The 72089-nt window shown below is 34.3% G+C and overlaps 4 protein-coding genes and 1 long non-coding RNA gene across 5 annotated transcripts; 3 read left to right on the top strand and 2 right to left on the bottom strand.

The window, feature by feature from the left end:
• The first annotated feature begins 6553 nt into the window (after positions 1-6553).
• On the top strand, positions 6554-9332 carry LOC131175528 (uncharacterized). Its single transcript, XR_009145715.1, has 2 exons — positions 6554-6866; positions 8329-9332. It is a non-coding gene; the product is annotated as an uncharacterized LOC131175528 (long non-coding RNA).
• Positions 9333-29522: 20190 nt separating this feature from the next.
• LOC110639551 (GDP-fucose transporter 1) lies at positions 29523-33905 on the top strand. Its single transcript, XM_058138963.1, is given in 5 exon segments — positions 29523-29670; positions 32339-32471; positions 32651-33002; positions 33004-33379; positions 33382-33905. Coding segments are annotated over 5 exon segments (1302 nt in total). The 3' UTR covers positions 33675-33905.
• Positions 33906-34659: 754 nt separating this feature from the next.
• Positions 34660-36938, bottom strand: LOC110639548 (pentatricopeptide repeat-containing protein At1g08070, chloroplastic). The gene has a single exon (XM_021790551.2). It carries the CDS (start codon positions 36872-36874, stop codon positions 34730-34732), a length of 2145 nt encoding a protein of 714 aa, XP_021646243.2. The 5' UTR covers positions 36875-36938; the 3' UTR covers positions 34660-34729.
• Positions 36939-40348: 3410 nt separating this feature from the next.
• Positions 40349-41562, top strand: LOC110639559 (uncharacterized). The gene has a single exon (XM_021790561.2). It carries the CDS (start codon positions 40368-40370, stop codon positions 41553-41555), a length of 1188 nt encoding a protein of 395 aa, XP_021646253.2. The 5' UTR covers positions 40349-40367; the 3' UTR covers positions 41556-41562.
• A 16879-nt stretch (positions 41563-58441) lies between these two features.
• Positions 58442-68200, bottom strand: LOC110639540 (protein argonaute PNH1). Its single transcript, XM_021790540.2, has 24 exons — positions 67824-68200; positions 66590-66686; positions 63748-64079; positions 63446-63654; positions 63201-63347; positions 62973-63106; positions 62737-62846; positions 62448-62554; positions 62188-62326; positions 61977-62093; positions 61551-61658; positions 61399-61470; positions 61171-61293; positions 60875-61034; positions 60578-60699; positions 60337-60474; positions 60120-60262; positions 59982-60044; positions 59790-59853; positions 59580-59715; positions 59232-59305; positions 59017-59111; positions 58889-58920; positions 58442-58787 (listed from the first exon to the last, which is right to left on the bottom strand). Exons 3-24 carry the CDS (start codon positions 64075-64077, stop codon positions 58618-58620), a joined length of 2793 nt encoding a protein of 930 aa, XP_021646232.2. The 5' UTR covers positions 64078-64079; positions 66590-66686; positions 67824-68200; the 3' UTR covers positions 58442-58617.
• Positions 68201-72089: the final 3889 nt, after the last annotated feature.

Raw genomic sequence — 72089 nt, 5'->3', positions numbered from 1 at the left:
TCCACCCTTGCCTGTTTGCAGGAGTCCAAAAACTGATAAGCATCATCAGTTACATCATAGATACCAGGCACCAACTTCTTAAAATTTATTATTTGTTTGTAAGGTTCCCTTCTTGGTGAGATGGGCTACTGCTGTTGTGGAGGGTGGACCATATATTGTGTCCTCATATCAATGGTTCCCTGCAATCTGGCTAGGGTAGCTGCCATTGGGTCCATAGGACCCTGGGCCACAAAAGATTGTTCCTGTACTGGTGGCGGCTGCTCTTCTACTTGAGCAGCTCTAGGTCTCCTGCCTCGCCTCCTTAGGGTAGGCGCCTCATCCTATGCCAACACCTCGTCTGGCACATCTCGCTCTGGTGCAGTGGCAACTCTTCTGCTTCCACGCATTTTCCTGAAATTCAGCAGCATTAGCCCACAAATTCAAAACAGCATGTTACACAAGTTTATAGACTCATATTTACACACAATTATATGAAGCAGAAACTAGAAGCAAAGATGACAATGCAAGGACGAATATGGACCATATTCTCTGCATGTGACTCCTATTAGACTCTTCCCAAAACTTTAGACATATATTCCCTATGAATCTGGAGCCTAAGCTCTGATATCACATTTGTTAAGACCCAACCTATGGGCCAGACTGACACTAGGACCTGGGCCAGCCTAAAGCCCCTAAGGCCCGTAGTAAGCCTAACTATTCCTTAAACCAATCCTAAGGCCCATTTTAAGCCCAATTTCAAGAATTCAACCGAATAGAGTCCAGCCATAATATGGACCATACAATGAGGAGTTTTTGACTCGCCTGACCTGTAAACACAATATGTAACAATTTGGGGAGTTCAACTCACCCTCCACATACTCATCATGTCATAAATCAAATGGGAGCTCAGCTCCCTCATCCAATCCAATCACACTCACACATACATGCATTTGTTGTTCTTATAAACTTAACATAATATTATATTATAGTCCCAAATTGATTAAAACACTGCTAACACATGTGGAGTCTAAAATTATGGCTAAATTATACAAAATATATTAGATATTACTAATTGACCTATGAAGAAGAGGAGCAGGTTAGTCACAATAAGTAATCCTCCTGTAGCCTGGAAAAATAAGGTGAACAGGAGTGAGAGTTCAACTCAAAGAGTAAAATACCAATTTTAACTATAATTTCTATAGCTACCTAGAGCTAATGCATCCTAAGGAGTGGAATGTAACACCATTAAAATTTTCATACACATCACATCATAATAGCAAAAAGGCAATTTGAAGCATTCACACACCCAATAATGTTCAAACAGTACATATATGGGAGCTGATCCCCTATACAGCTCTCTTAATTCAACCTCTGCCAGTGAGTGTTTCTCAAGCCAGACTTTCGTTGGATAAACCAAATGCGAGGGCTAGCGAGATCATCTTGAGCCATGCCTACCCCGACTTATCCATAAAGGATCGATTCCCAACGAGTGTCTCTCAAGCCGCGTCTACCTGTCCTATCCATATCCAATACCAAACACCACACGCACGCAAATGCACGCACATTGCTCCAAATTACTATAAACAACATCCATGGCTCTTCATCAATTAAGAATGTAATATAAAATATGCCTAGTATTTAACTACATAGAAACATATTCATAAGTGATGCATGAGCATGCCTGAACATATAATAATATTGAAATTATAATTAAAATTAATATTTTACTCACAGACTTGAACCAATGTCACTACGGTGGCTGGGCAGAGGAGGAAGGCTATCCCGGCTCAACTGACAATTTCATTGCAATTGTTTAATATATTTGACTCAATACAAGTTTAGAAAGGACCAAAGACGCCCTAAGTCGTGCCGAAAATCCGGTAGAGTCTCCCCTATACCTAAGACCTACCCAATCTGTAAAAGGGTTCAAAATACACTTCTATATCCACAAGTCACACATTCACAACTCAATCACATCACATGGCCCCTCTTGGGCACATCAAACAGTCAACAGCCACAATTTAAAAAATTACAATTTAGTCCCTACAATTACCCCTTTTTCAAAAACTACTCAAATGAGCTCTAAAAATTCTAAAATTTTGTCTCACGGTTCTTAGCAATATTATTAAGCTAATACAAAAGGAATTATAATTTTTTAACCTATAACGAATATTTATAGATTTTTAATCGTAATCAAGCACCAGATAATTAAGAAAAAGTAAGGTTTGGGTTTACCTATGCCAATTCTGATCTTGGGGACGCGTCCGGAACGTCTGAAAATGGTGGGATAGCCTATAATTTTGACCTAATTATGAAACTTTTTTTGTAGTCTGCCTGTCCAGCTCGAAATTACAGACCCGGGTAACTGTTGAATTTCCATGAATTGAAGATACCTACGCGAAGCCCACAACACGGGAGTTAGTTTATAATTTTTACGAAATTTATTAAGCTCATTTAGTGCTCAGAAAAGCACTGCGAAGTTCCATGGGACTCGCCGAAAAACGGTGTTGAAAAAATTCGAAATGGATATTGCTCGAAGCTCTCGCTGAGGGGAGTACTCCGATACTCTTGGATTTTTCATGGGGTTCATGGTTTATGAGAAATCTAGCCTAAAAGTCGAAATAGGCTAAAATTTTTCGGACAAAAATTGAACAAGTCGCTCAATGGATTTTAGTGTTCTTGGTTTCTATGGAAAGCTCTCGAGGTGTAGATGGGTTTTGAAACAAGATTTGATCCAATCGGTGGTCAGATTGGCCGAAATCAGCCCGGGAAGCTAAAGCAGCAAACGCGTGCAGGGGGCACTTTCGCACGGTTTTCCAATGGCCTGGAGGCCAACCGACGGCGGGGAAGGGGTGGAGAAGGTCGGCAGCGACACAGGGAGGGATGGGGAGGCGGTGGCCGGCGCAGAGAGAGAGGGAGGAGAGAGAAACGGGTGAGGAAAGAGGGAGCGTCGGGGAGAGAGAAGGGAGAAGAAAAAAAAGAAGGAAGGGACCGGTTCGATTCGATCGATCCGATTCAATTTGGCTCGATTCGGTTGATTCGATTCAGAATATCCGAAATTGAATTTTTACTCTGCCCTGGGACAAAAAACGAGGCCCAAAATTTTCGAATAAATTCCAAAAAACTGAAAAAAATTCGTAGAGTCTAAATATATTTTTAGTTTTGCCACGTAGTCTTTAAATTAATTTTTTAAAATCATCAAAGTTTCACATTTTCGAAAAATCGAACCCGATTTCTAAAATCTAAAAAATTTCAAAAAAATTTTCAAAATTTAAATAAAATAAAATATTAATATTTACCTATAAAATAATTAATTTAAAAATTAGAGGTGTTACGGAAAAGGGAAGGGAAAAGAGATTTTGTGAGGAGAATTTTGCATAGTAAAGTTAATTTATAACTTTTTATTTGAAATAAAATTATTTTATTAAAAAAAAAAACTTAACAAAACATATCAAAACTAATTCAGATCTAATTCATATCGATAGATAACTTCATATACCCAACCTACCACCCCTTATTTTAATTTATAACAATTATTAGATTGTTTATGTAACAATTTGACTTGTAAAAGCTTCATCCTTTTCGTTGAATTTATTTAATGTTTACTGTTCCGCTAATTTTTGTCTGGCCTAAAGTCATGCCTCTCTTGTAGGAATAATGTATTCATTTTCTTATAATTATGAACAATTTAGAGTGTAGTCTAGTTTGATCCAATTGTTAAAAGTACATAATTTACTCAGCAGATTGAGGTTTAAATTCTCACTCGTCCAATCCCTTACAAAAAAACAGTTGGAAATTAAAGTTTAATATTATTAGCTAGGTAAAAGGCTCGTGCATTTTACTGGGGAGACCTATTTGGAGACTTTATTGTTAATGTTTTTAATATATATATATATATATATATATATACACACACACAGTAACAATATAAACAACGCCAGCTATAAATCATGAAGAAGTTAGGGAAAAGCTCATAAAGAGGTTCCTCTAACAATAAAAAAAAAAAAAAAACAAATCCGTTTATCAATAGATTTTTGCAACAACTCTAATCAATTAGCAATTAATTTTGTAATTGATTTGTGATTTTAATTTTTTTTAATAAAATAGTTCATTTTTTAAATTTTAACAATTCATTAAAGAATCAATTACTAAATCGGTTACTATTAGCAACCAATTTACAATTAATTGCTAAATTGTTTACTAATTGATATTAAAAAAATATTAAATATATGATTAGTAATCGATTTTAAAATTGATTACTATTAGTAATCGAATAAAAAATTAATTGCTAAAATCATTGCTAAAATTATTGCGAATTACAATCAATTTAGGAATCAGTTGTTAAATTAAAAAGTTATTTTAATTGAAACTAAAATTTATTAACAGATTTGCAATCGATTGCAAAAATTAGTTGTTATTAATAACTGATTTGCAATTAGTTGTTAAAATTGATTGTTAAATAATAACCTATTTCTGAATTAGTTGTTAAATTTAGAGCCTTTTTTTTAATTGATTCTTTATCGGTTGTTAGTAACAATCGATTTTTACAACTAATTTAAATTAATTGCTAATGGCAATTGAGTTTTGCAACCAATTATAAATCGATTGCTAAATTTTTTCTCTAAAAATTTTCATCAAATTTTTTTTTATTTATAACTTATTTGTGAATCAGTTACTAATAATAATCAATTTTTACAACTAAATACATTGATTGCTATTAGCAATCGATTTTGCAACTGATTAAAATCAAAATTTCCCTAAAAAATCTCCTCAATTTTTAGTATTTTTTTTATTTACAATTGATTTACGAATTACTTGCTATTAGCAACAACTGATTTTTGCAAATAGTTGAAATCGATTGCTATTAACAATCGATTGCAAAAATTTTTACCTATTTTTTTTATTTTATTTTTCAATTTGAAACTGATTTTATAATTGCTTAGCAATTAGTTGCAAAATGTTTCCATAAAAAAATTATTGTCCAATTTTTAAAAGAAATTTACAACGACAATCAATTATTAAAATTGATTACTAATTTGCTTATATAAATCACTATTTATTTTCTTTCTTATTACTCTTTTTTTTCTCTATTTTTTTTTCTTTTCTCTCATTTTTCTTCATCTTCTTTTTCATTCTCATCTATTTTATTCATCATCTTTTCTTTTCTAATCTATTTTCTTCTTTATTTTTTTTCATCTATTTTCTTCTTCATCATATTTTTCTCTCTCATATATTTTTCTGATTCATCATCTTTTCTTTTTCATCTATTTTTTTCATCTTTTTTTTTTCTTTCTCATCCTTTTTTCTTCTTCATCTTCTTTTTCTTTCTTATTTTTTTAGTTAATTTGTTTTTTCTTTGGCATAGAATAAAAATTTTTATACAAATATATTTTTGCTAATAAATTATTTGTAGTAACTTTTTGTGTATATATATATATATATATATATATATATGGTAATTTTTTTAGTAATTTGTCTTATAAATATCTTTTTATATATAATTTTTTGTTAATATTTTTGTTAATAGTTATTATTAGTAATTTTTTTAATATTTTTATATTAATTTTTTAGTACTAATTTTTCATTAATAATTTATTATTTTAGTAATTTTTTTATAAATTTATTTATTTGAATTTTTTATTTATTATTTGAAAATTATTTTTTTTTAATTTTTTAAATTTAGCAATCAAATTTTCGGTTGCTAAATCAGTTGTAAATAGCAATTAATTTATAAAGTGGTTGTAAAATTATAAAATTAAATGCACCAAATTTTTTGTAACTGATTATGTTTCAATTGTTATAAACAACTAGTTTCGGTTACTAAATTAGTTGCTAGTAGCAATCAATAGTTTTTTACTAAAAGTTTTATTTTTTAAAATTTAATTTATTTAACAACCAATTCGATTGTGAGTTGTTATTTACAACCAATTTCATTATAACCGACTAAATCTGTTACTAAATGGATTAGCAAACGATTTTAATGAATTAAAAATTAATTCAACGGGTTGCTAATAATTTTTTTTTTTATGTAAATATTTTATAAAAGTTATATAACTTGATGATGCCAATTAGTGGGTAACATAATTAATTTTCTTTATATTATATATTTGAATCTTTCTAATCACTAATTGTGATAGTATTCTTAATTATTTTATATTTATTTGATAATATTTATCTCCATATATCACTTAAAGGTACATATTAAATTAAATTGAGTCAAAATTAATTCTTCAAAAAGCTATAGTACGACTTCCAAAGTCCATAGCCTATAATGCTTTTCCCCTTTTTTCTTCACCTGCCAGTCGAGAATTGATTAAAGATCATAGGTAGCTTTCCATCAGCAAATCAGGAAATATACACCAATATTACACACACACCTATATATATATATATATATATATATCTTAATTTGTCTGCATTAATTCATGTTCTTGATTTACACACGTAGAGATGCCATGTAGGCATCAAGTGGCGTTCTGCTTCACGTGCCCTAAACAATCCTTGGGCGTCCAGCCACACCTCCCCACGGGCATTCCTTCAGGCCTACCTCATTCTACACCTTTTATTTCTCTTTATGTAACTAGTCTCCTCATTTGATCTCTCAAGGATCATTCTCTGACATAAAGTTGAGTTTCCACTTAGTTTAAGAGAGATAGAGAGCATGATTCACATAGTTTAAGAGAGATAGAGAGCATGATTCACACTTGAGTGGTGATTCTAACTTCACACATCAACCATGTTGATCAGAATGTGGATGAAGATATTGTTCTTTTGGCCACAGACGATGATGATTATGGCTATGACTATGCCCCAGCCAAATCACTGGAAGGTGGAGGGGATGACGATGATGATGGAGATTACGACTATGCTCACTATAACAAATAGAGGTTTCAACAATATCTTTTTAACATCATTTTAGGCATAATGTTAAAGTAATAAATAACATCAAGATAATGTATTTAGACATTAAGATAGCATATAACGTAATAAATAATATATATAATATTATACATAATAGTGTTGTAAATTAGTATGAAAGTATAGTTAAAAATTTTAGATTAGTAAGTTTATCACTATATGTTTGTTGATGATAGTATATTTTAAATTTTTAACAAAATATAAGGCATACTGTTAAAGTCTAAATATGATGTAGTGACTCTACTGCTTAAGGGTTATACATATAATCTAGCTACTAGCTTCTTGCTAAAACTCTAGTTATTGAAAACCCTAAAGTGGATTTTAAATTAAGAGTCTTGGTAGTCATCTTAGTAACAGCGCGTTAACCTAGTTAGATGTGTTACCAGCTTGATTTATAGCTAATCCCCTTTCATAAACCTTGTATATTTTGAATTTATTGCGGAGATCATAAGTCTTTACCATTCGGCTATCCCTAAATATGCTTTTTAATTATGATAGCTAATATCCTTTTAATTAAGTAGTATTTTTTTTTTTCATTTATAAATAGATCAAGAAAAATTTAGCATGCGCTCATCAAAAACTAATCCCGACCAGCAGGCCATCCAGTGCACCCAAAACTAAGACAACGCATACTATAAGTGAAAAAACTTGGAAAAGAGTTGCATCAAAGATACGAGGAATATGGTAAGGATAACAAAACAAAAGGATAGCAAGACAGAATACACAAGCAACAAAATAACAAACCAGCTAGACAACTAGAAAAAGACACGAAGACAACTCATCCATAAGCAACAAGAAATTAAGCCGGCAATTAAACCCGAGAAGTCTTCTAGTAAGAAACAACAGTTAAAATAAAACCTATAAAATCAGAGCTGAGGTTCAGGCCTTGCTTAGCAAATGAGTTTTAATTAAGTAGTTTTATAATTATCTATTTTGAATATTATATATAATTGCTTTGATCTAACGATTATGAATATAGGACTCATATAGTGAAAAAATTATGAAAAGACCAAAATAAAATCCAATCCTACTCAATAATACCTTTGGTGCTCTAGAGTGAATTAATCTGTTGCTATTAATTAGCTAAAGCAGCTCACTTACTTTTAATCCCATGATTGAGTAGGGAGTCTAGCTTCTTGATATATTCAACAATTCGAAGCATATATGCCACTGTCGGAAAAGATATTAAGAACTAATGCTTCTTGTCAACTAATTTGTAAGTTAGTGAACTGATAATATATATTTTACAAGTGATGGTCAGTTATGAATTCCTTGAATATTATTATGTTAATTAATTAATTAATTAGATTGAATGTATTAAAATTGTTTCTATGAGTAATTCATTAACTTCTTTAAACAAAAAATTCTCATGTTTTGTTGAATCAAGCTCTCTCTATATGTGATCAATTTGCTATTATCTACTTTCTACAGGATTGGCATAGTTCCTTGCGAGCTAGTTGTGTAGTGTAATGAAGACTTTTGCCTCCGAATAAAAAATAGAAAAGCAATCATGGCCAAACTCTGAACTATGACGTGTACGTTGAATGCTGAAGTGTCATTTGAAACCCTAGGAAGTTGGACCACTCTATAGAGCACCACATCCCACAGGCATCAGGTCATGCACACACCTGAAGCCCTAACCCACACTCCCCAACGTGCTTGACTTGTGTCCAAATGAGTTCGACGCCTTCCCTTCCCTCTATATATATGCACCACATCTCTTAATTAACCCTACCCCAAATTCACAGATTTTTTTTTTAATTTCCTTCCCCTGTTTCTATAATATAATTAAAATGTCTCCCATGTTCAAAATCATTGCCTCTTGGTGCCATTACCGTTTTGATGATGAGGGAGAAATTGGTGATGATAAATATTATCATGCACCAACTCCATATATTACTGAAGGCGATGGCGATGATGACGATGGAGATTATGACTATGCTCCTGCAGCATCTTTAAATGGTGATGACGACGACGACGACGACGATAGTGATTGTGCTCCGGCTGCATGATGATAATAAGCCTTTTTTTTTTTTTAAGCAGAGAAATTTATTAGAAAGTAAATAAAGATATGGAAGGAGAAGAAGAGCTCCAGCTACACCCATGCCAGCAGGCACAACCCAATAGCTATATATGTGCTTGATGGTAGCACATGAAGACCAGTATTTTTTTATTTTTTTTTTTTTTTTAAGTTCTTCATCCCTTTAATAATTTTAATTTTTTTTAAGGAGGGGATGGGATACCATATAACAAGCCAAACTCTATCCATGGATTAATTGATGATGAGATGGTTGCTCTAAAAGGTTCTCTGGAAGATGTATCTGTATGGAATGCGATCGATGAGATGCATTTTATATCAAACTTTGATCATCTTGCCAGTTACTTAATATAATGTAAGTTAATAACTTTTTCAATGAGAACCATATATATACATATATGCTTGAGTAAAGTGGAAAGTAATTATTGATATTATTAAAATTTTATGTTTGCTAGAATGCGAACATTGCATCTCTGAAGCATATCAATGCGATATTGAGTAAGTTTTGTTGTTTTTTACGATTGTTTTATATTTGATAGACCGAAAATTAAATTAAATTGGAAGTGTCAAAGTAGGCATCTGATAATGAGACTTCGAAGATCTAGTAGTTAATAGTTTGAGCTTAATTAAGCTCATATGCTGGTGCTACTTGTTGGTTGGCGGAGGTTAGGTTTGGGTCTGCTGTTGTCTTATCTCAAGTAGGGGCGTTTCCCTTTGGGTTTTTGGCTTAAAACTTGGGTGCGCTGAAGTGTTAGATCGTGTTTTGTTCGCTGAGGATCTGCTGCAATTTCATATGTTGCCTGTTCTTGGAATTCCCTGTCTCTTATATTTTGTTCTGCATTCCCTGAACCCTCAGTTCTTGATCCCTTGTGTTTGAGTCCTTTTTGCTTTTCATGGTTAGTCTTGGATGCTCCGCGCCTTGTTTCTCCAAGTTTTTTAATTTAGTCTGTTTTATACTAGATCGGGTATACTAGGAAAGTGTGATGACCGAAAATTAGGGAAAAAAAAAAAAAAAAAGAACAACAACAAGAAGAAGGTCATTTGCTCTAATATATGACCCAATGCTTTTCTCTATCCCTCCTTCCTATCGCACCAACATCTTAGCCATTCATATACCACACCGCTTCAACTTCACCACGTATCAAATCTCAACCAAAACACAGAATTTGACATTTGTCCCTTTCGCAAATTCCCCCATAGAAACCCAAAAAATTGCGTTGGAGAGGTTTTAAGGTTGATCCACCACACCATGGTGGTAAGAGTTAACGGAATAAGGTGGGGCAATTCAAGAATTTTCTAATTGGTGAATGAGAAATTCAAGTTTAGTTGGTGATTTTTTGATACATACATTTAATTTGATTGATAGTCCAACTTACTCATCGTATGGCAAGATCGCTTGAAGATTCACATTTAATGGCAAGGTTTCAACATGGCCCAAGCTCTGAAATTTTCTCACTTAACCTTGGTCAAGATGTTGGAATTAAATGAATCTTCCAAAATCTTGGCAAAAATATGATATATCTTTCATTCTGAAATTTATCAAAGTCATTCTCCTAGTCACTTGAACGGGTGAGAGTAGAGAAGAAAAGAGAGAGCAAAGCCGTGAGTGGTGGAAGAAATTTACAAGTGAGTAGTTGAAATACTTGAGCTTGTAAGGTTAGTGTGAGTGAGATTTGGGTGTAGAGAGTCAATTGGGTTTAGAGTAAATTGATTGTCTTTTTACATCTCTTAATTTCTTAGTGAAAAATTTTCAATTGTCTTCATCCATGAATGTAGGGTTTTATAGTCAAAGTACATTCAATTCATGTATACTGTTTTATTTTTTATACATTTACTATCTTTTTATGTTTGTCGAAGAGGACTGTGATACAAAGCAAATACAGCGGGATAAGTAATGTAAAAAAAGTTGAGGGGGCATGAGCAACTAGTGCAGAATTAACTAATTTGAGGGCTTGAGAAGAGATTTTAAGTTTTTCAAAAGAGCCAAGAGCACAATGGGGAAAATAGATTTTAGTAGCCAATGTCAAAGAATAAGTGGTTCCTCAATTGACTGGTGTTTTAGGAGAAATTAATTGTTTTTTTTTTTTTTTAATTTGGTCTTTTTAATATATGTTCGACGATTAAGTTTGATACATGGAGTTTATGAACTTCAGAGCTCAAGGATTTTTCCTAACGCTATTTTGTCATTTTATATATTTTAAAAAATATCATGTTTTATAATTACTTATTTCTTTCTTTTTTAATCTTAATCCTATATGATTCCATATCTTTATCTTCTAGGAAAATGATAATATTTTATGTATCACGTTTGATGATTGACTTTATGACTTTGGAGCTCTTGGATTTTTCTATTGTGTTATAATTACGTGGGATTAAATAATTAATAAGTATGTACCTCAACACTAAATATATACCAAATTAAAATGAATTTTGCAAGCTTGTAAAAAAAAAATCAATTATCATTCGGGATAATATTCATGTTCAATATATAATTAATTAATATTAAATTGAAAAATAACTAAATTTAGTCGTCTTCTATAATCTAAAAAATGGAGATGATGGTAATACCTCTAAGAAGGGAACAACAATGAGTTTTAATAATATGGAGATGACACTCGTCCCTGTAAATTAAGAACAATAATTGTCCCTCACATATGGTGCGACAATTGTTGTACCTCATGCTGTGAAGACAACTATCATCCTTTTAAAGCAAGGGATGATAATCATGCCTTATATAATGGGATGCCTTATGTAATGGGGATGATTATTATCCCTTACCTAATGAGAATAGTTATTGTCTCTTTAGTATGCATATGCCCCATGTTAAAATGAGGACGACTCTCATCTTCAAAGATGGAAATAATATTTCTAAAAGTTGTTCCCTAAAAAATTAGGATAGGATCGTTAAGGAGACAAAAATTGAGAAGGGCTTTTATTATTGTATGAAAAGAATTTAATTGAATCCTCATATAACTAGAATTCTATTTGTTTTAAAATGATTATTTTAAAATTAAAAAAAAGTAATTTTTTTTTTTATTTCAAACATGAAAATTAATAAAAGAAAAAAAGAAATTAATTGAATTAAATTGTTATAAAATTTTAGTTTCCAAAACAGAGATAGTAAGTGTGAATGAATTTAAAGAGATAAATTGAATATGTAGTAAGATTTTTTTTTTTTAACCATTTATGCTGAGTCCGTTTGCATTTTAGTATTATTCTGTTACCATTATTTCTTTTGAAATGACATAATTTTTCGATACTTATCTTATATTATTATCTTCACAAAAATAATAATAATAATTGAATTTAAAATCAAATGATATGGCAAAAAATTATAATAAATTTTTATTTTATACCAACATATATACATAAAACTATCCTTTGAAAAATCTATATTGTTAGAATAAAGAATACAAGTAATGAAAAAAATGATTGTGTATTTGTCTGTGTCTTTGTCTATTACATATTTACAGAGATATTGCATTTATTTATACATGAGAATATGAGCTAATTTAGACAAGAATAATAATTGCTATAATTATGCTATAAATCTCCTATAATCATATTAATTACTGTAATTATGCTAATTGCTATAATTATGTTAAATGCTATAATTATGCATTTATTTATACATGTGCCAACTTGAGTTTGCTTAAGAGATCCTGAAAGCTAGTGGGATGATGCGTTTTGGTGAATATATCAGCGGTTTGGCTGATAGAGGAGACAGGAATCAAACTGAACGGGTAGAACGACGAAGAGTAGTGCTAGGAGCAGATGCAAAGCGCAGTAATCGATCAATAAATCGTGCAGATTCAACAGAGACAGTAAATCCGGATGGGTAGAACTACGAAGAGTAGTGCTAGGAGCAGATGCAGCGCAGTATCGATCAACAATCGTGCGATTCAACAGAGACAGTAAACCGGACGGGTAGAACGACGAAGAGTAGTGCTAGGAGCGGATGCAGCGCAGTAATGGATCAACAATCGTGCGATTCAACAGAGCGATTAAACCGACGGTAGAACGACGAAGAGTAGTGCTAGGAGCGTATGCAGCACAAATCGATCAACACCTAGTGCGATTCAACAGAGGCATGTGTAGTTTGACTAATATTTATCAGATCACAATCACCTGGATCAGGATTTGGAAACGGCTCTTTGGTATAATAACAGAAATAAAAGAATGAACCAGAACATGTTGTAGAGAGAGAAGAGAGACCCCAGAAACTATAAATAAAAGCTTTACGGCTCTGATACCATGTTAGAATAAAGAATACAAGTAATGAAGAAAAGGATTGTGTATTTGTCTGTGTCTTTGTCTATTACATATTTACAGAGATATTGCATTTATTTATACATGAGAATATGAGCTAATTTAGACAAGAATAATAATTGCTATAATTATGCTATAAATCTCCTATAATCATATTAATTACTGTAATTATGCTAATTGTTATAATTATGTTAATTGCTATAATTATGCTAACATATATATATGTGTGCACGCATGTGTTTTGTTAAATGTCATAGTTCATAAGAATTAATTATAAAATTAGACCATTAGTACGTATCAAATTAAGCTAAAATTAAACAAGGTTCTTTGAGATTAAGCTAAATTAAGACACTATGGTGTCAGATTGACTGGCTTGATCGAGTCAGATTAAGCATAATGGTAGTTATAATTAATAAAGAAAATGACAGATAAAGATAATGCTATCAGGATTCCACTTTATGATACTTTGATTAATGCTTGCAGAATGATTGGAAATGTTGAGATGGGTAAGCGATTTTAGTTTCCATATATACACTTCCTGCTAATATCTATTCCTCTTCAGACAGATGGGAAGATGTCACAATAAGTGAGAAGAAAAATGAAAGATTCAATAACAAAATAAATAAACGCTTGTAAAAATTATAATAATTTTAACACTGTTTTTATTTTTATATAAGCTACACACGCACACTGTCTACAATCGATGTGGGATCCTGAAAGATCAACCTCTGGACATGCCCATTCTAGCTAGGTCATGAAGATATATGTTTGCCTAAACTTTGAAAAGAAGCCACTAAAATTGTTTTTTGCTTGCACAGTCCTCTTGTGTATGTGTGGCTATCAGGCTTCGCTTATATCTGTCGCTTGTTGCTTGTATATTTTTACATTTGTGGTTCAACTTAGTGAGATCATCAAAGTGGAGGGTTTCTCTTTTCTCTTATTACCAAATTAATTAACCTCCTTTTTTTGGCTTTGAATGTTGATTATTTTTCCCCCAAAGCTTTGAATGTGGAATTGAAAGACCCCAGATTATACCATTAGATATTATTATATTTGATTTTCTGTGACCATTGACTGTGAATAGTTTAATTGATAATCTTCCAAAGCAAAATAAAATAAAATTGAATCAGATTTCTTGGGTCCCATCAGATGGCTGCTTTTGACAGAATTTTGGGCCTTTCCTCTCTATCAACTAAACTATCAAGCATATAAAATACAAGCACAAGGCAACAAAAACCATTCTCTTTAGTGCTGCATTATCATGCTTCAGCAACAACTTGCATGGTTAATTACATTCTAATTATAGAGATAAAACTCCAATTAACATTATATATTATTTATTTCCTCCACTAAACTTCTTAAGTCTAAAGCTCTAATCAAGAAACTAATTAATTAATATATATTAATATTACACTAAAAAAAAAATAGACCTCATATCATAATTAATCATAAGAAACAAGACAAACATTTTGTCTCTGAATAAATCTAGGATTATCAAAATGACGACACCGAGCATTCAAGTACATCTTATCTCATCTCATCATCTTCCAGAGATGCAAAACCTTAAGAGTTTGACTAAGAGTTAACCTGACATCTAGCTAAGACTCCAGATTGAAAGAGATAATTAATAATAATTGATCAGCTAATTATTATAATTATGCTGCTGGGGCACAGTCATTATCGTCATCGTCGTCATCACCATCACCCTCCATGGATGCAGCAGGTGCATAGTCATAATCCCCATCGTCATCGTCACCATCACCTTCAACGCATGGTGTTAGCTCATAATAATTACCAAATTCAGCCTCATCATCAACGTGGAAATTGCACAATATGGAAATGGCTTTGGAGATTAGAGACATTGTAAAAAGTATTTAATTTGGTTCAAAGGGAAAGGAAAAAAGAGCAAGAAAATGGGATATTATAATAGAAGGAAAGGAATGGAATTAATCTATGGCTATCTATGGCTATGGTGGTGTGTGAAAGGGAAAGAGATGTGGTGGTTATATAGTGATAGACAGGGAGGAGAAGGTGGTGAACTCGCTTTGACACAAGCCAGGCACGTGGGGAGTTGTGGACTAAGGCTTCTAGGCTGTGCCTCACCTCATGCCTTGTTAGAAGTAGTGCTCTATGGTGGTCCAGTCTGCTAGGGTTCCAAATGACACTTCAGCAGACACGTCAGCGCAGCCATTTGTGATCTGCAATAACCAATAAAATGTCCAACAAGGCGTGAGACTTGGGCAGGATGGTCACTGGTCGGCTGGTGGCAATATTAGTGGAAAATTGAGTGGACTGGATATGCTTTTGATGGTTAATTTGGAAGTGGGGTTAACTTAATTAGTATGCTTACAATTAATACAAACCAAATTGGCATTGCTATCAAACATAATATATAATCCTTTCTGCTATAAATCTATAGATTATCTCTTCATCTGATGAATGTGATAGTATCATATTATATCGAATTCTGAAACGTGTTTAAATAAAAATAATATTAGGATGGATGACTTCTTAAGAGGTCTTGCAATGGAATTAATTAATTATTGTTCATATAATGTGATGGTTTTTAGGGTCAATTGCGAATTAATAGATAAACACAATTCTGTTTTGGTTTGATTTAATTAGTGTTATCTGGCTAGTCTTTTATAAAAGTATATGGGGTGTGTTTTTCATTTTACTCAACCATAAATTTATTCTCAATTAACGTGAAATGAATTAACTTAATAATAATAACAACAATAATAATATTATTATTTCAAAAAAAAAACAACAATAATAATAATAAAATTAAAATTATTTCAGAATTTACCTATAATATATCTATCTATAACATATATAATACAATATTAAGAAAAATACTTCAGAAGATAAAGATCCTCTCATCACATTAAATGAAAATCAATTTTTCCACATATTATGCTAAGATTGCTCCACAAATTATGCTAAGATTTCTCCACAAAATTTTCAATCAATTATTCCTGAAAATTTTCCACAAAATCCTCAATTATTCTTGTAATAGTTTGTTATAAGTTGACCTTCTTGCATGTATATACACTAGCTTCACTCCTCTTTTGCAAATTTTTACATGAAAGTAAGAAGGAAAAGAGAAATAATGGGATTGATAAAAAATATACATATATAATTAAATTTGATAATAATAAATTACGTTCTATATAAATATTATAAATATTAGTATGACTAAAATACATATATAATAATTTGAAGGTTTGCTAATTAAAATAATTTTATGGTTTTGACATGACAATTTAAGCTATCCCATGTTGATAGTGATGCCAAAAATTATTGAAAATTTATTTCACTAATTTGGTATGCGGTGATGGGTTACTCAGAGACACCTTTTGACAATTTTGTTGCTAACTGAAGTACGGGTGTAGTGTCAGCGGTTGAGTTGCGGGCTATTTACGAAGGTTTGATTTTTTTTTTTTTTTTCGGCTTAGACTATGAGTCTATCTCGCACGTTAATAATCAAACACATGATCCAAGGTCTCGTTATTACGTGTGAAAATTGAGGAATTATTAAGTGCACCCGGCGCACATACACCTTCTCTCATAGATCCACTTCCTATATAATAGGGAAGGACCCACTTTCTGTGAGAGAGGAAAAACTATTTTTTAATACACCGGATGCACCTAATAATTAGCCGTGAAAATTTGGCTCCCACACCGTATTTCTGCACTCCCACCAATCAGGATCTGCGGTCTGCCGTCTGCCTTCCCTCCCCTCCTGGTTTGTGTTGGAGCTTCCTATGCCTCTGCATTCTTGATTTCTTTTCCCTGTTCTAATCGTCACTAATCTTCTAACTTTAATAAGCCTTTTCAATCATTGATTTTTTTTTCTTCCATCGAATTTTCTGCTTTTATTATCGTGAATCAACCCGTATCTTGAAATCTGGAAATGAAGTCATTTTCTAGTGTGTATTCTTTAGTAATTGCTGCAAATACCACTGTTAGTGCTACGACTCTTTATTTGGGCCTCTAGACTAAATTCTTTCTCAGAATATCCACGATATGCACAAAAGAGTCGCAAATGTCATCTGTTCTAGTCGATTCCACAAAGCAATTAACCACTAGTAGTCTGTCTTGTATAATTAAGGAAAGCAGAAGAGAAAAATATCATTTCACTGAAAAAAATCCTCTGCACAGAAGTTTATAGTCTCACTAATACATGAACTACTAAGCCCAACATCAATGTTACAGCCCATTAACAATACATCAGCAACTATACTCTACAATACTCTACATCCCCCCTCAAGTGGGATCAGGTAAGGAAACTAGATTCAACTTGGATATAAATTGCTGATGAAGATCAATGGACAATGGCTTAATAAAAATGTCTGCCAGCTGCAATTGAGAAGAAACATGAGAAGGAGATATGAAGCCTTTTGTAGCTGATCCCTTACAATATGGCAATCAATATCAATATGTTCTTTCATGGAAAACAGGATTAGCATCATTGCGTAAAGCTGCCTTGTTATCACACTTAAGACTTCTTGGCAAATGAACAGGAACTTGCAAATCTTTCAAGATACAAGTCACCCAAAGCAACTCACAAACTGTAGAGGCCATAGCCCTATATTCTGCTTCAGCAGAAGATTTAGAAATTGTAGATTGCTTCTTAGTCTTCCAAGAAACCAAAGAATAACCCAAGAAAATACAAAAACCTGTTAAAGATTTTCTAGAAAAAGAGCAAGAAGCACAATCTGCATCACAGTATGCAGTGAGCTTGAAATCATTCTCTATTAGAAATTATAGCCCTTTGTGAAGGAGAAGACCACAAATATCTACGAACATGCATGGCTCCTTCCCAATGAGGCTTACGGGAACAGTAATGAATTGACTAAGGTGTTGGACAGCATGACTGATGTCTGGTCTAGTGATATTAACATATAATAGTCTCCCAATCAATCTCTTGTAAATATCACCATTTGGAAGAGGTTCACCAATATCAGGAGAAAGATGAAGACCCTTTGGTAAAGGGGAAAATGCAGGTTTATAATGAGACATTTGTAACACCTCTAATTTTTAAATTTATTATTTTATGGGTAAATATTAATATTTTATTTTATTTAAATTTTAGAAAATTATTTGACATTTATCAGATTTTAGAAATGGGGTTTGATTTTCCGAAAATATAAAATTTTGATGATTTTTAAAAATTAATTTAAAGACCACGTGGCAAAACTAAAAATATATTTGGACTCTACGAATTTTTTTGAGTTTCTTAAAATTTTTTCAAAATTTTTGGGCCTTGTTTTTAGTTCCAAGGCAGAGTAAAAATTCAAAATTTTGTATCCTGAATCGGACCGATCGAATCGAACCGAACTGAGTTGGACCGATCGAATCGGATTGGCCCTCTTTCCCTTCTCTTTTTCTTCCCCGTGCGCCTCGACACCCCCACTTCTCTTTCCTTTTTCTCTCTCCTCCCTCCACCCCTCGCCAGCCAGCCACCGCCCCAGCCTCCCCCACACACTGGCGCACCTCCAGGCCACTTCCCCTCTGCTGGCCGACGCTCTAGGCGGCCGGAAAAGTCGCGAGAAATCCCCCCTGCGCGCGCACGTCGTTTCGCCTTCCCGGCCAAAATTCGACCTATCCGACCACCGATCCGACTGGGTCTTGTGTCAAAACCCATCTACACCTTTCCATAGACACCAAAAACACCAAAATCCATCGAGCGGTTTGCCCAATTTTTGTCTGAAAAGTTTTAGCCTATTTTGAATTTTAGGCTAAATTTCTCGCAAACTGTGAACCTCACGAGAAAACTGAGAATACCGGAGTGCTCCACTCGTCGAGAGCTTCGCAAGAATACCAATTTTAAAATTTTTCGACACCGTTTTTAGATGGGTCCTGCAAAACTTCGTAGTATTTTTTCGAGCACTAAATGAGCTTAGAAAATTTCGTAAAAATCATGTACTAACCCCCGTGTTGTGGGCTTCTTGTAGGTACCTTCAATTCGCGGAAATTAAACAGTTACCCGGGTCTATAAATTTCAGGCCCAGCAGACAGGCTACCAAAAAAGTTTTGAAATTAGGTCGAGATTTTGGCTATCCCACCATTGTTAGACATCCCGAGAGCATTCCCGGGGTCGGAATCAGCATAGGTAAACCCGAACCTTACTTTTTCTTAATTATCTAGCGCTTGAATTTGATTAAAAATCTATAAAATATTCGTGGTAGCTTAGAAAATTATAATTCCTTTTGCATTAGCTTATTAATAATGCTAAGAACCACGGGGCAAAGTTTTAGAATTTTTAGAGTTCATTTGGGTAGTTTTTGCAAAAAGGCTTAATTATAAGGACTAAACTGTAATTTTTTACATTGTGATTGTTGACTGTTTGGATGGGCCCAGGAGGGGCTATGTGATGTGATTGAGTTGTGAATGTGTGATTTGTGAATATAGAAGTATATTTTGAGCCCTTTTGTAGGTTGGGTAGGTCCTAGGTATAGGGAAGACTCTGCCGGATTTTCGGCACGACTTAGGACATCTTTGGTCCTTTCTTAGTTTGTATTGAGTCAAATGTATTAAATAATTGTAATAAAATTATCAGGTGAGCCAAGACAGCCTTACTCCTCCGCCCAGCCACCACAGTGACCTCAATTTAAGTCTGAGTAAAATATTAATTGTAATTGTAATTTCGATATTATTATATGTTTAAGCATCCCTATGCATCACTTATAAATATATATCTATATAGTTAAATATTAGGCATAATTTATGTTGCATTTTAAATTGATGAAGTGTTATGGATGTTGTTTGTGGTAATTTACAGCAGTGTGTGTGTATTGGCATGCGTGTGGTATGGTATTGGATATGGACAGGATGGGTAGACACGGCTTGAGAGACACTTGCTCGGACCCAGTCCTTTATGGATAAGTCGGGGTAGACACGGCTTGAGAGACACTCGCTGAGACCCCGCACTTGGTTTATTAATTGAAAGTCCGGCTTGAGAGACACTCGCTGGCAGAGGTTGGATTAAGAGGGCTGTATAGGGTATCAGCTCCCATATATGTATTGCTTGACAGTGTTGGGTGTGTGAGTGCTCCAAATTGCCTTTTTATTGTTATGATATGAATTGTATGAAAATTATGACGATATTGCATTTCACTCCATAGGGTGCATTAGCCTTAGATAGTTATAGAGATTATGATTAAAATTGGTATTTTACTCTCTGAGTCGAACACTCACTCCTGTTCATCTATTTTTCTAGGCTACAGGAGGATTATTTGTTGTGGCTAACATGCTCTTCTTCTTCGTAGGTCCATTAATAGTATTTAATGTATTTTGTACAATTGAGTTAAATTTTAGACTCCGCATGTGTTAGAAGCACTTATTTTTATTTTGGGCCTGTATTATAAAAGTTATGTTGGACCTGTAAAATTATTAACTGTATGCATGATGAGATTGGATGAGGGAGCTGAGCTCCTATTTGAGTTATAACATTTCGATTATGTGGAGGGTGAGCTGAACCCCCCAATTTATTATATATTGTGTTTACAGGTCGGGCAAGTCAAAAACTCTCCGTTAAATGGTCCATTTTATGGCCGGACTCTGTCTAGTTGAATTCTTGAAATTGGGCCCAAATGGGCCTTAGAGTTGAGTTGAGGAATAGTTAGGCTTACTTTGGGCCTCGAGGGCTTTAGGCTGGCCCAGGTCCTAGTGCTGGTTCGGCCCATAGGTTGGGTTGTGACAAATGTGGTATCAGAGCTTAGGCTCCAGATTCATTGGGAATATATGCCTAAAGTATTGGGAAGAGTCTAACAGGAGTCACATGCGGAGAATAGGGTCCATATTCGTCCTTGTATTGTCATCTTTGCTTTTAGTTTCTGCTTTGTATAATTGTGTGTAAATATGAGTCTATAGAGCTGTGTAATATGCCGTTTTGAATTTTTGTGAGCTAATACTGTTGAATTTCAAGAAAATGTGTAGAAGTAGAAGAGCTGCCACTGCACCAGAACCGGATGTGCCTGACGAGGTGTCGGTACAGGATGAGGCACCTGCCCCGAGAAGGCGGGGTAGGAGGCCTAGAGCTGCTCAAGTAGAAGAGCAGCCGTCACCAGTTCAGGAACAATCTTTTATGGCCCAGGGTCCCATGGACCTAATGGCAGCTACTTTAGCCGGGTTGCAGAGAACCATCGATATGATGGCACAGTATATGGTCTGCCCTCCCCAACAGCAACAGTCCACCGCACCAAGAGGGGAACCTTACAAATAAATAATTAATTTCAAGAAGTTGGTGCCTAGTACTTATGATGTGTCAGATGATACCTATCAGTTTTTGAATTCCTGAAAACAGGGAGGGATGGAGTTGCAGTTGACTGATAGGAGGCTTATAGAGTGTGTGCAGCATGTCATGGGGCCTGTGCCTAGGCAATGGATGAATGACTACACATTACCTCGAATTGAATGTTTGTCTTGGACTCAGTTTGTGGAACTGTTTATCAACAGGTTTGTGCCAGAAAGCTTCAGAGATCAAAAGCAGTGGACCTTTGAGGCCTTAAGGCAGAATGGCAGATCCATAGATAAATATGCTACATAATTTCTGGAACTGAGCAGGTATGCCCCTACAGCAGTGGCTACAAAAAGTATGAAGGTAAAGAGGTTCCTAAAGGGGCTGGACAGGAGGTATGCAAACCTGGCCATGATATCTGATCAGTCTTTTGATATGGTAATTGATCGAGCCCGTCAGATTGAGATTAGCTATACAGGAGATGACAGTGGAAGAGCAAAGAAGAATAAAGTAGAGGGTTCTTCAGGTGTTCCTTACATGGGTACCACAGATAGTGGCGGCCAAAGTCATTACAGAGGAAGAGGTAGAAGCAACAAGAAGGGTGGTTTTAAACACAAATCTCGAGGATTCAGACCAAGGTATGGATCCAGCAGTGGTCACAGTTCGGATTATAGCAGTTATGGGTATGGTTTAGGATCCTCCTTGGCACCTTGCACGCAGTGTGGAAGAGGACATTCAGGACCTTGCATGATGGGTTTAGGAGTATGTTTCCGGTGTGGCCAGCTAGGTCACTTTGCTAGAGAATGTCTAGTGTTTAGCGAGCCACAAATGGGGTCACAGGTTTCTATTGCAAATGTTCCTTGTCAGTTGTATCCTGGTGCTTCGGCATAGCGAGCCGATCGATTCGATGTACAGTGAGGACAAGGAGGACGTTGATTTGGAGGCAGGTTAGCAGGTAGAAGTCAATTTCAGGGTTCTGCAATGCAGGGTAGGGGTCAAGCTTGGGTTTTCACCTTGACCCACTAGGATGCTCAGGCTTCTAATGCAGTTGTGGCAGGTATTCTTCTAGTCTATTCCTATGAAGCTTGTGTTTTGATAGATCCAGGTGCTACACACTCATTTGTCTCCCCAATTTTTGCCATAAGACTGGGTAGGAACCCTACAACTTTAGAATGCCCTTTGTCTATAGCTACCCCGCTTAGTGATAACATAGATATGGATATGATTTTTCCGAGTAGCCCAGTAGTAGTGGATGGAAGGATCCTCCAAGCAGACTCGGTTCCTCTACCAGTAATGGATTTCGATGTAATTTTGGGAATGGATTGATTGGCAACTCATTATGCCACTTTAGACAACAGGAATAAAAAGGTGTATTTTCACACACCTGGTGTGGAAGAGTTTAGCTTTGATGGTGACAGAAGCGTGGCTCCATATAATTTGGTGTCAGCAATTAGTGCTAGAAAAATGTTAAGGCGTGGATGTCAAGGGTATTTGGCATTAGTGAGAGATACATCTGTAGAAGGTGTTAACATGAAAAATGTTCCTGTTGTCAGAGAATTCATGGATGTCTTCCCTGACGAACTTCCAGGGTTTCCACTACGAAGGGAAATAGAATTCTGCATTGATGTTATGCCAGGTACAAACCCCCTATCAATGCCACCTTACAAGATGACACTAGCAGAATTGAAAGAGCTAAAGGAGCAATTATAAGAGCTTTTGGACAAGGGTTTCATACGTTCGAGCACTTCACCCTAGGGCACTCTTGTTCTATTTGTGAGAAAGAAAGATGGGCCCTTGAGGTTGTGTGTTGATTATAGACAGCTGAACAAGGTGACTGTGAAGAACAAGTATGCACTTCCTCGGATCGATGATCTGTTTGATCAGCTCCAAAGGGCTAGATTCTTTTCCAAAATAGACCTACGATCAGGCTACCATCAGTTGAGAATTGGGAATGAGGATGTGTCCATGATAGCATTCAGGACAAGATATGGTCATTATGAGTTCTTGATAATGTCTTTTGGACTCACTAATGCACCAGCGGCCTTCATGGACTTGATGAACAGGGTGTTCAGGCCATTCCTGGATCGTTTTGTCATTGTATTCATAAATGATATTTTGGTATACTCTCAGACCGAGGAAGAACACGTGTGACATTTGAAGATAGTGTTGCAGACTTTGAGGGAGCACCAGCAATATGCCAAATTTTCAAACTGTGAATTTTGGCTAGAAAGCATCTCATTCTTGGGACACGTGGTTTCTAGTGAAGGTATTCAAGTGGATCCTAAGAAAATTGAAGCTGTAACTAATTGGCTTAGGCCTACAATAATCACTGAGGTGTGAAGTTTTCTAGGCCTAGCTGGCTACTATAGGCATTTTGTGCAGGATTTTTCCAGGATAGCAGCTCCCCTAACTAAGTTAACTCGAAAGAATGTTCCATTCATTTGGACAGATGATTGTGAGGAGAGTTTCTAGAAGCTTAAGGAGTGTCTAACCACCACCCCTATGATGACATTACCGATGAGTGGTGAAGGATATACCGTGTACTATGATGTCTCCAGAGTTGGCTTAGGGTGTGTTTTAATGCAGAATGGAAAAGTAGTGGCTTATGCTTCAAGGCAACTAAAGAGGCATGAGCAGAACTACCCCATGCATGATTTGGAAATGGCGGCTGTAGTCTTTGCACTAAAGATCTGGATACACTACCTGTATGGTAAAGTGTGCAAGATATACACTGACCATAAGAGTTTGAAGTACATCTTTCAACAGAGGGATTTAAATTTAAGACAGAGGAGATGGATGGACCTTCTGAAGGACTATGATTGTACCATCTAGTACCACCCTGGGAAGGCCAATGTAGTAGTAGATGCTTTAAGCAAAAATTCTTCTGACAGCTTGGCACACATATTAGCGGAGGAGAGATCGTTGATTCAGCAAGTACATGAGCTGATGGATCAAGGTCTGATCTTAGATCTTTCAAATGAGGGGATATTATTAGCCCATTTTTCAGTAAGACCATACCTGCGAGATAGAGTCAGAGTTTCCCAGTACAGAGACCAGCAATTGATGAAGATCATAGAAAGAGTACAGCAGGGTGAAGGTGGTGAGTTTGGATTTGCCAATGATAGCGCCCTAATGCAAGGTTCCAGGATATGTGTGCCCGACGTGGATAATCTCAGAAATGAAATCATGTGAGAGGCACATTATACATTGTATAATGTCCACCCAGGCTCTACCAAGATGTACCATGATGTAAAAGATAGCTATTGGTGGAATGGCATGAAGAGGGATATAGCAGACTTTGTGTCCAAGTACTTGACTTGTCAGAAGGTGAAGTTTGAACACCAGAGGCTATCAGAGAAGCTGCTAGAGCTCCCTATCCCAGAATGGAAGTGGGAAATGATCACTATGGATTTTGTAACTGGGTTGCCTCGTACCACGTGGGGATATGATTTGATATGGGTAATTGTAGATCGTCTCACCAAATCAGCTTATTTCTTACCTGTGAAAACTACATATTTTGTTGCACAGTATGCCTGGCTCTATGTTCGAGAAATAGTCAGGTTGCATAGAATTTCTGCTTCCACAATATCTAACAAAGGGCCCCAGTTCACTTCTAGATTTTGGAGGAAATTCCAGGAGGAACTTGGCACACAGTTGAACTTTAGTACTGCCTTCCAACCTCAGACAGATGGGCAATCCAAAAGGACAATCCAAATACTGGAAGACATGCTTCGAATGTGTGTTTTGGATTTTGGAGGTCAATGAGAAGACCAGCTACCCTTGATGGAGTTTGCCTACAACAACAGTTATTATTCCAGTATAGGGATGGCACCCTATGAGGCGCTATATGGCAGAAAGTGTAGGTCTCCTCTGTGTTGGACAGAAATGGGAGAAGCAAAGGTGCATAATGTAGACCTAGTGCAGTACACTTAAGATATAGTTCCTTTAATCAGGGAATGATTGAAAACAACTTTCAGTAGGCAGAAGAGTTATGCAGATCCCAGACGGAGGGATATAGAGTTTGCAGTAGGCAATTACGTATTCCTGAAGGTTTCTCCGATGAAGGGGGTCATGAGATTTGGAAAGAAGGGCAAGTTGACACCTCGATATATTGGACCTTTTGAGGTAACTGATAGAGTTGGAGCAGTTACCTATCTGTTGGAGTTACCACCCAACCTTTCTCATGTTCATCCTATATTTCACATCTCCATGCTCAGGAAATACATACTTGATCCTTCTCATGTGTTGCAGCCGGATGTAGTAGAGCTGAAAGAAGACTTAACGTTTGAGAAGCAACCTGTAGCCATAGTGGACTACCAAGTGAGGTAGCTAAGATCAAAACAGATCCCTATGGTTAAGGTTTTATGGAGGAGCCAGTCATTGGAAGATTGCACCTAGGAGTCAGAGCAGAACATGCGTAGCAAGTACCCTTATCTATTTAATGAGTAATTCTGTACTTTATTCTGCCTTATGTAAAATTCGATGACAAATTTTCTGTAAGGAGAAAAAATGTAACACCCCTAATATTTAAATTTATTAATTTATTGGTAAATATTAATATTTTATTTTATTTAAATTTTAGAAAATTATTTAAAATTTTTCAGATTTTAGAAATCGGGTTCGATTTTCTGAAAATATAAAATTTTGATGATTTTTAAAAATTAATTTAAAGACCATGTGGTAAACCTAAAAATATATTTGGACTCTATGAATTTTTCTGAGTTTTTTAGAATTTTTTCAGAATTTTTGGGCCTCATTTTCGGTCCCAAGACAGAGTAAAAATTCAAAATTTTATATCCTGAATTAGACCGACAGAATCGAACCGGATCGAGTCAAACTGGTTGAATCAGATCGGCCCTCTTTCCCTTCTCTTTTTCTCCCCCCCCCCGCTCCCTGACACCCCCACTTCTCTTTCCTTGTTCTCTCTCCTCCCTCCACCCCTCACCGGCTAGCCACTGCCCCAGCCTCCCCCACATACCGGAGCACCTCTAGGCCACCTCCCCTCTGCCGACCGATGCTCCAGGCAGTCGAAAAAGTCGCGTGAAGTCTCCCTTACGCGCGCGCGTCATTTTGCCTTCCTGACCAAAATCTGGCCCATCCGGACACCAATCAAACCGGGTCTTGTGTCAAAACCCATCTATACCTCGAGAGCTTTTCATAGACACCAAGAACACCAAAATCTATCAAGCGGTTTGCCCAATTTTTTTTCGAAAAGTTTTGGCCCATTTCGATTTTTAGGCTCAATTTCTCGCAAACCGTGAACTCCACGAGAAAACCGAGAGTACCGAAGTGCTCCACTCGTCGAGAGCTTCACCGAAATACCAATTTCAAAATTTTTCGATGCCGTTTTTTGGTAGGTCCCGTGAAACTTGGTAGTATTTTTTTGAGTACTAAATGAGCTTAGAAAATTTCGTAAAAATTATGTACTAACCTCCGTGTTATAGGCTTTATATAGGCACCTTCAATTCACGGAAATTCAACGGTTGTCGGGGTCTATAAATTTTGGGCCAAGTAGACAGGCTGTCGAAAAAGTCTTGAAATTGGGCCGAGATTTTAGCTACCTCACTGTTGTCAGACATCCCGAGTGCGTTCCCAGGGTAGGAATCGGCGTAGGTAAACCCGAACCTTATTTTTTTCTTAATTATCTAGCGCTTGACTTTGATTAAAAATCTATAAAATATTTGTGGTAGCTTAGAAAATTATAATTCCTTTTGCATTAGCTTAGTAATAAAGCTAAGGACCGCGGGGCAAAGGTTTAGAATTTTTAGAGTTTATTTGGGTAGTTTTTGCAAAAAGAGTTAATTATAAGGACTAAACTGTAATTTTTCACATTATGATTGTTGACTGTTTGGATGGGCCCAGGAGGGGCTATGTGATGTGATTGAGTTGTGAATGTGTGATTTGTGGATATAGAAATGCATTTTGAGCCCTTTTGTAGGTTGGGTAGCTCCTAGGTATAGAGGAGACTCTGCCAGATTTTCGGCACGACTTAAGACATCTTTGGCCTTTGCTTAGTTTGTATTAAGTCAAATGTATTAAATAATTGTAATAAAGTTATCAGTTGAGCCGGGACAGCCTTCCTCCTTCGCCCAGCTACCACAGTGACCTCAATTTAAGTATGTAAGTAAAATATTAATTTTAATTGTAATTTCGATATTATTATATGTTTAAGCATGCCCATACATCACTTATAAATATATATCTATGTAGTTAAATATTAGGAATAATTTATGTTGCATTTTAAATTGATGAAGTGTTATGGATGTTGTTTGTGGTAATTTGGAGCAGTGTGTGTGCGTTGGCGTGCGTGTGGTATGGTATTAGATATGGGCAGGATGGGTAAACACGGCTTGAGAGACACTCGCTGGGACCCTGTCCTTTATGGATAAGTCGGGGTAAACACGGCTTGAGAGACACTCGCTGGGACCCCGCACTTGGTTTATTAAGCGAAAGTCTGGCTTGAGAGACATTCACTGGCAGAAGTTGGATTAAGAGGGCTGTATAGGGGATCAGCTCCTATATATGTATTGCTTGACAATGTTAGGTGTGTGAGTGCTCCAAATTGCTTTTTTGCTGTTATGATATGAATTGTATGAAAATTATGACAATGTTGCATTTCACTCCACAGGGTGTATTAGCTTTATAAAGTTATAGAGATTATGATTAAAATTGGTATTTTACTCTCTGAGTCGAACGCTCACTCCTATTCATCTATTTTTCCAGGCTACAGGATGATTATTTATTGTGGCTAACCTACTCTTCTTCTTCGCAAGTCCATTAATAGTATTTAATATATTTTGTACAATTGAGTTAAATTTTAGACTCCGCATGTGTTAGAAGCACTTATTTTTATTTTGGGCCTGTATTATAAAAGTTATGTTGGACCTGTAAAATTATTAATTGTATGCATGATGGGATTGGATGAGAGAGCTGAGCTCCCATTTGAGTTATGACATTTCGATTATGTGGAAGGTGAGCTGAGCTCCCCAATTTATTGTATATTATGTTTACAGGTTAGGCGAGTTAAAAACTCCTCGTTAAATGGTCCATTTTATGGCCGGACTCTGTCCGATTGAATTCTTGAAATTGGGCCCAAATGGGCCTTAGAGTTACTGGGTTGAGGAATAGTTAGGCTTACTACGGGCCTCGGAGGCTTTAAGCTGGCCCAGATCCTAGTGCCGATCCGACCCATAGGTTGGGTCGTGACAACATTCCTACATCTACTAGAACATCAGCTGTAAATTTTCTTTAACTGATAATAGTGCCATGTTCTGATCTAGCCACTTCCAACCCCAAGAAATACTTCATGTAGCCTAGATCTTGAATAGTGAACTTAGAATAAAGGGCCTCTTTAACTACCGTGATCTCATCAATAGAAGTGCTAGTCAAAATCACATCGTCAACATATATAAGCAAGGCTAAAAAGAAAGTTGAAGTAGGCTTAGTGAAAAGACAATATTCATGTTGAGACTACTGAAATCCCAAACCTTTGAGAAATGTTGTGAATTCCAGATTCCACTGTCTTAAAGCTTGTTTGAGTCCATACAAGGACCTTTTCAACAAACATACTTGACCTGGTTGTGCTTTTTTATAGCCTTGCAGAGGAAGCATGTAAACTTCCTCATCTAAATAGCCATGCAAGAATGCATTATTAATATTTAATTGAAAATTGGCCATCTCTTTGCTATTGCTAAGGCAATAAAAATTCTCACTGTAGTTAACTTTGCAACAGGTGAGAATCTATCTTTGTAATCCAAACCCTCAACCTGATTGTAACCTTTTGCTACCAAACAGGCTTTAAATCTGTCTACCTCTCCATTGGGCTTACATTTAACCTTATAAACCCACTTAGATCGTATTGCTTTTTTCCCTTTAGGTAACATAGTCGACTCCCAGGTGTTATTTTTTTCCAAAGCTAATAACTCTTGCTACATAGCTTCAATCCAGTTTGCATTTGTTGATGCTTGAGCATATGCAGAAGGTTCATGAATTATAGACACATTACACATATAAGTGTGGTAGGAAGGGGTAAACTGTATAAGAAAAACAATACCTGAATTAGAATGTGATGTAATGATTGAAGATGTAGAAGCAAGTGGACTAGAAGAGGAAGCTGATGTAGCTAAATTAACAAATTCTATAAGCCAACTAGGTTTATATACTTTCCTAGAAGACCTTCTAAGAGGAACAAAAGTAACATCTTCAAGGGAAGAATGTGCTGGTGATTCAAAGGATGGCGAAGAAGAATTAATAGAATTATGTTCTAGGAAGAATTAATAGAATTATGTTCTAGGACTGACTCATTAACTGGAGAGGAAATATTTGGAGAATTGACAGGAGAATTAGTAGAGGAAGAAGAATCAAAGACAGAAACATGAATAGAAACTGACTCAGAAGAGAAAGTATCTTTAAAGGGGAAAATTGTTTCAAAGAAAATAACATGTCTACTCACAAATATATCCCCAGTGTTAAGATTATATAACCTATATCCCTTATGGCTCCCTAAATAACCAAGAAATACAGACCTAATAGACCTTTCTACAAACTTATCCTTATAAGGTGAAAGATTAGTTGCATAACATAAACACCCAACAACTCTTAAGTGATCATATTTAGGAGGCCTACCATATAATCTCTCATAAGGACAAACCCATTGAAATTGTTAAACAGGCAATCTATTGATCAAATATGTAACACTAAGCACACATTCAGACTAGAATTTTTTTGGTAATTTTGCTTGAAGTCTTAAAGATCTAGTAGTGTCCAACAGATGTCTATGTTTTCTCTCCACTACCCCATTTTGTTGTGGAGTATAAGGACAAGATTTCTGATGTAAAATACCATTAGCACTCATCAATTGAACACAAGCTTTACTTAAAAACTCAGCACCATTATCTGTCCTAAGAGTCTTAACAGTAACACCAAATTGAGTTCAGACCATGTTAATGAAATTGGATAAAATTGTAGCACATTGAGATTTGTGATGCATCATAAAAGTTCAAGTTGCTATAGTAAAGTCATCCACAATTGTAACAAAATATTTGGCCCCTGTAACTAATTATATTGGATAAGGTTCCCAAATATCAACATGAATGAGAGAAAAAGCATGTTCTAGTTTGATATGACTAGAATAGAAAGGCAACCTATACTATTTTGCTAGAGGACATATCAAACAAGTGAAATTGTCATCAGATTCTATTGACAATCCTTGTAAATATTGCATTTTCCCAAGAGAAGCATGCCCTAATCTAGAATGTAATAAAGAAAATAAAAGTTTAGAACCATTGATTTTATTCTGAGAAGTGGAACAGGAAATTCTCTCTTTATTACCTTGATGCTTAGAGATCATGGTATTTACAAAGGGACTCAATTTAGTGAAATGTTGAGAAATAGTAAGTAAAACCTGTTCTATAGTATGAGAAGAAAAACTCAGTTTATTAATTTTGTTAAGACTTGCTTCCTCCTTTCCAACTATAGCAACATCTTTAGTCAGTTGGTCCTGAAATAAACAAGTTGGAAAGAAAATGAGTTTCAAATTTGTGGTTTTAAGAACTTTGCTAACTGACAATCGGTTATACTGGAAATTTGGTATATAAAGAACATCTTGAAGTGGTAATATGGAATGTAAAGAAATGTGACCAGCTTACCATCAGCTAAATGTACTACAAGTGGTTGTGTAAGGTGATGAATTGTGTGGAAAATGTGTTTAGATGGTGTCATATGATCTGTGGCACCAGTATCTATTATCCACTCGCTATCTACATATAGTTTAACACAACAAGTACGCACTAAACCAAACTTACTAGCAAAAGTAATTAAATTTGAATAGAAGAACTTCCTTTTTGTGACATGAAAGATGGCCCTAGCCCTGTTCCTGCCACCAATGCAGTTTTCCCTTTCACCAGCTTATGAATTTCTTGTTGAAGAGAATTCAACACAGTATTAATCTCTTCAATTTTGGAGTTATCATAAAAAATTTCTAGAGGAGTATCCAGATTACAGACACTCTCAGCTATAGCAACCATTCTATTTCCATATGAACCTTTATATTGCTAACCAGACAGTGAATTGCCCTTGTTTCTACCCTTAAACGAGTCAGGATACCCTATCAACTTGAAGTAGCCTTCCCTGGTATGACCATCCGTATCATAATATGTACAATGCCCTTTCCTCAGATTATATTTCCTCTGATCCTTCCTAGCACCTTGTGATTGTGGTTGTGATTTATTAAAGAGGGCTAAAGAGTCAGTAGACTCAGAAACACTAGACAATACTTGTTTCTGTGATTCAAACTTAAGCACTGCAGAGTATGCCTTATTAATGGAAGGCAAAGGATTCGTCACCAACACTTGATTCCTTACTTGATCAAATTCATCATTAAGCCCCATTAGGAATTGCATTACCTTATTCCTATTGTTAATTTCATCAATAAGCTTTGAAACACCACAAGTACATAGAGGTAGAATATCAATAGACCCTAACTCATCCCAAAGCTTCTTCAGTCTAGTGAAATAAACCAAGACAGAATTATTATCTTGCGAAATTGAAGCTATTTTCCTCTGTAATTGGTAGATTAAAGGGTCGTTACTCTCCCCATATCTCTCAGTAATATCTAACCAAAACTCTCTGGAAGAGGTCGTGTAGATAAACGCCTCAACAAATTCTCTAGATATTGAACTCAATATCCATGATGTGACCATGTAATCACATCGTTTCCATTGTTCATATGTCTCAAAACCCTCATTTGAAACTGACACTATACCTTCAATAAACCCTTACTTCTGCTTGGCTCCAAGAGCAATCTTCATTGCTCTACTCCAAGATCGAAAGTTACTACGAACCAGAGGTGCAGAGACTAGTATCATACCTGGATGGTTTGAGTTTTGTAGATTCAACGAATCGTCAAAATTCTGAACTCTATGATCTTCTTTTCCAGTTGATCCTCAAGCAGTTTGCTCTCCATTGTTCTGGCAATATCCCATTCTCGCAATCGAACAAGGCTTCTCTCCCTTCTCAAGTCTAGTTTTACAGAGAAAATGTCACCCAAGATCTACCCGCTCTGATACCATATACAATTTAGGAAAGCAGAAGAGAAAAATGCCATTTCACTAAAATAAATCCACTGTATAGAAGTTTTTATAGTCTCACTAATACATGCACTACTAAGCCTAACAATACTAAGCCCAACATCAATGTTACAGCCCATTAACAATACATCAGCAACTATACCCTACAATACTCTGCAAGCAATTAACCGCTAGTAGTCTCGTCTTGGGTTACGCTCTGTTGAAGCCTGCTTGCTGTGATTAACAAGCCATTACCGAATTCAAGTATTCAGTCCTTTTAACTGCATTGCAATACTTGACCTCTGCGTTGGGCGTGTGGGTTTTTGGCAAATTAGGATTTTTGCGTAATGATGCCTTCACATAAGAAACTGCCAAGAAGTTTTTACCTGCTGCAATTGTTTTCTACCTTGCAATCTTTACAAATACCAATCTTTTGCGCCATGCCAATGTGGATACTTTTATAGTGTTCAGATCCTTGACACCCCTTTTTGGTTGCTGTTGCTGATACTGTGTTTTGAAACCAGCCGATCCCATCGAATCTTATTTTCTTGTCGTTGTTTATCATTTTGGGTGGTGCTGTTGAGTATGTGGCCACCGATTCTGCTTTTACTTTGACAGCCTACTCTTGGGCATTTGCTTTTTTAGTCACCATCACTTCGGTGATGGTTTATATCAAGCACATTGTGTCAAACGTCGGGTTGAACACATTGGGTCTTGTGTTGTACAACAATTTATTGGCATTGATGATGGCTCCGATGTTTTGGATTCTCACAGGAAAGTATAATGAGGTGTTTGCTTCTTTGGGATCAAAAGCTGGGAATTGGTTCCAATTTGATGCATTTTTTGCAGTTTCTTTGTCCTGTGTGTTATTAGTTTCTTTGGCTTTGAGGCGAGAAGGGCGATATCTGCAACAGCATTCACTGTGACTGGTGCAGTGCATAAGTTTCTTAAAGTTGTTATCAATGTTCTCATTTGGGATAAGCATGCCAGTCCATTTGGTTTGCTCTGCCTACTCTTCACGCTTGCTGGAGGTGTTCTCTATCAGCAGTCAGTTACTAGACCTGGAGCTGAGTCCGTTCCAAAGCAGACAAAAAGTGAAAATGATGGCCATGGAGAGAGTCAACTTGTCAAAATAACTGATGGTGATGAGGAGAAATAAGGTAGAGCATATCTAGTAAACAAGCTTTTGCATTAAAACTATTATTTCATTTGTTTTCTTAATCTATTTAGCTTGGATGATGAATTAAAGGGGCTTATTGTGATGTATGGTCGTTTTATGAGTTATGCTTTACTGACTGGATAAATCATCAAATCTTTGTAAGATATGACCAATATCGGATGTGGATATAACTTGGAATATATTACTGGTCCTTGCCTTTTTTGAGTTGCATCTACTTCCAATTTATCTGTCTTTGCCATTTTTATGCTTTAAGCCTTTAACAGAAGTTGTTACTCTATTGAACACCTGATGGTTATTTTCATCAGAACTACTTTGGCGGCCTGGATTAGAGGTTGCCCTTTTAATTTTATGGTTCTATTTCCTTTCCGTTTCTCCAAGCATTGCGCATGATTAAAATTTGGTCTTGCGTCAGTAAGAGAGCACCATGTTTTCATGCAGGTCTAGCCGTCCATTTATTAATTTCTATTCTGTTTGAACAATGATATAAATCAAGCTGAACTTCGTAGTTCTTTTCAATTGCCAATTGGCATAAGAGTTTTGCAGTTTGATCCGCCATTCAATAAAACCTTTTGTTGTGTGGAAAAGTTTTAGCCTTTCATTTTCTCTTTGTTGCATGATGGGGAGCTTGCTTGATATGCAGGAGGCAAAGAGATGCGCTTTTTCCTTACCTATCCAGTTTTGCCAAAAAGTAGTGCTTTAGCTTGCAGATTTGAGTTCTGTGGGAAATTACTTGAGAATTATCGATTTTATTTCCATGAATTTCCTTGATACTTTGCAACTCTATGAACAGTGGAATTACCCATGTATCTGAATTATTTCCTATATTCTTTTATTGTGTGGAAGATGATTAATTTGCCTTGTTTTGGACCTACCCAGAACACAGGTGGTCCTTTTAATCCAGGAGCATACAACTTTTTGTTTAGTAAATCTCTGCATTTTAATCAAACTATACAAAAAGCGAGAATTTTGTGAATGTAGTGCTGAAAAAATTTGTTAATTTTGAACTATATCAGAACAATCTATTGTTTCTTATGTCACCAGAAATCCTTGCATGAACAAAATCCATCTTTAAAATGGTGAAACCGACTCCTGTCCCTCACAATTATCTCTCGATTGTAGAGTTTTGATATGAGCTTTGTGGCTGTGTGGCAATCACTGCACACGCGAAGGTTTTTCACAACTCGGAGTGGCATCCCAGGACTTGTGTTTAAGAGGCCAAATGCAATTGCCAGTTTCTCACTGTGAAGGCTGAGTGCAGTCTCCTTTTCCTCTTCATCCATGTCAAATAACACTTCTGCTTTATTAGGAACATAACCAGCTTTCTTTAAGCGGCTAATCATGTCCTCCAGCATTTTATGGATCTCTAAGGATTGAGAGTGGGATGAATCACCCTTTACAAATTCATGGACAACTCCATCAACCTCAATCAGGCTGCATCCTGGGGGTTTTCTCATGCCTCTTTTCACCATCAGTTCCCTGATTCTTTTAGCTTCTTCCCACCTCCTTGATGATTTATAAATGTTAGATAAGAGTACATATGCTCCACAATTTTCCGGGTCCTGCTCCAAAAGCCGTTTGGCTGCTCTCTCTGCAGCTTCAAGATTTCTATGGATTCTGCAGGCACCAAGAAGACCCCCTAAAACGTAATGATCTGGTGCCATTGGCATTTTCTTTATCAACTCCTCTGCTTCAGCTATCCGACCAGCTCGGCCTAATATATCGACCAAACCACCATAGTGCTCAATCGTAGGCTGAATGCCATAGGTATCAGCCATTGATTTGAAGTGTGCGATCCCTTCATCCACAAGTCCAGCATGACTACACGCAGCCAGAACCCCCACAAATGTGATTGCATCAGGCTTAATTCCGTTACCCTGCATCTCATGGAAATACTCCAGAGCCATCTCCCCTTGCCCAGACATAGCAAGACCAACAATCAAGGCTGTCCAAGTCATAACATCTTTCTTAGGCAGCTCCTGAAACACGCATAATGCTCTTTCTATGCTTCCACACTTCGCATACATGTCTACCATTGCTGTTCCTAGGGCAACATCCACGTTGATTTTTCGCTTCTTGATATAGGCATGTAACCACTTACCAAGGTCAAGAGCACCCAAATGGATGCAAGCAAGCAATAAACTCACCATGGTGACCTCATCCGCTTGGACACCCTGAACTTGCATTTGACGAAAGAGTAGCAAAGCCTCTTCATAATCACTATCCTCTACGCACCCATTAATCATGATATTCCAACAAAACAAGTTCTTTTCCTGCATCTTGTCAAATAGATCTCTTGCCAGTGATACACAACCACATTTGCAATAAGCATCCATGAGAGCCGTTTTGAGGACCTCATGGGATCCAAAACCATTTTCATCAATGTACTCATGAATCGTCTTCAACAATGCCAAATCTTTTGCTCTTGCACAAGCAGTCAGGAGATTGACCAACGTAACCTCGTTCGGACTCGCATTTTCACTCTCCATTCTCTCAAAAAGCTTCAATGCTTCGTGGGGTTGTTCCCATTGCGCATAAGCACCAATCATTGTTGCCCATGAAACCACATTCTTTTCCACCATTTTATCAAATACCTTTTTAGCTGACACCAAACAACCGCAATTCGAATACATATTCATCAAAGTGTTCTGGATATAGGAATCTGATGCGAAACCGAATTTTGTGGAGTGACAATGAAGCTGTTTCCCCTCGGATAAATTTCCACATGACTTGAACAACGAAGGATATGTAAATCTATCCGGTATCTGTCCTTCAACTATCATCTCTTGATAGAAAAAAAGTGCGTCTCTATGTAAGTTCTGGTTTGTGTATCCTCGGATTATAGAATTATAAGTATAAGGTGTGGGATTGTGGATTTGAGAGAAGACGAGACGAGCATAATGGAGGCTTCCAGAGTCTTGGAGGGCGCAAAAGCCCACAAGTTTGCCGGCTTCAAAGGGTTCGAAGAAGAGGCCGGTCCTGAGCATTTGGGCATGGATTTGCTTGAGCTCGGACATGCTGGAGCATTTTTCCAGTGAAACAAGACATGGGTGCGGTTGATTTGGACAGTTGGTGCTGTTCTGGGCGGTCATTGGAATAGTGATGGTGGGATTTCTAAGCAAGGTATTGTCTAAGGATAAGGGTGGTCTATTGTGGCAGTGGAGAGAGAGTGAAGCAGCCATTGCTGCTCTGCTTGTTTGTCAGCATCAGTCAGCTAAAAATATCTGGTGCTAGAATTTTATGATTTTCTGCATTTCCCAGGCTGAGCTAAAAGCAATGAGACCTTTGCAGGCTGCCCATAAACCAGTCCATCAGGCACAAATTTGTTGGGCCAGTACCCATCAACTCTGTTCTCTTGATCCAGTACCCAAGTCATTTTGGTTTCACTTTTTTTCTTTCTTTTCTTTTCCTTTCCTATTTTTTTGCCGTTAATGGGATCCAGCACGTCCTCCATAAGACTACAGAGAAACAGGCTTTAAAAAATAAATTATAAATTACACTCTGATGCATATAAAAAATTACATATCAGTTTATTTTTTTAATTTGTAATAATTTAATTTCTCAAATTTAATTTTATTAATAAATTAATTTTTATAATTTAAATAAATTAATTAAAAATATATTTAAGCTTGAATTTTTAATGAAAAGTTAATTTATTTTGTAAATTAAATTTGAATTAATTTACCTATTTAATTTAAATAATTGTATTAATTGAACACAATTTTATCCGGTTAGCATAGTAATATAAATGGTAAAGCATATCCCACCTCTTAAACTTTTCCTGGAAGTCTCTAAACTTGAGTTTAAATCAATTTTGCTTATGAATGATAATAGATAAGGTATTCTAGAAAAATATTGAAATTGAGCTCAAGTTTGATTCATATTTTTCAATACTTGAATTCGTAGTAAACTCAATTAAAATTTATTATTAATTATTTAAATTAATCCTAAATTCAATTATTATTATTTAAAAAATATTTAAATTTATTTAATTTTATATATTTTAATTAATAATTTACATAAAAAATATTTTTATTAATAATTTATATTTTAAAAACCTTAATAATTTTATCAAATATTTAAATTTTATTTTATTTAAAATAAAATATGTAAAAATTAATAAATATTATTATAAATAAATATATTTTTATTTAATTAATTATTTATATAAATAGATTCAAGTAACAAATACACAACATGTAAAACATAAACCTGATCTAAATCCCCCATAAATATTATTTTTTAAAATCAAATTCATCTCAAGTCTTATTATATATTACCAAACCCGTCCTGATAAGATTTGGTCCAATCAAATACCTGCAAATCCCTATTCGTTACCATTCCTAATTTTACTCCCTTTAATTTTAAAAATTACATAAATTGAATATAAAGTTGCTGGTGAATTGCTCTCAAATTAATTTTTGTTATCAAATTAATTAATATGTAATTGCTTTTTAAAAAAAATTTAGATTTTTAATTAAAATTTTAACTAATAATATTTAATTATTTGTAACAAAAAATAATTAAAATTAAATTTTTTTTAATATAATAAAATTAAGTTAATAGATTAATATAATAAATTATTGAATTATTAAGTGGGTATTAATATAATATAATATAATATAAATTAATAAAGGAAATTTTTTTGTATGGTTTTTAATTTGATTGAATTTAACACACACAGATAGATATAGTAAAAGGTTACGTAAAATTTTGTGAGGCTAAATTGGTTCTTTGGCGCAACTTGCAGCTAATTTTACAATATTCTTTTACTCAATAGATCAGCCGGTTTTCAGTTGGAAAACTGGTTCAAATCCGGCCGAATTATCAGTTCACTGGCCGATTTAAAATACTTCGCTCCGGTTTTCTACTAATCAGGGTTTAATGATTGAGCTAAATAGAACTTTGGTTTCTAGTTAAATTGGTCTGGTTCTAATGACCATGATATTATTATCTAATTAACTATATTTACTATTTTATATTTACAAAATATTAATTATAAAAAATATTTAATATTTTTTAAATTATATAATTATTTAAATATAAAATTCAAATATAAAATTTATTTTATTAATAAAACAAAACTCCATGACTAAATTATTTCAAATTTTATTAAAATTAATGAAGTTAATGGTGAATTTAAATGGTAGAGACTAATATGAAATCAAACCTCAGACATTAAATTATTATAAATTAAAAAATAGGAATTGATTTGTAATTTTTCACATACTTTAGAGATTACTTTATAAATTATATAAAAAAAAAAATTCATTTATTAATATCCCATTTCCTTTCCTAGCCTCTGGTGGTTGAAGGGCATTTGACTCTTCCGAAGCACAAAGGACAGCAGCAAACTGAGCAGAGCTTCCACATATTCAGAAATTTATTGAACACAAGGAATTGAATATTAGGCTGCTAAATGTTATGTCTTCAAAGGAGCATAATCCAACAATTAAATTTTCGCATTTTTGGCTCTCACTTCATAGTTTAATACTTTTTCCCTCTAGAGCCACTTGTGTACAATCCACTAAAATGTGCATTTGTATTTTCTTTACTCATGAAAGATAAGGAAAATTTATAATTTTACCTCTAAATTTTGTTTTATATTATATTTTGGTACCTAAAATTTAAGAAATTAATTATTTAGTCTTTAAATTTTATATTATATTATACTTTAATATTTATAATTTTAATATATATAATAATTTAATCTTTCAATTAATTAATGAAATTATTTTAAACAATAAAATTATAGAGACTAAACTGTTCAATATATTAAAATTAAAAAGATTAAATAATTAATTTTTTAAATTTTTTAAATTAAATTATAATATAACGTAAAATTTATGAATTAAATAATTAATTTTTTAAAATTTAAAAATTAAAATATAATACAAAATAAAATTCATCAACTAAATTATAAATTTCTCAAAAGGATAATTTAAAGAAAAGCAAAACCTACAAGATATATATTCATTTGACAAAAGTTAAACTACACTCTCCTAATTTTCCCTACTAAATAATAATAAAAAAAAAAAAAGAAAAAACCTTCCACTGCCATTAAAGAAGGTCCACATCAGGTGTCCCTCTCATCAGCCCACCAACATGACTCATCCCTCTTCAATTAAAATAACCATAAGCATTGCCTTGCTTTGTCTAGCGTTGGCGTTTTAAAGGCCACACCACTGTCACCACTAGGACCTAATAATTCTTTAGTTTACACGTACATAAATATATATATATATATATATATATATATATATATATATATATATTTTTTTTTTTTTTTTTTTTTTTACTTTAAAAATTCTCCTTAATCATTTAATTTAATATTATATATATAATCCAACAAAATTAGTCCAATTACTCAAAATAAAAACTTACTTATCATCGATTAAATTATCAATTTTTATATTTATATAAAAGTCAACCTTTACGTAAAAACAAAATGCAATGTCTCAATTGCCTCCCACCGTCCTTTCCCCTGACCACTATGACAAGTCCCATGCATGGCCTGCTTTGTTGGATAATTTGTCCTTTAATTGCATAATTTAATAAGTTTAATTCATTAACCCAATAATATAATCACATATGAATTATATATTCATTAATGAATCCACCTGCATTGCCTCTGCATTACCACTCCCACATCTCAAACCTCTAACCCAACCCTCTATGGAAAATCCTCGAAATTTGTCAACAAATTCTATTGGATTTTGCCTTCTTCCTTCGGAACTCATACACCGCATACTCCTCAATCTCCTTATACCTGAAATTCTTTGTCTCAAATCTCTCAACAAATCATTATCTGATTTAATCTCTGATCAACATTTTGTACGCTATTACAATTCGCGATCGAAGTCTACCACCTGGCTCTTCGTCTACAAGAAACGCTGGCATCGCGACGCTGTGCTTCACGGCTTTTCCAATCAGTCCGATCGGTGGTTCAAGCTACAAATTGTCAATTTGCTGAAACCTTTGATCTCTCCAGGTGAGAGCATTTACTTTCTGACAGCAAGCGGCGACGTTTTCCTTTTTTCCTCTAACACTCGTAAGGCAGTTATTGCTGTTAATTTGTCTGCGAAGACAGTTAAAAGGATTCCTCCAAGCCCACTGGGTCCACGTGGCACGTCTTCTTGGCGAAGATCTGGGATGAAATTGGTTTCCGGATCGAATAGTTTTCGTTTTTTGTTCGCGGAGTTAGTGGAGAATCGACCAGTTTTATTTGTGTACACGTCAGAAACTGACAAGTGGCTTTCTATGGAAGCAAGGGAAAATTTTGCTGGATTGCCACGTGGCTTCCAAAGAGAGGATGATTACATATTTCTCAATGTTGTCAATGGACCCTATGAAAGCGTAGTAATGATGGCTGGATTTGAATCTGATGATGCTCCAGTAGTTGTGCGGCCAAGATTTGAAGGCGGAGGAGATGATGAGCAGCAATTAACCGTTGGATATAGCTGGGGGAATGTGATTGATCGGTTATACGTGCACGGTGATGGGCACATGTTGATCATAAAATCCAACGGTGTGGGTGATGCGGATACAGGAGCGAGGATGTTAAATGGTATAGAATTGTGGGCCTTGGGGTCAAGCGGTGGGCAGTGGGAGCGTAATTCAAAAGTTCCAAGCAGAATAATGGAGGAAATTATGAAGCCGTATAGGGTAATAATGGGGTGCTTAGAGCGAAGAGATGGGGTAATTAGGGCAGTGTTGTTGTCTAATTGTGAGGTTTTATGGGATATAATCTGGCTATCTTATGATATAAATAGGTGCTATTGGACTTTGATTCCAGTCCCTAATTGCAACATGAAAGGCCTAAACATGGCTGGGATTGCCTTTTCCTCCGGCCTTACTCTGTAAAAGAAATGGAGACTAAATCTTGAAGTTTTACTCGAATTGAAATATACAATTTATCAATGAGAAGCTTGTAATGCATGAAGATTACTTATTTGCATTGTTTTGTATTTGAGATGCTTGAAAAATTTGTGAACCAAAAATATTTTATGATTAAAAAATATGTATGATTAACTACTTGAACATTGTATATTAAAAAAATAAATAAATAAGTAATGGTGATGAATGATTTGGTAGAAGAAAAATGAATTATTTCATCTATAACATGCATGTTTAATCTATTTTTTTAGTTAAATTAATTTAAAACTTTAATTTAAGTTTAATTTAATCATGTAATCATCTAGTAAAACTTACCTGTTGAATATAATATTTAATTTGTCCTTGTATTTATTGAGCATGCTCAATATGATTTATTTTCATCTAAGTAAATAAATTAATTAATTAAATATTTTTTATAAAATTAATTAAAATTAAATAATTAATTAAAATTAAATAATTAATTAAAATTAAATAAACTAAAATAAATATTCAAATTATCAACCAATGATTTAAAAATATTCAAATTATCAACCAATGATTTAAAATTAACTATAATTAATTTAAATTAAAAATATAAAATATTATTTTTATAATTTTCATATAATTGATTATAAATAAATATTTAAATAAATTATAACTAAAATATGAAAATATGATTTCATATTTTCATATAATTAATTAAATTAGAATATTATACTTTTAATAATTAAAAATTATTTTTAAGTAATTTTTATTTTAATTAAAATCAGATTAAATTGAACATGCAACTTATGCATCGTGTACATTGTGATTCTATTTTAAGCCAAATAGAGATTAAGTTGAAATTTATAAAACAATTTGATTAAAAATAAAAAAATAGACTAAATTAAACATACGTTATTATTTTTTTTAATCATTTAACTATTTGTATAAAAAACTAAAAAATAGATAACAGAATTTTTTTAACGTGCAAATTAAATAGCCTTCGCACTTGCATATTATATCCTCCTTTTATCTTTGACTGCAGATTGTTATTTGTAAAGCTTAACCTTGGATATGAATATTTATTTTGAAAATTTATTATTTAGTGCATAAATTTTTAGCATTAATAACATTTGTGTCTTGTATTTTAGAAATTAAACTTTTAGAAGGTGTTTAACCTAACTACTTAATTTTTATTGTATTTTTTAACTTATAAATTAATTTAAAAATAATTAATTAATTGTTTAGTAAAACTATTTAAAATTAATTTTTAAATAATTCAAGTGTTTGATTAAAAGTGCTTAAAAGTAATTTAATTTATTAAAATGACCAAAATAGAATATCTGATTGCTAAAATGGGATAGTATTGATATTTAAAAAATTATTAGGATAATACAGTATTTTATTTTATCAAAACAAAATTTTAAAATAAGTAAATAAATCATAAATAAGGAATACCTTACTTATGACTTCTGATTATTTAAAATAATTTTTTAACTTATAAGTAAAATTAAATACTGATATTAGATAAATAAATATGTATTCGGATAAATGACACATATAAGTATTTAAAGTATTCGTACATATGCTATCAAAGAAATTGGTGAGCATGATGTGGAGGTGCATATGTTCCTAGAAGGAGTCAAATATCTTCAAGATACAAACATATGAGCCATCAGATAAACAGGGCCTCGTCTCAAATGAATCTGGATTCTCCTTAAACCTAATAAAATAGAAACCTACTCAACAACACCCTTATCTTTGTCTCATTGTCACCCACAACCCTGAATCAAAGAAGGACGCTTGGCCAACTTTCACATCAAAGCAGTCGTATAGTTCTCATAATGAAAACTCTAGATGATTGACGACCTCGTTAGATGAATTCACCATGACAAACACTAACCCCATTGCAGTTAATGTCATCAAAATAACATAACCAACATGCCGGAAACTATACGGACAATGGAATTAACATCTGTCATTATGTTGACAACACCACAATCTGCTTATAAGAAACAAGGATTGGAGATTTGAAGCTACACAGGCCTAGTTCCAGTAATATTTAACTTATTTAAACTCGAGAACCTTTTTCATTTATAAGACTAATGTGTGCACTTGATTGGGTGAACTAGTCAGATGAGGAGTCTAATATGCTTGCCTGACTAGTTATCGTGTGTCTTTGTTGGCCCTATTGTATCAGGACCATTATTACAAAAGACAGTCTGATGGGACCTCTTAAGCAGATTCTGTTATTAAGATAGCCCACTTGTAATGACTTTACACGTGTCAAATGAGCATTGGCATGTTAGTTCTATAAATAAAGATCCCTCAATGGTTAAATGATAAGATTCTCGAGGCCATACCATGACCATGCATGAATCAACCCTTGTAAGTAGCCGTAACTGCTTAGCAAAGAGTCGTATGAGTCCTAAAGACACCCTCAATATTATCCAAATTCACCTCAGCTATGTGACGCATGCTAGATACGATCTGAATCTTCAATTATCAATTGGCTCCATATGTGGGAACCGAAGCAAGTCTTGCTGAAGTTCCCTAAAAACTAATATTCATACATGATATGCCCATTGAGACCCACATGGCCAACGAAGAAAATCCTTTTTCTAACCTAGTCACAATTGGCCAAAGTATTAACCCTATAGATATCCCTCCATCGATACAACCCCTGTCAGCCATTCCTAATCTTTGGGCCTCCCTACTTGGGACCCCACCTGTTAACAACCTTAACACAATATCCTCCTCTAACCCTTCTTACCATGCCTCAACAATTTCTGCTTTACTTGCAATAATTCACCCTTTTGCTATTGAATATGGGCATTCAGACCCTTCTGAGTCTGTGCCAATTCCCCTCTAGTCTTGTGCAGGTCTGCGTTGAGTTCCTCATAAGCAATATCCCACTGAGCAATAATTCTCTCAACCTGTGAGCAATGCTCCTCTACTTCTTTTAGCTTCTGTTCATACTATAGCCTCATACTGTCAAGATCCCTCTGTAGCTGCATATTCTAAGACCCTAAAAGGATGTTCTGTGATTAGTGACTTATTCTGAGAGTTCAGTTTCCTCAATTTCTCGAAGTCAGTGCATACTTTTGATACATTTCTTCCCTGTGCTTCTCTTTAGCTTCCTCACAGGCCTTGGCAATAGCCATATCATGATTGAGAGTGAACTCCTCAGTATAGTGTTCTATTCCTAAGACATTCGTAAAAGCTTGCAAATTGAGAATAAGAAATTAGAATTTATAGCAATAAATATATGATATAGATTATGAGATAGAACATTGAAAACAAAAATAACAATACCTGGAGAAGCTATCTTTCATGTTGCCAAATAGAGAAGAAGGCGAAACTACTAAAAAACCCTAAGCCAACATAGTGAACTTTAAAAAATAGCACATTAAGGACATGAACTTAGGGTCTTTAGTTTTGCATACTCACCAAAAACCTAGTTCATCACAGGCTCGATGACCAAAGAAGGAGGTGCATCTGTAGCAAAAGTCGAATCTAGCAACCCTGTAGATTGTTCCACCTTTGAGTCAAGAGCTGCCTACACATCGAAACACTTTGATCTGAGCTTTTTGCTCTTGGCGGGCACTTGTTTAGGGATGGCGACCTGAAAAGCTTTTCCCTATCCTCGTCCATCAGGCTGAGACCTCTTCCTCTTAGGATGAGCCGCTTCTAGCTCCCCAAAGCCATCTTCACTTTCACACCTCATTTCATTAGAGTCCTTTTTCTTTTGCAGAGGATTGTCAAGAGTAGCTGTGGGAGCAGGGAGAGGAACCACTGAGAGAGGGAGAACCACTAGAGGATGAGAAGATTTGGAACCTATAAACTGAGGAGGGCTTGAAGGCATTACCAAAAGCAAAGGACTTTCTAAGATTTTAATTATATCCAATGCTATTTGGGCAACCACTCGTCCTTCAGCTAATTACTTCAAAATGAGGGACCTCTATTCCTTCATAAGAATAAAATGTTCAGGGCAGCTAACCCACTTAATGTCATGAGCCACTAAAATAGAGTCAGAAAGTTAAAAGTTAACACTAAAAAAGGGAAGGACAGATGAAGACAGAGAATAACAATCAAGGTAAAATGAAAGGGATCACTTACAGGTCACTTTGACATCGATACTGAGTGGCATTCGTTTGCACTTGTTCACATCTAGATTGTACTGAGTTCAAACACATAAAAAATAATTCTTCCAAAGGGGCAAGGTAAGGCATGTCATCAAGCTTGGATGAGATTTCTGACCACTCTAACTTCAAACCCTAACTAGACCACTTGGGTTTCATCTTCAACTTGACAATCATGAATTGTTTGTTTTAACCATGAATCGAATCAATGTAAACCATGAACAAAAACATATTTGGCTATTGCCAAATGCATAAAACTCATTCACTTTTCTAACAGCTCGAAAGAAAGTCCTAAAGAGGGAGACGGTAGGGTGAAAGCCCCACAAGTTACAAATGTTCTCGAAACTGCTCAAGAACTGGATCGAATTAGGCACCAACATCCTTGGAGAAAAACCAAAGTAATTGAAGACATCAGAGAAAAATTCTGCGGGTGGGAGCGATAACCCGTATTCTAATTGTTTCAGATAAATAACCATTGATTCTGCTGTTAACTAGGGCTGTGCACGGTTCCTAGGGATTCCTAACCGAACTGAAAAATCGTACTGAACCGAACCGAAATCGAAAAAGAACCGTTACTATAGGAATTGAAAAATACCGAACCAAACTTAATTTAATGTTTTGGTTTGATTCTAGTTTTTTATGAAGAACCGTATTGGAATCGAAGAACCAATTATATATATATATATATATATATATATATATATATATATAACATAATTTATGAAGTGACTTAAAATTACATTAGCTATCTTAGTTTTAATTTTATTTTAATTATAAAAACTATTTCATAACTATCTTAACTTTTTTCTCATCTCATGATTATCTTATAAATAGAATGATATGTTAAATTATAATATTTTTTATTGATTAAGAAATAAAAATAGTATAATCTTTGTTTAATTAAAAATAATTTAGAATTCAATTTTTTAAATAATTAAGATAAATTAAACCATTTTAATCTAAAAATAATTTAAAAACTTTTCATATTAAATTTTTTACATTATAATATAAATACCCATATTTACATATATATATATATATATATATATATATATATATATATATATATATATATATATATAACCTAATTTATGAAGTGACTTAAAATTACATTAGCTATCTTAGTTTTAATTTTATTTTAATTATAAAAACTCTATCATAACTATCTTAACCTTTTTCTTATCTCATGATTATCTTACAAATAGAATGATATGTTAAATTATAATATTTTTATTGATTAAGAAATAAAAATAGTATAATCTTTGTTTAATTAAAAATAATTTAGAATTCAATTTTTTAAATAATTAAGATAAATTAAACCATATTAATCTAAAAATAATTTAAAAACTTTTCATATTAAATTTTTTACATTATAATATAAATACCCATATTTACATTGAAATATAAAAAGCTTTAGGTTTATAATAAGAAGTTTTTATATAATAATTTAAAAAGATTTCTATTGTAAAAATAGCATTTTATACATATTTTACCTTATTAGTAAATCTACATTGTATTGAGAACTCATGATTCACAAATAAACCTAAAACTATCTATCTTATTCTCTTCTCTCACAACCTCTTTCTTCAACAGCCACCTTCCATTTGTGTTTCGAAGATTCCACAAAGACTTACATCAGTCTCTCTACTAAGTCTCAACCTCAACCTCCCATCTTAGATCTTACGCTACTCAACCCATAAGTGATAACCTCTGTGTCATCACCACTTGGCTAGCCGAGTGTCTCCATTTATCTCATGGCCCTCAACTCGCAAGGTCTCTGTCATTGCCACTTGCTAGCCTAGTATCACAAGTGAGTTAAGGAAATCTATTCCATCAAGTGGGGGATTTTTTTGTCGGCAAAATTAATTGAAGGATTTAAGAAAATTTAGAACTGTTTGTATGCAATTTTTATGTCAAAAGCTCATTAGATGATTGGTAATGCATGCCATCTATTTATGAGTAACCATAATATTGTCCTTCACGATCTATTATTTATGGCTTAATGAAATTCCCATCTTAGGGGAAAAAAAAATGTATGCCTTCTATTTTGGTTTGTGGTGGCCACTGTACATATTATGGTTGTCAATTTATGAGTATCCTATAGTAAATATTGTTTGTAATCACTATCAGTACATGACATATTACTTGATCTGTTCATGTTTTGGTTCAAAGCTAAGTTTTGGTTATATATATATATATATATATATATATATATATATATATATATATGGGTTTGTGGTGGCCACTGTACATATTATGGTTGTCAATTTATGAGTATCCTATAGTAAATATTGTTTGTAATCACTATCAGTACATGACATATTACTTGATCTGTTCATGTTTTGGTTATATATATATATGAAGAAACGAAAGCGTGAAAAACACAAGTTTATACCATTGAATTCAAAATTTTTTACCTAGGGTCACATGCATCATGCAAGATTTATTTTTATCTATTTGATTTCAATGATAAACAACATATTAAAACTCTTTTAATATGTTTTTGGATCTATACTTGCCATTTAAGATTTTAAAATTAATCAGATTAATTTTAGAACCTTAGATTAAATCAAGAATGATTACACTAACCTCTTGATGCAATCGCAGTGTCCGCCTTTGAGATTCGTCTTCAGGACACCAGATGTTGTCCCTCTAGCTTGTCCACACCAAGAACACCTATGGCAGCCCTTGAACAGCTTCTAAAGCTTTTTCTATTAATTAGAAATTCAAGTTCTGCCTTTTAAGATATTAGAGATGTAAACAGGATACTAGAAATAATTTCTAGTGTTCTTAATTCAAGAGATTGATTGCTAATCTCTTTGAATTGATGAGAGATGAAGAAGAATAGATGAAAAGCCTCAAAATGGCGTGACAAAGGAGAGGAGTGGCTGCTGGTTGTTTTTCTTTTTATAACAACACTTAAATAGCTAGGTTAACACATTAAACCCTTGCCACATATCACCCTTTGATTAGCTCTAGGTTTAAGTGACCCAATCACATTGTGCCAAGTGTCAAACCTATATTTAATCTTGATTTTAATCATCTTACATGATTAAAAACATTTGGCAAGCTTATGTGTAATCCCATGTGTCACCATCTCATGGTGCCACGTGTCACACTGTGAAATTACCAAAATGCCCCTGTTTCTTAATTTTGAGTTCTCAACCCAAAATAATTATTTCTCTTCTTCTAATTAATTTATATCAAATATAAATTAATTAATTAATCTCTATTAATTAATTTTTCATTAATTAAATTCATATTTAAACACTTTAAATATAAATTTAACTTATATTATACATCCAATAATCTAGATTTGGTTTCAAGTCATGCTAGGAACTTTGCAATTTAATTGCAAACTAAACCTATTTAATTAATCAATTAAACTCTTTAATTAATTAATTAAATCATATTTAAATAGGTGATAACTTGTGTATGTGTGTGACTTACTAGGCTCATCACTAATTGGCAATGAGACATGATATCAACTCTTAATATCATCAGAACTCTTTCTTACCATAAATGATTTCTCTAAATCATTTTATGCACCTCATAGACCATGGTTAACAGCTAGCATAGCATGCCATGGACACCCAATTAGTAATAAGGTTTACCTTAAATGAACCTATAATCATATGTTACCATGCACTAGAATCTCTTTGTTACAAAATCCCAACTCAAGCTGGAGTCATGGTTTATGTCAAACTCCATTTGCTATGAATATTATGTTCTCTTTTAATTCCAGTTCTTGATTAAAAAGATTTTCTCATCATAAACTCTTTTCTGAATAAATCTATCTGTCCTGGCCAGGAACTTGAAACATCAAGAACAATTAAATGAACATAGGATTTTATCTCTATTTACTTAGAGGAACAGATTCCATCTTGATCAACACCTACCTCCATATATAACTAGTAGGAGCCAACAGATACCCATATACCCATACACAGTACAAGTATGAAAGCAGTATCAAACTCAAACTACCTATATATAAGATAACTGTGCTATCTCAGGTCTAAAGATTATCTGCACTGATATGATTTATGAAAAAACATTGACAAGAGTAAGCTCCATGTGCTTGTTATAAGTGTCACTGGTTTGGCCTACTTATCATTTATAAGTGCCTATCATGTTTGTTATATGGCATGAGACTCACCATTCCATCTTATTTATATCTCATATAAATAACTTGGGAACAAACATGAATACAATCTTTCTGGATAAGTCATGTCCTTATTATGAAGTATCCTCAATTGTGAACCTATTTATGATACTTTGTGCTAGAAATATTGTCACTCATATTCTTAACAACTTAAGAATAATATTTCTAACAAAATATCAATGGACCTTTTCTATTACACATAAATATATTATGTAAATGGAAAAGTAGAAATGCCTTTTTATTAATAAAAATATGTACAAGATACATACTAAATGATATGCTCTAGGGCATACTACTAACAATATATATATATATATTTCAACCCTATTTTTTAATCATTTAATCATTAATATTCTAAATTTGACAACAAGAGTTGAACTTGTATAATTTGATGATATTTGCATTTTGGCATTTGAATCATATGCTTGTGCTACCTCAATTTTTTTTTTAATAATAATTATTAGATTAACTGATTTTGAAATAATAAAGACAAGTTGTCCTTAAGAAAATGATTTTGAAATAAAAGAAACAACCATACAGGAGAATGTTTTACTTATGATAACTTGTATAATTTGATGATCTTTGCATTTTGGCATTTGAATCATATGCTTGTGCTACCTCAATTTTTTTTTTAATAATAATTATTAGATTAACTGATTTTGAAATAATAAAGACAAGTTGTCCTTAAGAAAATGATTTTGAAATAAAAGAAACAACCATACAGGAGAATGTTTTACTTATGATATCTCTTTGGACTTAATATTATTAAACTAAAATTTTAAAAGTATTATAGATGTAACATAATTTCAATTATTATACATAATCATTACTATGAATGAAGAAGGAATGACATGAACTTCTTTAAATTATTTGGAATTCAATCTTCAGATGTCCTGTTCATATTAATATATTTAGTATTATGTTTACTGAACACTGAATTTAAAAATAATTGATTTTCCACTTTTTAGCTTTTCCTTAGAAAAATGAAAGGAAACTATTCTAAAAAATTGAAAAGAGCTGCTAGTTCATCCTTGGATGGAGACACTGAAAGTACGGATCTACGTCAAGCTCCCATGCCTGCCTCAACTTCAAGTACTGGCAAGTCCTTATCCAAGGATTCTCAATGTGCATTTTATGCATCAAGCAAGCCACCAATGGTTCCATCTCAAACTCCATTGGATGTGGATGAAAATATGCAATAACCAAATGCTAATGAAACTAATGAAGGTAACATAACACAATCTACTGCACATCTTAAGTTGAAATCTAGGAATGGGGTTTGGGTTCACTTTGAGAAATTGATTAATTTTGAGGGTAGGGCTCGATGTGCGTGGTGTAAAAAAGAACTAAACTATAAGAGTGAAAGTGGCACTTTGGGAATGTGGAAGCATTTGAGAGAATCTTGTAAAAAGTACCCATATACAAAAGATTTAAATAAAAAAAAGTCTTAAAGAATCTTATCTTTTCATAAGGGTTCTGGGGGTGAGGATGTTAAGTTAACTTCCTGGCAATTAGATCAAGATGCTTGTAGAAAGGCTTTAGTTAAGGTGATAATCAAAGATGAACTTCCTTTTAGGTTTGTTGAGAAGGAAGGGTTTATAGAGTTCTTACAAGTTGCTATGCCACAATTCAAAAATTCCATCTAGACATACAATAGCCAGAGATTGCTATCTGTTGTTTATTTCTGAGAAGAAGAAGTTGTCTACATTCATTGCATCTCAATGTCAAAGGGTTTCTTTAACCATAGACACATGAACTAGTATTCAAAACTTATCTGTCTTATGTTTGACTACGCATTTTATTGATTTTGAATGGAAAATGCAAAAATGCATCATAAATTTCACTATTAATAAGAGTCATAAATGGGTCAATATTGGTAATGCCATTGATTTTTGCGTAGAGGAGTGGGGTTTGTCTAAGGTTATATGCATCACTGTTGATAATGCATCTTCTAATGATTTTTCTATTTCATAATTAAAGAAAAAGCTACTTAAGAAAAATGCATTTGTATTGGGTGGGGATGCATTTCATATGAGATTTTGTGCTCATATCATTCAATTAGTTGTGCAGGATGAATTTGATGTTGTGCAAGGTTCTATTAAAAGGATTAGGGATGTGGTGAAACATATAAGGAGCAATCCACAACGCTCTGAAATGTTTGAGAAGTGTTGTCAATTGGCAGGACTCAAGTTTAAATGCTCTTCACAATAGATTGTCCAACTAGATGGAATTCGACATATTTAATGTTGGAATCTGCACTGACATATTAGAAATCCTTTTATAGATTATAGGATATAGATAATCAATTTCAAGTTGAATTTAGGGATGAGTTGCCTAGTGAATTTGATTGGCATAATGATAGGATTCTTTGCAAATTCCTTAAGAAATTCTATAATGTCACTTTTAAGTTGTCTAGGTGTTTGTATTCCACATCTAGCATTTACTTCCCTGAGATCATGAAACATAATTGTGAAGATATTGGAGATGAGAGAATAGTTGAAATGGGCAAGCAAATGAAGGCAAAGTTTGATAAATATTGAGGTTCATTAAATAAGATCAATGTGATGCTATTTGCAGTAATTGTCCTAGACCCTAGATACAAGTTAAATTACATCAAAGCCAAATACGGTATTTATTATTCTGAAAGTGAGGCCAAACTCTTGGTTGATAGAGTGGTAAATGCTTTAAAAGAAATGCTGAATAAATATACGAGTTCAAATGATCAAACATTTGGGTGATCGTGGTTCTGGTCAAAATGCTAATGTTGAAAAATGTGATAATGCAATGATAGAAGAAGATGAAGAGAATGATGATTACTTTATTCAAATGAAGGAGCAAAAGTTGGCTTCTGAATCTGAGTTGGATGTGTATTTGGAAGAACTTCCTGAGAAGTTCACTTTGGATTTTGATTTATTATGGAAGGTGAATTCAGTGAAGTATCCAGTTTTATCCAAGGTTGCCAAGGATGTTCTGGCTATTCAATGTTCGACTATAGCTTCTGAATCTGTATTTAGCACTAGAGGGAGGACTTTGGATCAATTTAGGAGTTCTTTGCTTCCAACTACTACAGGAGTCTTGATTTGCTACCAAGATTGGTTGAGAAGTGAAAACAAACCCATCTAGCTTGAAGAATCCATTGAAGAGCTTGAAAGTTGGGAGTCAGGTATAACTATTGCAATAAATATTATATGATCTTAATTATTCAATGTTTGCAAATTTTTTTCTTTTGACTTACTTTCTTTTTCATGCAATGAAATTCAGAGATTACTCAAGATCCTGAAGTTATGGAGATTATTATTCCAAGAACTAGAGTCGATTGCTAGATATTATGACTTGTGAATTGACTTGATATTTTTTTGACCTTCAATTAATTCAAATTATTCATCTATTAACATATTTATTGTGTGAAAATGAAGTTGACATCATATTGGAGGAAGGCTTGAAGGAGTTCTTTTTATGTGGAAAATATAGCTATACGGAATGTGGAGGCTAGTTGTTGTTGTTTTTTTTTTTTTTTTCTGCAAAATGTGAGAGTGAAACTTTATATTATAGTTTTTTTTTTTTGATATTGATTTGCTGTTATTTTATAATTTGGAACATGGAAATATTAATGGGACTTATTATAGATATTTGATATTATTATGTATTTTTATGTGAGAATTATTAATTCAATTTTATGTTACTTTATTGATATTTTATTTGAATATTAGTATTGTTATTTTAAGATTAATATTATTATTTTTATTGATGCTTTGATGCAATTATTTTTAAATATAATAATTTGAATGTAGGAACCGGAATTGGAACTAGAACCAGAATCAGAACATAAATTGAAATTAGAATCGAGAATATAATCAAACTAGAACTGAATGCACTAAGAACCGAACCGAAATGGGAACCGAAATTTGGTTCCAGTTCTAATATTTTAAATTAAAAAAAAAAGTCATGTGTTTATTGGATTACTCTCTTTTTATATTCAGTTTATTATAGACTAAGACACAAAAGGTAATATAGAGAATGTTAAGTTTAGTTATTTACTTTTAATTTTTAACTTAAAATATATTTTTTAATTTATAAGCTAATTTAAAAATAAGTAATTAATTGTTTGATAAAAATATTTAAAATTAACTTTTAAATTGTTTAAGTATTTGGTTAAAAGTCACTTAAATTTAACTTAATTTGTTAAAATGATCAAAAAAATATAGCATGGAGTGTTATGAAAGTTAAAACGAGGATAGTATTGATATTTTAAAAAATTATTAAAATAATATAGTATTTTACTTGATCAAAATATAATTTTAAAATAAATAGATAAGTTATAAGTAAAAAGTACTTTACATAACTTCTAACTTATTTTAAGTAATTTTTTAACTTATAAGTAAACCAAACCCTAAACTTATAAGTAAACCAAACACTAGAGGACATGGACCTCCCTCAAAAGAAAGATGATGGTGGAATGAGGAAGTACAAAAGGCAGTGAAGAAAAAGAGGGAATGATATAAGAAATTACCTAAGTGTGATAATAATGAGGCATATGAACAGTACAAGATAGCAAAAAAAGAGGCAAAAAAGGCAGTTAGTCAAGCAAGAGCATATACCTTTGAAAGTTATATGAGAAACTTGGAACTAAAAAGGGGGAGAAAGATATTTATAGATTAGCAAGGAAGAGAGAAAAGAAATATCAAGATCTCAATCAAGTTAGGTGCATTAAGGATAAAGAAGGAAAAGTGTTAGTGAAATATGAGAATATTAAATAAAGATAGAGAAATTATTTTGATGATCTCTTTAATAATAGTTAAAGTGGTAATAGCGTGAATATAGACTACAGAGCAATAGAAAAGAATATGAATTATACTAGAAGGATTAGATCTTTAGAAATAAAGAAAGCACTTAAGAGAATGAAAGTGGATAAAGCCTGTAGACCTGATGGAATACCAATTGAAGTGTGGAAGTGTTTGAGAGATATGGGAGTGGCATGGTTAACTAAATTGTTTAATAAGATTCTAAACTCAAAGAAAATGCCTAATAAATGGAGGAAGAGTATTTTAGTACCTATTTTTAAAAATAAGGGAGACATACAGAGTTGCTCCAACTATAGGAGAATTAAAATGAGCCATACTATGAAGTTGTGGGAGAGAATTGTGGAACATTGACTACGTCATGACACTTCTATCTCTCCCAATCAATTTGGCTTCATGCCCGGTCATTCAACTATAGAAGCGATCTTTCTCATTAGAAGCTTGATGGAGAAATATAGAGATGTGAAGAAAGATCTACACATGATTTTTATCGATTTGGAGAAGGCTTATGATAATGTTCCAAGAAATGTCTTATGGAGAGTGTTAAAACAAAAGAGGGTATCTATTAGGTACATATAAGTATTGAAAGATATGTATGAAGGAACAACTACTATTGTGCTCATAGTGGGAGGGGGCACAAGAGATTTTCCTATCTCAATTGGATTACACCAAGGTTCAACTGTAAGTCCTTACCTTTTTATATTAGTTTTAGATGAATTGATGAAACATATACAAGAGAGTATCCCTTAGTGCATGATGTTTGCAGATGATATAGTTTTGATAGATGAGACGCGAGAAGGAGTCAATAGAAAGCTAGATCTTTGGAGAAGTACTCTAGAGTCAAAGGATTTTAAGTTAAGTAGAACGAAGATAGAATACATGCATTGCAATTTCAGTGAAGGCCAAACTGGAGATAGGGAAAGAGTTAGTTTAGATAGAGTGGTACTGCCCCAAAGTAATCACTTTAAATATCTCGGCTCAATCCATCAAGTAGATGGGGGATATGAGGAGGATGTTAGTCATAGCATTAAAGCCGGATTGTTGAAGTGGAGAAGTGCCCCAGGATTTTTATGTGATCGCAAGATTCCCAATAAGTTGAAAGGAAAATTTTACCATACAGTCATACGACCGGTCATGTCATATGGTAGTGAGTGTTGGGCACTGAAGGAGTCGTATGTGTCTAAGATAAAAATTGCAGAGATGAGAATGTTAAGGTGGATGAGTGGTCATACTATACTAGATAAAGTCCGTAATAAGAGTATTAGAGAAAAGGTAGGAGTTGTACCAATTGAGGATAAGTTGAGAGAAGGGAGATTGAGCTGGTTTGGTCATGTGAAGCATAGATGTAACATCCCTAATTTTCAAATAATTATTTTATATGTAAATATTTTATTCTAACCCTGGTATTGTGGATTTCGCGTAAGTACTTTCGTTTCGTGAAAATTCGATCGTCGCTCAGATCTACAATTTCGAGCCGAGCAGATAAGTTACTGGAACCATTTTGGAACCGAGTTAAAATTATAGGCTACCCCACCATTTACAGATGCCCCGGACGCATTTCAAGTGTTAGAATTGGCATATGTAAATCTAAACCCAAAGTTTCTTCAGTTATTTAGTGTCGGGTTTAGAATAAAAATCCATAACATATTTGGGGGTTACTAGAAAATTATAATTCTTTTTGCAATAGCATTATAATATTGTTGAGGACCACGGGGCAAAGTTTTAAAATTTTTAGAGTTTATTTGAGTGATTTTTGCATAATATCCATTTTAGGGGCTAAAATGTACTTTTTTAAATTTGTGACTATTGCCTGGTTTTGAGAGCCCAGAATGGGCCATATGGTATTGATGAGATATGGGTTGAGATGTGTGATTCTAGAAGTGTTATTTGAACCATTGTGCAGGTTGGGTAAGTCCTAGGTATAGAAGAAACTTTGCTAGATTTTCGGCATGACTTACGGTGTCTTTGGTTCTTTTTAAGCTTGTATTGAGTCAATTATATTAAATAATTATAATGAAATTGTCAGGTGAGTCAGGACAGCCTTCCTCCTCCGCTCAGTGGCCATAGTGACCTCGGTTCACATCTGTGAGTAAAATATTGATTTTAATTATAATTTTAGTATTATTATATGTTCAGGCATGCCCATACATCACTTATAAATATATATCTATGTAGTTAAACAATAGGCACGTTTTATATTGCATTCTTAATTGATGAAGTGCCATGAATATTATTTTATGGTAATTTGGAACAGTGTGCATGTGGTATATGGTATTGGATATGGATAGGACGGGTAGACATGGCTAAAACTTGACTCACTGGGACCCGATCATTTTATGGATAAGTCGGAGTAGGCACGGCTCAGGATGATCTCGCTAGCCCCCGCATTTGGTCTATTAAGCGAAAGTTCGGCTTAAGATGTTCTCTCTAGCATAAGTTATATTAAGAGAGCTGTATAGGGGATCAGCTCCCATATATGTACTGTTTAAATATTATATGGGTGCGTGAGTGCTCCAAATTACCTTTTTGCTATGATGATGTGATTTGTATGAAAATTATGAAGGTATTACATTTCACTCTTTAGGATGCATTAGCTTTAAATAGCTATAGAAATTGTGCTTAAAATCGGTATTTTACTCTCTGAGTCGAACGCTTACTCCTGTTTACCTTATTTTTTTAGGATACAAGAGAGTTCTCGTTGAGTTTTAACCTGCCTCTCTCCTTCACAGGTTATTTAGTAATGCCTGTTATGTTTTGTATTATTTTACTAAATTCTAGAACTTCGCATGTGTTAGAAGTATTTTATTTGATTTGAGTCTGTATTATAATACCATGTTGGATCTGTAAATCTATTAAATGAATGTATGATTGGATTGGATGAGGGAGCTGAGCTCTCATTTGATTTTATGACATTATGAGTATGTGGAGGGTGAGTTGAGCTTCCCAAATTGTTATATATATTATGCTTACAAAACGGGTGAGTCAAAAAACTCCCCGTTGTATGGTCCATGTTATGGCCAAATTCTGTCCGGTTGAATTCTCGAAATTGGGCTTCAAATGGGCCTTAGGATTGAGTTAAGAAATAGCTAGGCTTATTACGGGCATCGAGAGTTTTAAACCGGTCTAGGTCCTAGTGCCGGTCCGGCCCATGGAATCGAGTCGTGACAGTAGACATACGGAGGCTCCTTCAAGTTAGTGTATAAAACGGGTGAGTCAAAAAACTCCCCGTTATATAGTCCATGTTATGGCCAAATTTTATCCGGTTGAATTCTCGAAATTGGGCTTCAAATGGGCCTTAGGATTGAGTTAAGAAATAGCTAGGCTTATTACGGGCATCGAGAGTTTTAAGCAGGCCTAGGTCCTAGTGCCGGTCCTGCTCATGGAATCGAGTCGTGACAGTAGACATACGGAGGCTCTAGTTAGATAAGTAGAGCACATTAGGCTAGAGGATAGAAAAAAAAAAAGAGTAGACCTACACTAACTTGAAGGAGAGTAATACAACATGACCTAAAAGCATTATACATTTTTAAGGATTTAACCCCAACTCGTTTAGAATGGAGAAAGAGTATCCATATAACCGACTTCAAATTCTTGGGATAAAAGCTTAGTTGAGTTATATAAATAGATTTAATTAACTTATAAATTAGACCAAACATCCTTATAAACTTGGATAAGCAGGCGGGTGAACATATTTTTATGATGACGAAACCTGCTCTAATGATAATCATCTATAATTAGCACTAGTGCGTGCAGTATAAAACATTATCGTGACGACCAATTATGCTCAAATAAATATAACTGAGAACTCTGCATTTCATTACCACTGAGCAGGTGGTCAAAATTTTTAGTGGAAATCTCTACAATATAAGGTAAGAATACTCATGTACAAATGGCTATAATCTCATATTACTCTCTTTTGTTCTTCCTTATTCTCTGTACTTAGTCATTTTTCATTGCTTTCCCTCTTAGCAGTAAAACATTACATTCTTCACCTTCTCTTTCAATGCAGGCAATGGGCGGACGCATGATCCATTGGCAGTCCGTGTGCAACGCATTTTAGGATTCTCCGGTGCATCAGGTTCCATGTAAAACCGAGCTCGATAAGCTGCCAGATGAGCATAATATGCAGGAGGAACTGCATATATAACACAACATAGCATCTGAGACTTTCATGATCTTGAGATGAAGGATTAATAAGAAAAAAAAATATCTAGATTGGAAATTATTAGAGATTACCTACAGAAACTGAGCGTGTGCACCTTGCATACCTGCCACAAAATGATCGAAATAATTAATCTTGCATGACTCAAAATATTTTTGAGGCAGATATATCATGATAGCAGCATAGGAATTGAATTTCTTACGTATAGCAGAGATTATTTGTCAGAGATTGAATCTCATCTGCAGTGAAGTTGTTCTCATCCCAGAGCACATGATAATGAGCAGGCCGGCTGGTGCCCTGTCAATTTTTCAATTCCAATGTAGACAAATCTTTATTTTATTTGACTCTCAATTTTTTGTAATCTGAGACTGTTAAGCTTCAGAGTGTGTGTATATATAAACATAATCAACAGCATACCTGGATTCCAGCATGACTACATAAATAAAAGTCGAATTCTGTCGGATGGCATATTTTAGAATCCACCACAGTGCCTACATTGACGAAATAAAAGATTATAGCATCTATAATCTCTAATTTATCAATCTTGTAAGGAATCTTCTGTTCTAATAGGGCATCTGATGACTTCAACTTCTAAGAAAGCTAGCCACCTTATCAACAGAGTTCAAAAGAACTTTCATGGAAAAAATGCTTTCTTGTTTTCTTTAGTACTTCGATGATTCGGGTACAAATTTCACTATTTGGGTGTTGGTTGGCTATTTTCCTTGATTAAAGGCTAATTAGTTGGAAATTAAGAGAATTAATTACCAGGTAAAATATTTCCACTCTTGTCAGTGCTATTTCTGTCGTTGTGATTGCTTGCGAAGAGTCTAGTATGGTGCCGCTTTTGGACAACCACAAATGTTACTGGAGGTTGGTAACTGGGTTCCAGGGATGCACAAGCCTGTACATAGCTAAACCATAAGCTCAAGAAAAACCAAACTTGATAAAATCATCGACACTTGGCAGTTCACCAACCTTTCGAATTGCGTCGAGTTCATACAACAAAACCTGGTAGAACTGGCCTTCACTCACACCATCCCTGCAGTTATTAGAGAAGGCATTGATAAGAAATTAACTTAATGAACTTTTTAGACTTAGTCATTCCTCAATTTGAATAATTAACTTCTTGATTCAACTAAATGAAGAGAAGCATCATCCTACCAGTACCTGTAAAATATTATCCTCAATGGCTTTTGCCCAGTGGCTTTCTTGAATGAAAGTAAGAGCTCCCTGCATAGTCCATAATTACATCTCTGAAGAAAGGGTAAATAAATTACAGTCCATGTCTTTAATATAATCATTTACCTGATCATGCCTCCAGCAACAGTTCCCTGTTGAGGTTCCTGCCATGTTTTGAATAAATCTTGAATAAGTTCTTGCCGATGAGGCTGAGCACATACTAACCCGGCATATTTTGTAACTTCTGGCCAGTCTTGAGAGGCTACAACCTGCACAAAATGCATCAGAACTAAGCTGCAGTTTCAACTGTAAGCTTTCAAGATACAAAATTTGATTGGCTTACAGCAGCTATTGATGGACTAGTGTCCTCTCCTGACTCTGGATGTGTTACATCAGCCCCAAAAATTATGGTTGGGATATCGCTAACCAAAGGAATTCTCCAACTCAAAGCATCCAAAAGCACAGTATTTCTTCCTCCCATCTAAAAGATGTTGACATAAGAGAGAATTGATCAATGTTAGTCAGAGTTTTCAAAGTCTGTTTTCTAAAGCCACCAAAAAAAAAATTACATAATTATGACATACCTTAACATTGATTTTGAGTGACACATTTGCCAAGTATTGTCTGTTAATCTTGAATACATGTTTGGTAAGGCAGCACTGGGAAATCAACCCCAGATCAGTTTCACAAATTCTTTTTAGATCACCTGAAACGCAAAGCATCCACTTATTGTAAGAATACATCTTTCTCATCAATTCTCCAAATTACAGAAACATGTTCATTTTCCTTTCTTCTTTGAAAAAAAAAATGGTCCATCTAATATTTAACTTCATGTACTAGAATGGACGCAGAATGAACAAATAGTAGGACCAATCACATACCATACAATGGGCCATTGTTGTCGGGAAGAATTGCAATAAGCAACTCCAATTCTTTCCCTTCGAGTTTCTTTGCAGCAGCATGATACACATATTTCAAGGCCTTCTTTACCTGATCAGGTCTTGCTGAATATATTGGAATTACAGGTTCGCAGTTAAAATCCTGGAATGACAGGCCACTAACATCAAATTGTACACATAGGCATTCATTTAAAACAATCACGAGCAATAAATAATGATCAATAGTTATATGCAAAAAACTCCAATCTGCCGTTACAGAAACATCATGAATTTTTTACCATGCCGGAGATTTGGCACATCTGAACCAACTGTTGGCAAAAACCTCGAGCTGTGGTTTCTTGGACACTTCGCGAGAAGTTGATGCAAGCCCAATATCTTACAGTGCTTCCATTTATCACTTTCTGCATTAAAACAACGAGAAGTTATTATTCCTGTTATCACTAGTAAACAGCATCTTCAGCAAAAGATGCTAATTTACTTTATGCATTTGTGATGCATTAACTAACCTTGTTCATCATATTCCACTGACCAACTTGAGGAAGATATTCTTTTACTTTTCCAGTATCATTGTACTTCAGCTATTAGTGGAGGAAGAGATGAAATGAATAAGCTGTAACAGCATGATCTATGTAAGATGTGAATGATAAAATAACAGTACCCATGGAGCTGGTAGAACTCGAGCCTCAATTGATGCAAGCTTGCTGTCTATGCTGATGCCAAACTCTTTTGCATACGGATCTTGGTCATACCCGTTTTGTTGAATTGTCTGAAGACATTGGAGGAACTTCAGGTTATTGGAGTGAACAAAAAAAATATATTTTTCAACACCCGTCATTAATTTGTACAATTAACAATCTCGAGATTTAGTGAGACTAATTTATCTTTGAATGCAAGAACATCAATTACCAACATGGTATCTTTCAATGCAAGAACATAAATTACCAACATAGCTCTTGGAGCAGAGTCAGTAACTATGTGAACCAAGGACAGGCATAAGACAATAGGACAACATAACAACGTAATTAATTATGTTTTCTGTTTATCAATAAAGTGGCAAACAATTAAGAGGATTGATGAAGTAGACCTGTAAAATGTCTGATTCTTGATCACGGGGTCTTTGACACGAAACTTTTAGCAAAGAAGTGATCTGCTTCTCATTTAGCCCTTTTGTATATCTTTGTCCCTCGACTATCTTGCAAGCCTGGAAATATGTATGTGTAAATTGGCTCATACAAACTTCGCAATAGGTGAAGAAGTATTATGTTTGGGTGAACAAGTATTATGTTACAACGTACCTCCATCGGTAAATAGTTCACCTTCCGCTGGTTTCCTACTTGAAGGCAAGGTAGATGGGGATACTGAATGGTATAGCCATACATCTCTTGAAAGTACTCAACAACTGATTTCATGTTCATGTGCCCATCGAGAGGGAAGCTGTTAAATAGGGTAAGAAAAGCAAAAGATAATTTCTAATTTCACAAAATGTTTGACAAGCTTAAAAGAATAAATGCACATGAGAAGATAAAGAAAGAGGATAAATGTATATCTTTTGTACATTAGCTCTCTTGTAGGCTGCGTTGTCAACCCAGAAATTCGGTATTTTCTTCGTACATTTCCTCTGTGGGTGACTTCTACTTTGACACCTCTAAGGGCTTTCTTGACCTGCAATATTAACACAAAATATTTGCATCAGGCAAGTATAAATTAAACATTTGTTGCCACCGTGCAATTATTTTCAAATCATAGTACTCATAAAGTAACAGGGAACCACAAATGATGATGATTGTGAAAGTACGAGGGGAGAAAATTGATCATTTGCTTTCGGCACTATATTCGTGTAATACCTTAACGCGATCTGCATCTGATAATGGCCTTTTACACACATCTTTGCACAAAATTTGAGCAACAAAATCAATAACAAGGAGTGGTTCAATGAAAGCCGTAGCCGACATATCTGGTTAATAGAAAACAGGTACATAAAGAAGCATTTAGATTTGGACTTTCAACCTTTTCCACGCAAATATTATTCACTTGAATGGATAAAAGTCTAAATAAAGTAGCTAGAGCAAAACCCATATACCAATATTCAGTGACAATCCCATTTGAGTAGGCCTTATACTTTGGTAGAAGCCCCGCCATGATTCTAAACCCCCATCCATCTGCTGTGGTTTCTTGATATCAGGAGAATAGAAGGACCTTCCAATTGATACGTACCTATACAAACACATATTGCAAGGATCACTAGCAATTCCCAACCTTGCATTTGGCAGTAAGCCAAATTAAAACCCACAAAAAAAAAAATTTCAACCTTTGAGCTGCAAATTCCCTTAGTACAATGTCAATAATAGTAATCGCTTCTTGAGGGGTATCGACTGGTTTTCCGGAAAAAAGCTCCCTTAATTGCAGCATACTAGCAAGAGCTTCAAACTTTATTGTCACTTTAAATTCTCTTTTCCTAGTACAATTAACCAAACTAGTCATCAGTAGGTTGTTAAAAAAAATGTAATATAACTCAAATCGCTTATTAAAAAAAATAAAGTTCAAACCGATTACTTGAGATTGCCTGTTGCCTCCTCTTCGTGAACCAAAGTTACAGTGAAGTCTTTGGAGAAAAAAGGCAGTGATCTTGCCGTGTAAAGGTTTCTTCCTCCATCATAAACAGGTAGCCTCATTCCTAAGTCAGTTTCTCTGTGCAGTTTTACCAACTGGGTCATGATAGCCTTGCTCAGTTTACGAGACGTAACTTCTGGGGTTATTTCTACCTGCACCAGGTGCCCAAAATCCATAATCACACAAGCTCTCAAGGACGAGTTAATTAAAAGGGTAATTCAACAAGAAGGGTTTATAAAACTTACACTATAGTGACTCAAGTCTGCGTCGGGTATCTCAGCGAGAAAATGGTTGGCTTTAACCATGCACTTGGTCCCCAGCTGGCCATAGCCAGGCCTGCGATGAAACATGAAAAGGCTTTTGCATGAAGCAGGAGGAGTCCCCATAGTTGAATCAAACTTAGCATCTGATAATAACATCTTCTTGGATTCCATTATGAGTCCTTTTCCTCCTCGTCTCCTTCCATTTCTCCTCCTGGCTATGCTCTCTTTTGCAGTATCCAAGGTTTGAAGAATAGGTTGAACAGACGAAACCACATGGTTCTCCTCAGGATCCTTGATTTGCATGTGAGGCATATCTGAAGAACAAGTAAAACTTTCGCATGTGGGTGTTTCAAGAAAATACATGTTAAATATTCACACTTGTGTAACCTCTTGAATAATAGCAATTATTAAGACCATTACAAGATGGATAGAGAGGTGACAGAAAAGAAAAGAAAAGACCAGCAGAGTGATGATAAAGGCAATGGTTTAACTTTTTCCACGTTTCTCTGAAGAACTTATGTGGTAAAGTTGAATGATAATAAGGTTGACACGAAGCATTGTAACGGCTGCAAGCTTAAAAGAAGCAAAAAGGATGCAGAGGACAATAGCATCCGATCTTGACAGTGTTTTACTTCACAGCGCTGTATATTCTCTGAAAAGTATTCATCAAAGGAGACGTGCATACATGCAGAAAAGTAATAAGAATACACTGCCCTGACACATTCACAAAAAGTCCAACCCTAACCCCAACTCCAATGTTTTCTTATTATCCAATATGTAAGTTTTACCTACCACAAAGTAAATGCTAGCTGCAGATAAAGAAAAAACAAGAACTAGTAATTAATTATAAAGCAGAGTGATTTATTTGCCAATGCAAAAGCTGCTGATATAGTAACAAGAACGTCCAAGTCCAACACACACCCCCTTAACGCCAAAAATTAAAAAACTTATGGCAGGGAAGAGGGAAGTAGCGAGGACCACTGAATTTTTTGTGGGCTTATCAGAAGATCCATTACACAATTGGGCTTGTGGTCCCAAAGGGTAAATAAGATTACTCCAACTTTAGTTTGCAATTGCAGGACATCTTGTAAGGCAGCAAATGTACGCCCTCTTTTCAGCGAACAATGAGGAGCTTTAACTCATCCCAAAACCACCCCCCTCCCCTCCCCCTACGTATCAACAGTGACAAAACACAGAGGCACTAGTAGACAATACTCAACAGATAGGCAACAGATGCATTAACAATTAGGCTAAAAAGTTTGTAGATGTTGATAACTCATGGGACTTTGCTTTCGAGGATTAGGATTTACAGTAAATTTGGTTTCTCTTGTTCTCTATGAACCGGACATGGTGTAATGAAGTTTGGTTTTGTGTGCAGATGTCAGGTGTACCCTTTATTTTCTACCCAGAGCCAGTGGGTATTTGTAGTATTTATACATGAGGGTTATGTAATATAGAGATCATATCCGTGGGATTATTACATGAAACCAAGAATGATCAGGTCATGTGCAATGTCCCATTCCAAATGCCGTGCCCTTTTAGATCATCACCATTTTAACACTAGGGTTTCCACTGAAAAGCCACTAAACAAAAGAAAGATATTTTATTTTTCTTTTTTTTCTCTTGTGGGTAAAGGTCGAACGGAATAACCTGACCGTACCCCAAGCCCGAAGGAGACATGTCTGATCTCTCTCTGACTGTATGGTTTTAGAGCGTGACGATTTGTACGAAAACGAAACACAATCCCAAAGTTCTCCCACATGACCTCACATTAAAAGATTCAATTATACACGCAATTATTATTGATATGATAATTATTGTCCATACACGGTAAGTCTTACCGGTTGGAGTTGTTTTGTTGTTGTTATTGTCGTCAGGAGTAATAGAATTTATGAAATAGACGAAAGAAAATTAATTGAAATCAGTGTAAAGACGTGTAAATGAAAAGAACATTTTTTGATAGATTTTTCTTATTTTTACCGTCAATTTAATATATAAAATATATAATAAAATTTATTAATTAAATATATATAAATTCCATATGCTTACTTATTTTTTAGGTTTACCATGAACTGAATCTACGTAAAAATTTTCCTTCTTTGATATATGAACATTTTTTAAGAAAATAACCGTTGGAATTTGCGAATATCACAAGGATTAGTTGAAGTAGTAATTAATTAGATTTGTTTTCAGTGTTTTGGTTGATCTTGTTGTCAATATCTAAAGAATAATTACTAAAAGCTGATATATGAACACCATTTCTTGTAACTTTTATACATATAAACCTACCAATATAATATAAAACCTAGAACACAATAACATTTTAAAAAAGGTCCATTCAGCAATCAGATTTGTTTTGCTAGAAGAAAATTAATTGATCCAAAGTGCAAACTCATTATAATAAGGAAGGGGTAAAAAAGAAAAACTTCAAAATATATATATATATATATATATATATATATATATATATATATATATATATATATATGAGACATCTCAATCTCAAAGCAGAAACAAAACCATGAATCACAAAAATGGAAAATGGAATAAAAAGGCAAAGTAAGCAAAGGAACTCATCAAATAAAAAAACATCACACGCATGCATGCATACACTAATTTCTAGTCACCTAAGGCGTCTTGATGAAAGCAATGTAACAAAGAAGAATATCGTTAATTCTCTGCCCACAAGACGTGAAAGTGTATATATGTTGTTCAAAACCAAACTATATATAGTTGATCGAGCAGCAAATAATTTTATTGGTTTGATTCAAAAAGCTCTCATGACCTGTTCAGAAAATGTCAAAAGACAATTTGAGAAACGAACCTCTTGCTTTTACGTTTCCTTTATGACATTTAATGCAGCCTGTTCTTTGCCTCTCCCATTAACTGTATCTGAAGCTCATCACCAAATCTTCCAGACTCTGCACAGAATAATATATTATATACACAAAAATCGCAGCCTTAGATATGTGCAACAACTGCGGCTACTGAATAAATAAATAAATGTATATTTATATGCCAAATCCTCACTGTAAATGCGGCTTAAGGGACTCAGATATCAGTGAATATGAATGCACGTATGGTAAGAGAACTGATGGGGGAGAGAGAAGCTAGGGTAGTTTTGTGGGTATTATATGTTAGCTGGCTAGACAATAGAAGCTAAAGGAAGTAGGTGTGTTTATAGAGAGAAAATTGGACAAGACCAAATGGTGAAATGTACGAGGATCGTATTTAAGGAGAGGAGATCTAAGGGAAAAAGGGTTCAAAGATCTGGCGATATTTAAAGTAAAACTGTCTGTGGGAGAGAGAACATTAAAGCATAACAGGTTAAAATACAGTTAGACCATAAATACAGTTCTGGAGAAGTAGTAGCCTAGCTGCTTCAATACTTGCTTTGAGATATTAAATTACAGGAACAAGATCTCCAAAGAACGGGAGAAACTGTTCAGAAAGCACTAGAAAACAAGAAACAAATAGGTGGTAATTGATGACACTAGCAAGTGGAACACTTCGAATCAAGTAAGAAAAATAAAGCTTGGAAAAATCTAGCTAGCTACTAAACAAACCTCATAAAATCCTAGAGCTTTTCTTTTTCTTTATGCAAGTAAGAAAGCTCCTATAAACGAGTCCTGAAAGAGTCGTAAAGCTTGAAAATTTCTTGATGGAAAGCAAGAATGTGTATAGAAACGGAGCAGGATTTACTATAGCAGGAAGGAAATTAAGCTGGCTGAAAAGCTAGAAAACTAGAAAAGAAAATTGGGAGTGGAGTATCTCGGGGAACAGTTCCTTTCTTCTTCATCTTCCTCTTTTATTTTATCATAATGATCATCCCTATCCATCATCAAGAAACAGTCACTGCCTTTAAGAAAAGAAAAGGAGCTTTAAACGAGGAGAAAGAGTGTGTGTTATAACTTTGTGAGGTGGTGTTCTTTTAAGCATGAAACGAAAGCGTGCTTTTGATAAAACAACTAAACTTTTGCAAACTAAACATGAAAAGAATGGATTCTATTGAATAAAGTAGATAACCCAATAAATAAAAGAAATAAATAAATAAAAACCTGAGAGATTCCATACTCTGGCGAGAGAGAGGGGGGGGGTGGGGGAAGGGGTAGATGAAGCGTGTGACTGTCACCCTGCAAAGCTTTCAGTGCATTCCAAGCTGGTTCTTGCTTTTGATCTAATACTAACGCACGTTAGACCAAGATTGTTGAAAATTACTGGGGAAAAAAAAAAGTGCGTCACGTTCTAGACGGAAAAGTGGCCGGCACTTGAGATTTGATTCCGTTGGGGAATTTACATGACGTTGGAGAGGGACGAGGGGGGAGAGGAATGCTTGTTTGAGGGAGAGAGATGGATGAAGTTAAAGGGCGAAGGAAAGCAGGCTTTAGCAAGGGGAGTGGAGGCGGACACAGCCTTCGAGGTACCCAGAGCTGTCCGTCTCGTGTACCCTACTACTTGTATCATTTGCTTATATAGCCTGTTCTTTTATTGACCAATTTTGAATTCATCTATTCATTAAATAATATTTTCATGCGAAAACATATATATATATAAAGGATTCCCACCACCTTCAATTTTTTTTTTCTAAATAAAGAAAAGAAAAATTAAATAGAAAAATAATTAATATATTAAATTAATTTTTAATATTTTTATAATTAACGTATTTAATTTATGAATATATAAGTGGAAGTGACTAATGCAATGAAAATGACTGCTAAACTTCATGAAAGAAAAAAAAATACATGAAACAAATAAAATTACCAATTATCGTGGCAATTCAAATGTCTATACAATCCGTCTCTACTATTACTGTGGTGGACAAAACAAGCGTAATATTTTTCTTTTTAAGAGCACATCTTCTCTCAAAATATTCTTGACTTTTTTATCTGTTAAAGAGAAAAATTTTCAATGAAAATATATCAATTATTGATTATAATAATTTTATAATATATTTGTTGTCCCAAAATATTTTTTAAATTTAAAAGATGCTCTAGTATACTTTTCTAGTGCACATGCTCTACATTAAAATTCATTTTCATAATTAATCTTAGGAAGACCATTAACAAGTTCTTTCTTAGATAATTTTGAGAGTGTATACATGCTTGCATGACCTAATCTTCTATGCCACAAATAACTAGAGTTATCAAGAGATACTAGACATGTACCATGATTAGTTTTAAAATTATTCATGTCAAGCAAGTAAACATTATTAGATCTATTTGCAATGAACAATGTGTCATTATCTAAGTTATTGATTGTACATAGAGAAGAAGTAAACTTTACCTCAAAACCTTTATCACACAGTTGGCTTACACTTAGCAAGTTGTATTTCAAACCTTCAACAAGCGATACATCTTCAATACAAGGTTTGATTCCAATTGTGCCATTTTCAATTATTTTTCCTTTCCCTTTATCTCCAAATTTTACATATCCTCCATCTTTCATTGTGATTTTTGAAAACTTGTCCTTTTTATCAGCCATGTGCTTTGAACAACCACTATCTATATACCATTTTTCACTTTCCTTCATCCCTTTGAAATATACCTGAAATTTAATCATTAAGCTTTAGGTACCCAAGCAACTTTGGGTCCTTGGGAGCTAGTGACCTTAGGTAAGGTTCCCTTTGGTACCCATACCTTCTTTACCTTAAAAAGACCTTTCCTAAATGCACAATAACTAATCATATGACCTCTTTTGTTGCAATAATAACATGTAACATTAGGCAAAGAGGATGTAGATGCTTTAATGAAGTAATTCTTGTACTTGTCATAGTTCATGAAACCATCAAAACCAATTCCATATTTCTTATTTGAAATTCTTTGGTTTCCAATAAGTACATCTAGAGTTTCTTTTCCTTTTGTAAATTTTGCCAAATCATTTGTCAAAGACTCTACTTTAGCTTCAAGAACTTTATTTTTCTCGATGAGCATTTCACATGTTTCTTTTGAGATTTTCAACTCTAAATCTAGTTCTTTAAACAAGGCAATTTGTCCTTTGTAAAATTCATTTTCTTTATACACATTGGACATGACAATATTTTGTGATCTCAATGATTCAATCTCTAAATTCATTTTAGTGCATTTTCTCTTGTAATTTCTATACTCATCATATACTCTAGCAAATGCAAGTTCAAGTTCTTCTACATTAGGAGATTCATAAGAATTTACCTCATTGTCACTTTCTTCTTCCTTCTGTGAACTCTCGACTTTCTCTTCAAGTGCCATCATACAAAGAAGAGCAGTTTCTTTGTCACTTGATTCATTATTTGAAGATTCTTCACTGTTGCTCCATACTACTTTCATAGCTTTCTTGCTCCTATCTTCTTTTCCTTTCTTCTTTTTGAGTAATGGGCATTTGGGCTTGATATGTCCAGGTTTGTGACACTCATAACATACAATTTCTTATTTTGAATCCCTGAAGTGTTTATCCTTGGGAGTATACTTTTTCAAGAATTTCTTGTATTTACTTCCTCCCTTCTTGAAAGCTCTTTTAAATTTTCTTGCAAGCATAACCATTTCATCATTATCATCACTAGAAGCACTTGAGTTGTCACTTGAGTCAACTTTGAATGCAACTCCTTTCTTCTTATCTTCATCCTTATTTGACTTGAGAGCAATGCTTTTCTTCTTCTTTTGCTCATTTTCAACTTTATCTTTCTTGCATACCATCTCATGTGCAATGAGAGATCCAATGAGTTCATCATAAGTGAATGTTTTAAAATCCTTGGTATCTTGAATAACTGTAGTCTTTGCTTCCCAAGATTTTGGAAGTGATCTAAGAATTTTCTTCACAAGTTCAGCTTCCTCAAATCTTTTACCAAGCGCTTTGAGAAGATTTACAAGATCAGTAAACCTTGTGCTCATATCCGCAATTGATTCTCCTGGCTTCATTTCAAATAGCTCATAATCTCGAATAAGAAGGTTAGCTTTGGACTCTTTGACGACATCAGTTCCTTCATAAGTGACTTTAAGCTTATCCCAAATTTCCTTAGCAGATTGACATCCTGAAACACGATTGTATTCATTAAGGTCAAGTGAGCAATGCAAAATATTGATAGCTTTAGCATTTATAAAAATTTTCTTCCAATCATTGTCATCATATTCATCTTCATGTTTTGGAACTTTTGTAGTTCCTGGACCATTCTTTTGAGGAACATATGGACCATTTTTAATAATTCTCCATGCATCAATATCTACAGATTGTATGAAATTTCTCATTCTTACTTTCTAAAATGAATAATTAGTGCCATTGAAGAGTGGTGGTCTAGTGATTGAGTAGCCTTCAGCTAATGGTGCGGGTATACCAGCAGTATTGCTAGATGAACCAGCCATTATGGATCACTCTAAGGTTGTAACACCCTAAGCAAGAGAGACAAGCTCTGATACCAATTTGTTGTCCCAAAATAGTCCAAGAGGGGGGTGAATTGGACTTTAACAATTTTTCGGCTCTTGCTTTTAGCCTAATGAAAAATTGTGGCTTTGTTCAACTAGGTGTTTTTCTATATAAAATGAAAGTAATATGTGCTTCAACAATGTGTTCCTAAGTTGCAATTCAAGCCTCAATCAACGTATATGGCAATATCTAACAAAGCATGCATTATACAATTTACAATTAATTTCTCAAGTCACTCAATAAGTCCACAAGTTTATCAATTCACTTTATTCAACCAACATTCAATATCATGTATAAGAAGTAAAATTTAAATTGCACAAAAATAAGGAGGTCAAGGTTAGAGAGATCAAACATAACGATTTTTATAGTGGTTCGGCTTAACTAGCCTACATCCACTCTCTCAAAGAACCCTCTTTGAGTCTTCTCTCCACTATTTGCTCTTTTGAAGGCAAGAGACCAAAAGCCCTTTACAACTTTTCAACACCAAGGTAGCTTGAAACCTTCACAAGTGCTATCACAAGCACTTACTCTCTCAAGCTTCAATAGGTGCTTGTACAACCTCTCTTAAATGCAATTTAATGTTTCAACACTCACTCTTACTCAATACAAATCAAACTATAAAGAGGAGATGAGTTGATTTGCCAATGGTAGCTCAAAGACTTTAAAGCTCTTGAATGAAAGTAATAAATAAAAAATCAAGATTAGAGTTCAAATGTAAGCTTTCATCAAGTGTAAATGAAGTAAAGAATGTGTATTTATAGTCCCAAATCATTTTAGACCGTTTGAAACCCTTTTGGAACGTTATACACACTGCCCAAGACAAAATGGCCGTTATTTTGTCCTTTTGTGCTAAGTTGAGCAGCTCTGATCAATTAGCAAACTAATGAAGTTTTGGTAGTAGTCAGTAAACTGGTTAGTAAACTAATGTTTTT

The sequence above is a fragment of the Hevea brasiliensis genome, chromosome 17 (genome assembly GCF_030052815.1).
Source record: "Hevea brasiliensis isolate MT/VB/25A 57/8 chromosome 17, ASM3005281v1, whole genome shotgun sequence".
Lineage (NCBI taxonomy): Eukaryota > Viridiplantae > Streptophyta > Magnoliopsida > Malpighiales > Euphorbiaceae > Hevea > Hevea brasiliensis.
The sequence above is the reverse complement of the archived record's forward strand: the minus strand, read 5'-3'. Positions and strand labels throughout refer to the sequence as shown.

Excerpts from the sequence above, each read along its gene's own strand:
- LOC110639548 (XM_021790551.2), bottom strand. The coding sequence starts at position 36,874 with ATGGCTGCTTCACTCTCTCTCCACTGCCACAATAGACCACCCTTATCC.
- LOC110639559 (XM_021790561.2), top strand. The coding sequence starts at position 40,368 with ATGGAAAATCCTCGAAATTTGTCAACAAATTCTATTGGATTTTGCCTT.
- LOC110639540 (XM_021790540.2), bottom strand. The coding sequence starts at position 64,077 with ATGCCTCACATGCAAATCAAGGATCCTGAGGAGAACCATGTGGTTTCG. Across the intron at positions 62,094-62,187 it reads TGAACTATTTACCGATGGAG|GCTTGCAAGATAGTCGAGGG; the intron begins GTACGTTGTAAC and ends ACATATTTCCAG. Across the intron at positions 58,921-59,016 it reads ACAAATAATCTCTGCTATAC|GTATGCAAGGTGCACACGCT; the intron begins GTAAGAAATTCA and ends ATTTTGTGGCAG.